General features: G+C 30.1%; 3 protein-coding genes across 3 annotated transcripts; all 3 read left to right on the plus strand.

Moving 5' to 3' along the window:
• Positions 1–11,379: 11,379 nt before the first annotated feature.
• Positions 11,380–14,131, plus strand: LOC104877371 (disease resistance protein At4g27190-like). Its single transcript, XM_059742697.1, has 2 exons — positions 11,380–12,951; positions 14,117–14,131. The coding sequence occupies exons 1-2, from the start codon at positions 11,380–11,382 to the stop codon at positions 14,129–14,131; spliced, it is 1,587 nt and encodes a 528-aa protein (XP_059598680.1).
• Positions 14,132–15,413: 1,282 nt separating this feature from the next.
• LOC100264805 (uncharacterized) lies at positions 15,414–35,273 on the plus strand. The gene is made up of 7 exons (XM_010661891.3): positions 15,414–15,686; positions 16,125–16,607; positions 20,712–21,188; positions 24,862–25,338; positions 30,494–30,931; positions 31,917–32,207; positions 33,661–35,273. Exons 1-7 carry the CDS (start codon positions 15,522–15,524, stop codon positions 34,261–34,263), a joined length of 2,934 nt encoding a protein of 977 aa, XP_010660193.1. The 5' UTR covers positions 15,414–15,521; the 3' UTR covers positions 34,264–35,273.
• On the plus strand, positions 34,533–36,068 carry LOC104881517 (probable disease resistance protein At4g27220). The gene has a single exon (XM_010661950.1). It carries the CDS (start codon positions 34,533–34,535, stop codon positions 36,066–36,068), a length of 1,536 nt encoding a protein of 511 aa, XP_010660252.1.
• The last annotated feature ends 36,021 nt before the right edge of the window (positions 36,069–72,089 follow it).

Raw genomic sequence — 72,089 nt, forward strand, 5'->3', positions numbered from 1 at the left:
TTTTGATGAATTCTTGATTTCTTTCTTTCCATGTAAAGCTTGAGGAAAAGGGGGAGGCATATGCTTTTTCATCATATCCTCCTTTATCACTATTCTTGGTTGTTCTTCAATGCTTGATTTGGATGCACTTTTCTTCCCACTCTTCTCTTCTTGGCTCTTGCTCTCTTTAATCAAGGGTCTCTTTGACCTGAGTTCTTCATCAGGCTCCACGTTAGGCAAGGGTTGATTAACCTCCTTCCCACTTCTCAAAGTGATCACAACTTTGACCTCTCTCAAATTTGAAGACTCACCATCTTGGGTTTCAACTTCATGAACACCCTTGGGATTTTGGCTTGGTTGAGAGGGGAACTTTCCCTTCTCAATCACCGTGTTTAGGTTGGTAAGCCTAGAGATGGAGTAATGAATATTATCTATCTTCTGAGATAGATCATTTTGCATCCCCTCCATTCTCTTTATTTGAGAAGTCTCAACATTTTCAATCTTTTGATGCAATTGGGAGTTAATTGCCTTTTGTTCACCCACAAAGTCACCCATGACTTTACTCAGGTTTACAATGGCTTGCTCCACTGAAGATGGTTGTTGAGGTACTTGGGTTTGGCCTTGTGGTTGGTATGGAGGTGGCCTTGGTTTCCAAGAAAAATTTGGGTGGTTTCTCCAGCTTGAATTATAGGTGTTTCCATAAGATGCACTGTTGTTGGGCCTAAATTGCCCCACAACATTTACTTGATCACCTAACATCTCTCTCACAGCTGGCATGGTTGGGCACTCATCTACCACATGATCACATGATTGGCAAATGGTGCATGGCATGGCATGGACTTGGGTATCGGAAATGGCTTGGACTTCATGTATTTTTTTCAACTCAAGTTCTTCCAACCTCCTAGCTAATGTTGCCACTTTAGCTTTTATGTCCACGTCTTCACTTAACATGTACATTCCAGCCTTTGGATTTTGGGTTTGTTGAGAGGGAAACTTTCCTTTCTCTCTTGAGTTGGGCTCATCCCATCCTCTTGACACCTCAGCCACGTAACTTAAAAAGTCCATGGCTTCTTCAGGATTCTTACTCATAAAATCTCCCCCACACATGGTTTCAAGAATTTGCTTCATGGAAGAAGACATTCCATCATAAAAATAGCTCACTAAGAGCCATGTATCAAAACCATGATGAGGACAAGCATTGATGGCCTCCATATACCTTTCCCAACATTCATGGAACTTCTCATTTTCTTTTGTAGAAAAATTTGAGATTTGTCTCTTCAACCCATTGGTCCTATGAGTGGGGAAATTTTTTTTCAAAAACTCAGCTTGAAGATCAACCCAATTCCTTATGTTTCTTGGCCTTAAAGAATTAAGCCATATTTTTGCCTTGTCCTTCAAAGTGAAAGAGAATAGCTTGAGTCTCATCAAGTCTATTGAAGCTCCTCCCTCTCTAAAGGTATTGCAAACCTCTTCAAACTCCTTGATGTGGGCATATGGATTCTCACTCTCCATTCCATGGAAATTTGGTAGAAGGGGCACAATATGGGGCCTTATAACCAACTGCTCAAGAGGAGGCAGGATGCATGAGGGTGCACTCATCCTTGGTGGATGCATTCTATCCCTCATGGATAGGTATGCATTAGGATTACCCCCTTGACCTTGTTGAGAATTCTGATCCTCTGGTGGAGGGTCCATGATGTTAACACAAATATCCAACTCTGTGTCTTGAGGATTCTCAATCCTTACTAATCTTCCCTCTTGGTCCCGAATCCAAAAGGGCATGCACAAGTTACTACTTACCTGAAATAAAACAAAAACAACAAAAACAAAAGAAACCTAGAAAAAAGTTAAGGTTAGAAAGAAAATGAAAATAAACCTAACAGAAATAAAATGAAAGGAAATGAAGTTAGTGAAAAAGGAATTCACCAAACTTGTGATGGAAATCACAAGTATCCTCTAAAAGGTTGCATCACTGTATTGTGGCACCATCCCCGGCAACGACGCCATTTGATTCGATGCCCAGCCGGGTCTTTTAATCAAAAACATTTATAAAACCTATGACCTTATACTGGCGTAGCAAAGCTACTATAGTATAGCAGTTCTAGGGTCGAACTCAGGGATGGGTTTTCACTCTATCAGTGACAGACTCTAAATTAGAAATTGATTCTGATGATTTCCTTTAGCACAAACTTGAAAAAGAAAATAAAATTGTTTTAAAAGTGGTGATTTAAACTAAACTCACATAGAACTAAGTAAAAAGTGGAAGAAAGAAAGTCTCCCGGAGCTAAAGGTTGCTAGGTTCAAGTTCCAGATGCAAAGTGGAAAATTCCGGATTTTTCTCCTCGCATTGGGGATTTAACCTATAGTTATTTCCCGAACTGGTATAGGTTTGACAATGAAGTTTTAATCCATAAAAAGTCACTAGAGATGGTAGTCAAGGTCCATTAATGGCTTAAGACACTATGGGCTATCACCTTGAATCACTTTCCAATGGCTCGTACATGATAACTAATGGACTGATATGGATCTAGCAATAAGCATCCACAGAGACCTTAAGCTTACCATGTATTGGCCAGTCAAAGTGATTCGAAGGGATTTAGGGCAAAACCTTGGCTTTAAAAACCATTTATGGACTCCAACTACCTGAATTTAATGCACGGAAACTTTCCATGTTTTAATCTGGACTTTTCACCTAGCTTCCTTTACTCCAAGAAACTAAATGTTTAGCCTCTCATCCTCTGGGAAAACATCCTCAGAGGGTGTTTGGCTTGCAAGAAAATAGAAAATAGAAGAGAGAAAAAGAAAACAAAAGAGATCTCTGTATTTCACTAAGTAACAAATTTATATAAGTTGGTCTCTTAGAGAAAGCTCCCCGAAAGATGATTTTCAGTGATTACAAGAGAATTTATATAGGAAGGTAATTTTACCCTTCCTTGGATACTTCCTAGCTAAGGAATTACATGAGTGGTTGAATACAAGGAGAAAATGGAAATTTAGACACAAAAATATCAAAAGAAATAGAGTCGGCAAAAATATCCAATTTTCGCACGCTGGAGTTCCAATTTCGCACCTTGATTTGAGGTGTGCGAAATTCTCGCACAGTGGACTGAGGAATTCGCACCTTTCACAGTGGTGTGCGAAATTGTCCCTCAGCTTGATGCAGTTGTCTTCTGAAGGCCATATCTTTCTCATTTCAGCTCGAAATCGTACATGGTTTGAACCGTTGGATTCTTGACTTTCTGAGCTTTGAAATGGTATATAGAATGTAAAAAATGGACTTTGGGAAGTGCTCCAAAAGTGCGATGAAAGACTGCAGCTGTGTCCCCTATTTTCATCCCCTGTTTTCCTCTTCTCCATTGTTTCTTCCTTGTATACTTTGAACGAATAAGGCAAAGGGTTATGAGGCTCCATAGCTTGATTTCTTCATAAATTTAAGCTTTCAAAAGCTTTGCCATGAACTATAAATAGCTCTCCCTCATTCTTAAATTGCTTTGGTGAGCATAAAGCTATCAAAAAGCACCAAAACTTAACACAATTGTTAGAAACGATTGCAAGGGTCCCTAACATGTTAATTGGGTTAAAAGGTAATAATTACTACTAAAGGGTGTTTAAAAGAACTTATTACAAGCTACAAAATAGCATGTTTTGAGTAGTGATCACTCATAAAGCCTGAATTTCTGCATGTAGCCACTGCCGGTGTCGGGTTTATCCAAGCGTGCTGCTTCATTTCTGATGCCAAATTTCAGATTCCTTCTACACGTTGACAGACCAATATGTTATCCTTACCAGGAAGCTGATATTCGATAGTATGAGATCGATTTGATGTCTCCACTGAACTCGCTGTTCCTCAGCAGTCTTTAGTTTTGCTGCTCCCCATAAGAATCTCAAAAGTACTGTCCTTTGCCCTAGATGGTACAGTTCGACCTTGGCGAGCAAGGCGACAAGCGTGAGTGATTTAGCAATGATAGGCCAAAGTTCATCTCCAATTGAGTCTCATATCGAATCCTTGAATGATGTCATTGGAAGCACAACAATCCTTGAGACATTCTCATCTTGTGGGCAGCTGCTCTAAAAGTTGTGAAGATAGGCTTCTGTGCTTTGAAATATGAATTTCTAAAGTCCCAATCCTATGTGCAGCAGAAACTGTGAAACTAGAAGTAACATGATCACCAACATCAAGATCATGCGGGATGAACTGCTGCAATGAAGTAATCTGGCTGACCTGCTCCCCATTCTGACTCGCATCGCCATTCCCTTTAAATTTTTGCCATCAAGAGTATCCATTAATACCATTGAATCCTACCCACGTATGCAACCACTTGAACTCCTTTTAATCCTCTACTAAATTCATCCATAAAAGTCGTCTTAAATAGCCACTGAATTCTTTTAGATTTTCCATTGAATTTTTAACTACCCAGATTTTCATCAGCCACGAAGATAAGAAACATTTGCAAAATGACCTGCATAAAGAAGAGTGTACCAAGAAGAGAAGACGAATCCGGCTTGAGTGGAATTTCAGGTTTGGGCATTTCTTTAATGAAATCAAGTATCCTTTTGACACCATCTCCTTGCAGGAGCTGAATATAACTCGATACCTTTCTTGACCGCCCACAATACGCATATCTCGAAATCATTGCATTCCACACAACAGGGTCTGGCTCCGAGCAAAAGCAAAATCTCCCGTCTTGGCACATGCACTGATCATTGCAGTTTGATACACCGAATCTGGCTTACCAATTGATGAAAACATCCAATGGCAAGCAGCCCAAACCACCCAATCCTGCGTATGTATAAATCAAGCCACTTTGACCATGTGGGTCATGCTCGAACCCGTATTTCAGAACAGCACCATGTACAGACGAATTGAAACCTTCACACGGACAATACGAAGCTGGATACATCGTTCGCCACTGGTCCCTGCCTCCAATCATCCTCCTCTGTTTTTCTTCTCAAATTTAACCCCTGATTCACTCGGAGATAGTAAGCAGAGGTCCTCATGATTCTGTGATAAACGGGTGCAAAACTCATCCACCATATTTACTATCATTCCCAAATTCGTCGGAAGACTCGGCACCATTAAACTCATCCCTTATATTGACTCTTCCGTCATATTCCAATGTAACCCAAATACAAGGGCAAGGCTCGAACACCATGCGAAGAAAAGAATATAGATAAAAGATAAAAAAAATTGAAGTAAAACTTGGAGAAGGAAATGGCAGAAGGTGTTGATCAGTAAACATGGATAGCCCCCACTTCAAATATTAATCCATGGGCTAAAAACAGAGGGACAAATGCAGAATATGATTTAAATGAAGAACAAAATATGATCACATTCAGGCATGGAGTTATATGCTTCCGAAGACATCAATGACATCCAAAACCAAAACAAGGTAAACAAGCAAGCAACCAATCTCAACAAAACAAATTGTGGCCCCTTTCGTCCACACAAAATCAACAATACCATTAAATATTCACGTGGAAAAAAAATCAAATATAGGTCAGAATTCCAAAAGCAACGAGGTGCATACCTGGACAGCCTTGGTTGCAATTGCTCTTTTCGTTTCCTCTGTTCTTTTCCTCGACCAATTTTCCTCCAATGCCTGCTGCTCCAAAAAGAATCTCCTCCCTTAAAAAAAAAAAAGCTCATTTTTCTCCTTCCTTAATAAAAAAGGCTTCCCTTTTTCTCCTTCCTCTCTCACGTATATATACGCCTTTCCCTAAAACCTAAATCTCCCTAAAAAAAAGGCCAAATCTCCTATTTTCCCTCTTCTTTTCTCCTTATCCTTTTTTTAAATCTTCCAATTCAAAAGCAATCTTCCCAACTTCAAATTCTCCTCCAAAACCTTCCAAGGAGAGTCCCACTTTCCTTAAACTCCAATGGTAAGTTTCCTTGCAAAAACATGAAATTTTAGAAGTTAAATAATTGCATGAATAGATAAATAAGTAAATAAATTAGAAAATGGTAAAAAATAATAAATAAATAAATAAGTTAAGGAAAATAATATAAAGAGGAAAATAAAATAAAATAAAATAAAAATAAACAAATTAACAAAAAATGGGCCCTACGAGCCATGCAAACACGCAAGTCATATAAGTCACGCTAAAAAAAAATCTTAATAGACCAAGTGTGCCTAAACGGCCTATGATGAGACTAAGTGGGCCTAAGGTGGTGCCTAATGGGCCAAGTGTATTTAAAAGCTATCCTAAAAAAAAAAGCAAGAAAAAGCTTAAATCTAAATCAAAACTGCCAAGGGTCACAATAAGGGATCAAATAATCCCTCAACCAAAGTCTACGAGGTGACTCAAAAAAAGGTAAGTGGTATGAGTAGCTATAGGCCACCAAGGAACTATTGTGGAGCATTGAAAACGAATTTTAAAGACATGTGCTAAAGGGACAAAATTGAGGGTCTACAATGGCATATTAGGAGAGCATGATGCACAATAGCATATATTATGGAGAGATGAAAGATTGACTTGATGAAATTTGATCTAAGGTGGAAAATATTGTTGGAAAGTGTCTCATTTCTATCAAGTATATGTTCCTTTTTGTAAAAATATTTTCATAGAATATTTCCTATATCCATTCATGATTGTAATGTTAAATTTCCTTATAGAATAAGGAAAGTTATTAAATCTCTATGAATATTATAGGTCATGAGGGGAAAAAGTAAGGCGATGGAGATAAACTTATGGAAACTATACGTGGTAGATAGAGATGTGAGGTAGAATGCAGGAGTGAGAGCTTATAATTCATGGTGTAGACACAAGAAGTGGGGAGTATGGGCTATTTTGAGACCCAATAGTTGATCTATTTTCTATAATATTCTCTATAGTATAGTAGAGTAATCTCTCTCATCTATGGATTTAGGAATAGTTGGTAACGTTCAAACCTTGTATGCTTTTGTGTGTGATTGGTTTTATCTTTATGTTCTTACATAGCATGTTTGGATCAAATCTTTAATCCTTCTTGAAAGTATCTTTCAACTACAACAAAAGTTGGAAACTCTAAAAAAACTTCAATAAGAGCTTCGAGGGGTCCACTAAGGAGTATGAAGGAGTGCTATATTAAGGCATGGTAGAAAAATAAAGGTTCTATCAATATAAAATCCTAAGGAGTAGGCACATTCATCAACTAATTTTGTTTACCTTCTTACAATTAGTGGATTACTATGCGGCCAAGCAACCAATTGTAGTTATCAAGTGAACTATATCTTTTAATATTTGTTAATTTTTATTACCATGAACCACTAGTAGAGCTAGTGGTTAATTTAAAGGTAAAAAAGGCTTAACCATGGAATCAATTTTGCATCTTGATCAAAGACACATTGCCCTCTCCCCCCTCCCCCCTCCCCCCTCCCCCGAAACAATTTTTTTTCAATTTTGCCCCTCTGTCCGACATTTCTGACTCCACCAATGCCATTAACATGATTAAATATAATTGATAGTTTTAACCATCTATTCTATTAGTTTTTTTAAATGCTAAATTCTCTTCTACTTCTTTAACTATTGACACAAAAATATCACATCAACAAAAACAAAAACAAAGACAAAAGGTAGATCGATTTTATGTGTAAAAGGTTTAAACCTCATTACACTTGATTGATTTCATTACTTAGTACCATTTTTATTTAGCATTGTTAGACTCAATAAAGGTTATGTTTGGTTCATGAAAAGTATTAAGAAAAGAAAAAAAATGTTAAGAAAATGATTTTTAATTTTTTTTTTATGTTCCCTTATCCCATGAAAAATGTTAAAGAAAATCAAATATAATTAAAACTAGTTAAAAACTTATGGAATTTCAAATTATTTAATCTTTATATTGAAGAGTTAAAAAAAGTGAAATGGGTTTGAAGTAACATATAAAAATAATTTATTGAGTTTAAATCTTTTTGTTATTTTTTTTCCTTCTATTTTCCCTCTCTATTCTTTTTTCCTTGCATTTTTCCTCAAATTTTCGAGGAAACAAAAGATTATCCAAATTCCAAAGCAAAGCACAACAAGGTAAAGTCATCCCTGACATGCAAGCTTTATCTTTTCTTTTCCATTATCCTTGAGCTGAAGTCATCTCCATGAAAGTTATTCTTTGACAATGCATCTTCACAAACAACACAAGTTAGAGAAATACTTTGATTTTCTTTTTCTCTTTTTCTTTTTCTTTCAATCAACTTCTTTGTCACGTAAACTAATAATACATTTTATAAACTTAAGTTTCCAATAAAGTTCTTTTAGACATGCAAGTTTGGAATAGTATAAAGGAATTTTTTTTTGGAATCAAGTTCTTGGAATTTAATTTTTATATATTGCAGTTGGAATAAAACATTTTATTGAATAAAGTTTTATATCATTTGAATAAAAGATGTAGACATGCAAGTTTTGAATAATATATGAGAAGTTTCTTTTCTTTTGTCTGACTCTACGGATAATAATGGATGGGTCATCCTTGTCTCAACCCTATTCCAAAATATATAAGAAATTTAATGGAATAGGTGGGTTAGGGTAGGTAGGAGAAGTTCCCTTACTAGCCCAATATAATTTTTAATTATTCTTTTATTTTTTAGAAAAAAATTAATTGGATTAAAAATAAATACAATTTATAAATGAGTCAATATTCTATTTTTTATAATTTATTTTAATGATAAGTAATTGTTTTTAAAATTTTATATGGGTTAGAAAAAAAATACAAGTTCATTAAGCCACTAAAGTCCCCCCCCGAAAAACAAAATTTCCACTAAGCCGAATTTAAAGGTAAAAAAGACTTAAGAGTTGCATCTTAAAGACACATTACCTCCCCTAAAACAATTTTTTTTTATTTTTTATTTTAGTTTTGCCCTTGCTCACTCCATAAGTGCATTAACATGATTAAATATAATTGATAGTTTTATCCATCTATTCTATTAGTTTTTAAAAAATGCTAAATTCTCTTCTACTTCTTTGTCTATTACCACGAAAATATCACATCAACAAAAATAAAAACAAAAACAAAAGATAGATAAAATGTTAAGAAAAATGATTTTTTTCATCTTCGTTTATTGTATGGAAAATGTTAAAGAAATTCAAATATAATTAAAATCAGTTAAAAATTATGGATTTTTAAATTATTTAATCTTTATATTGAAGAATTAAAATAAGTTAAATGAGATTAAACTAGCGTATAAAAATAATTTATTGACTTTAAATATATTTTTTTAATTTTCTTTTATTCTATTTTCCCTCTCTATTCTCTTTCTCTTGCATTTTTCCTCAATTTTTTGAGGAAACAAACATAGGCAAAAGATTATCCAAATTCCAAAGCAAAGCACATCAAGGTAAAGTTATCCCTAACATGCAAGCTATATCTTTTCTTTTCCATTATCCTTGAGTTGAAGTCATCCCCATGGAAGTTATTCTTTTACATGGCATCTTCAGAAATGGTCAAGTTGGAGACATCTTCTTTTTCTCTTTTTCTTTCAATCAACTTCTTTGTCATTTAAACTAATAATACATTTTACACATTTAAGTTTCCAATAAAGTTCTTTTAGACACGTAAGTTTGGAATAATATAAAGGAACTTTTTTTTTTTTGGAATCTAGTTCTTGAAATTGCAAACCTACTTTAATTTTATATATTGCAGTTGGAATAAAGCATTTCATTGAATAAAGTTTTGTATGATTTAAACAAAACATGTAGACATGCAAGTTTTAAATAATATATGGGAAGTATAACAACGGGATGGGTCATTCCTATCTCAACCCCATTCCTTTTAATTATCTCAACCTCATTCTAATATATGGGTCACCACTATCTCAACCCCATTTCAATATATATAAGAAATTTAATGGAATGGGTCGGTTAGGGTAGGTAGCATAACTTCCCCTACCCGCCCAATGTAATTTTTAATTATTCTTTTAGTTTTTTAGAAAAATTTAATTGGATAAAAAATAAATATAATTTATAAATAAATCAATATTTTATTTTTATAATTCATTTTTATGAGAAGTATTTGTTTTTAAAATTTTACATGGGTTAGAAAAAAAAAGAAAATGAGAAAAATAAAAGTTAATTTAACTATATATAATTAAACGGGGCAAGACAAGATCATACCTTAATTTACCCCAAGCTTTAAAATAAAATAAAATACCAAACTTGCCCTTACCCATTTATACTTCTACCAAACCCATTAGAGCAGGTACCTGAAAAAACTTGTTCCTCTACCGTCCCTATTTAAGTCAAGTTTTTTGTGATGTAAACCAAATATAACTTCTATATATGTAACTTTAGAATCAAATTTATTTTATTGAATGAAGAAATATATGATTGTGAACAAAGTATAATTCCTACACATATATGTTATGAGAAATATAAGGCAAGATTAGTGAAAATATGAATTTATAAATCTTTTCCACCAATTTCCACAATCAAATTTGCTTAGTTATCAAAAGATTCCAACAAGTAAAATTCATTTGCTCGAGACCCCTACTTATATCATCACATAACTCTCACCAATTAATTAAAATCTTTTTCCTTGTTATATATAAAATTATTAACATTTTTTTTTTAAAAAGAACAAATTAAAAGAGACTACACCACTTAAAGTAATCTTGAAAATATCCCTTGAGAAGCATCAAAAGCACCGAAAGTAGATGGCAGGGTTACTTTTGTTTATTCTTTGTTTGGAGACAGCTCCAAAGCATCACTAAATTAAGTTGAGAATGTGATGCCCTTTAAGGTAGATAAGGTCCCACAACAATGATTCTTTCAAGCCCTTTTGGCCTTACAGCAGAGATTTCTTTCCTTGAATCAAATTACATGAACTCCTTTGGCTTTCCTCATCTCTTGAGTCACTACCTCTTTCTCATTTTATCATCCATTCCTAACTTGGCTCTCATTCACCTCTGATTCCTTCACCGTCTCTCTGTTTGGAACCGAAACTCTGCTTTTTTTCGTTTCCTTGTTTCTTTTCATTTGCTCCACCCTCTTCTTAGTTTCCTCTTATTTTCTCACTTCCCACCTGTTTTCCAACAAAATCCCAAAAAAAAAAAGAAAAAAAAAAAAATCCCATTTGTTTTAGTTTGGTAATCCACTCTAAAAAACACCAGCTTTCCTTGTTGTCGTTTTGTTACACTGAATCAAATTACAAGTATTCCTTGAGCTTTCTCCGTATCTTCGCTCTCTACACCTTTGCCATCTTATCATCCATTCCTAACTTTTACTCATTTTCAGTTTCACCAGTGTTTCTCCTTTCCATTTTCCTACTCACCATCCCTCTGCTTGGAACAAATACTCTTCTCCTTTCATTTCTTGCGCTCTTTTCTTTTAGTTTCTTCTTATTGCTGCTTTCATTTGTTTCTTCCTTTTCTCGCTTCCCATTTGTTTTCCTAAAAAAAGCTAAAAAAAAAAAAAAAAAATTCCAACTGAGACGAAATGGAAGAGAGCGTCATTGACATCGTTAAGACCATTGCTGGCAAAATTGCAGAATACTCGGTTGATCCAATTCGACGCCAGCTAAGTTATCTGTTTTGCTACCGCGGCTACCGCGGCTACATGGATGATCTCAGCAACAAGGTTCAGGAGTTGGGGCATGCAAAGGATGACCTTCAGATAACTGTTGATGAGGCCATTAGAAGAGGGGATGAAATCAGACCTATTGTTCAAGACTGGCTGACTCGGGCAGATGTGATTACAGGGGAGGCAGAGGAATTGATGACAGATGAAAACAAGAGCTGTTTCAAAGGGTGGTGTCCTAATCTCAAGTCACGTTACCAGCTAGGCAGAGAAGCAGAACAGAAGGCACAGGTTATTGTTGAAATCCAAAAAGCCCGCAATTTCCCTGATGGCGTATCACATCGTGTCCCTGCCCCGAACGTGACTTCTAAAAATTATGACCCTTTTGAATCAAGGGCATCAATTTTGAATGAAATAATGGATGCATTGAGAGATGATAAGATCAGTATGATTGGTGTATGGGGGATGGGCGGCGTGGGCAAAACCACGCTGGTAGAACAAGTAGCTGCGCAAGCTAAGCAACAGAAGTTATTTGACAAAGTGCCGACAGCATATGTATCCCAGACGGTGGACTTGAAGAAAATCCAACAACAGATTGCAGATGTGATAGGTTTGGAATTTGTGGAGGAGAGCGAATCGGGACGAGCAGGGCGGCTTAGTCAGAGGTTGACACAAGAGAAGAAGCTTCTCATAATTTTAGATGATCTTTGGGTGGGCCTTAATTTGAAGGACGTCGGGATCCCTTCGGATCATAAAGGGTTGAAAATGGTGCTGACTTCTAGAAGACTTAGCGTTTTATTTAATGAGATGGACACCGAAAAGAATTTTGCAGTTGAACAATTGTCGGAAGAAGAAGCATGGAGTTTGTTTAAAAAAGAGGCAGGCGAGTCAATTGAGAAACCAGATTTGCAACCTACAGCAGAGGAGGTGCTTAAAAAATGCGGGGGTTTGCCTATTGCAATTGTTACAGTTGCAAAGGCATTAAAAGGTAAGGATTCCATTACATGGAGGGATGCCTTACGGCAACTTACACGATCTATTGAGACCACTGTTGAAGGAATTGAAGCAAAAATCTTCCTCACTCTAGAGTTAAGCTACAATCATTTATATGGTGATGAGGTTAAGTCATTGTTCTTGCTTTGCGGTTTGTTGGATTATGGGGATACTCCAATTGATAACTTGTTGAAATATGGTGTGGGCCTCGATTTGTTTCAAAACATCAATGCATTGGAAGAAGCCAGCGATAGACTGCATACGTTGATCAACAACCTCAAAGCCTCAAGTTTATTGCTAAAAAGCAATGATGATGCTTATGTCAGAATGCATGACGTGGTTCGTCAAGTCGCCAGAGCAATTGCATCCAAGGATCCTCATCGATTTGTAGTAATGGAAGATGATCGATTTGAAGAATGGTCAAAGACCGATGAATCCAAAAGGTGCACCTTCCTCTCTTTGAATTGCAGAGCTGCCCATGAGCTTCCTGAAGGCTTGGTATGTCCTGAACTTAAACTTTTTCTACTGTACATCAACAATCCTTCCTTCAGTTCCTTGAATATCCCGAACACATTTTTCGAAGGGATGAAAAAACTCAAAGTTTTAGATTTATCCAAAATGAGTTTTACAACACTACCTTCATCACTTGATTCCCTTGCAAATCTCCGAACATTGCGTCTAGATGGGTGCAAGTTGGTAGACATTGCTCTAATTGGAAAGCTAACGAAACTACAAGTTCTTAGCTTGGTGGGTTCTACAATCCAACAATTGCCTAATGAAATGGTGCGATTGACCAATCTAAGGCTGTTAGACTTGAACCATTGCGGGCAACTTGAAGTTATTCCACAAAATCTCTTATCAAGTTTGTCTCGATTAGAATGTTTGTACATGAAATCTAGCTTTACTCAATGGGCGGTTGAAGGTGAAAACAATGCTTGTTTATCCGAGCTAAATCATTTGTCTCATTTGACAACTTTAGATATATATATATACCGGATGCCAAGTTGCTACCAAAAGAAGACATGTTCCTTGGGAACCTAACAAGATATTCAATATTTATGGGTGATGGGATGTTCCCCACATATTGTAAAACATCAAGAACATTAAAGCTCAATGAGGTTGACAGAAGCTTATATTTGGGAGATGGAATTGGCAAGTTATTAAAGAAGACTGAAGAACTAGAGTTAAGGGAATTGAGTGGTACTAAGAGTATTCTTTATGAATTGGACAAGGAGGGTTTTTGTAAGTTGAAGCATCTCCACGTTAGTGCAAGTCTAGAGATTCAATATGTCATTGATTTAAAGGATCAACAAGTTCAACAACCTGGTGCCTTTCCTTTATTAGAGTCGTTGATTCTTGATGGGCTGATTAACTTGGAAGAAGTATGTCGTGGTCCGATTCCAATAAGGTTTTTTGATAACTTAAAAACTCTGAATGTGGAGGAATGTGATGGATTGAAATTTATCTTCTTACTTTCAACCGCTAGAGGCCTTTCCCAACTTGAATATATGAGAATAGTAAATTGCAATGTCATGCAACAAATAATCACATATGAAAGGGAGTCAGAAATAAAAGAAAATGACCATGCGGGAACCAACTTGCAACCATTCCCTAAATTACAATTCTTGGAACTTGAGCATCTACCAGAGCTTATGAACTTCAGCTACTTCGGCTCTGAGTTGGAAACAACATCGCAAGGAATGTGTTCCCAAGGCAATCTTGATATCCATATCCCATTTTTCAGTTGTCAGGTATGTTAAAGCTTAATTAGTAACTAATTTCTTGGTTTTATTATTTTTTTCACATCACTTTTTTATAATAAATGTATCAAAGGAAAAACTAGGTTGGGTGTAGATGTAGTTTCTAAATTCCACCTTGTAAGTGTGTTAATAAAACGAGAAAATATAAAGATGAGAAGAGAATTTTGGAAAATATTTTATTTATAAATACTCTTTGATATTTGGAAAAAAATCCAAGTTCATTAAAAAACCTTAAAATATTAGTAATGTTTTAGAAATAAATTGAAAAGGATTAATAAAAAAAATAGTCAAGTGAAATTGGATTTAATAATTTTTAGATGGAAAATAAAGACAAAAATGAATCTCCAATTCGTTTGTTTATTTGTTTTTTACAATTATTTATTACAATATAATAAGAAATATTTTCTTCCCCTTAATAATTAACTTTTTAGTTTTTATCTAAGTGAACTAAATAATGCATCCTTTTATAAAGATAAAAAAAAGCTTTGATGATTCCATTTTATTGGAATGTTGATGAAAATATTCATATTTATGAAAAGACAAGTAAAAATAAACAAAAATATATATGAATTTTTTATTTATAAAACTTAAAAAAATGATAAAAAATAATAAAGATACATATGATTGAATTAATGTTATGATTAAATTAGTGTGGTTAATGAATGATATAAATTAGTATGATTTGTAAGTGATATAGCATAAGTTTATGATAAGTATAACTTTCAAGATGAATACTAAAAAAAAGAATTATGTTTTGTATATTTAGTATTAACATTTAATAATAAATTTCTTAAATTATTTTAAATAATGTTATTAAAATTATTTATAAAACTTTAAAAAAACGATAAAATAATAAATAATATATAAAGATATATATGATTGAATTAATGTTATGATAAAATTAGTGTGGCTTATGAATAAAATAGATATATATATGATCAAATTAGTATGATTTATAAGGAATATGACATAAGTTTATGATAAGTATAACTTTCAAGATGAATACCAAAAAATGAATTATATTTTGTATATTTAGTATTAAATAAATTTCTTTAATAAATATATATGTACCGGATGCCAAGTTGCTACCAAAAGTTGGAAGAAGTATGTCGTGGTCCGATTCCAATAAGGTTTTTTGATAACTTAAAAACTCTGAATGTGGAGGAATGTGATGGATTGAAATTTATCTTCTTACTTTCAACCGCTAGAGGCCTTTCCCAACTTGAATATATGAGAATAAAAAATTGCAAAGTCATGCAACAAATAATCACATATGAAAGGGAGTCATAAATAAAAGAAAATGACCATATGGGAACCAACTTGCAACCATTCCCTAAATTACGATTCTTGGAACTTGAGAATCTACCAGAGCTTATGAACTTCGGCTACTTCGGCTCTGAGTTGGAAACAACATCGCAAGGAATGTGTTCCCAAGGCAATCTTGATATCCATATCCCATTTTTCAGTTGTCAGGTATGTTAAAGCTTAATTAGTAGCTAATTTCTTGGTTTTATTATTTTTTTTTTCACATCACTTTTTTATAATAAATATATCAAAGGAAAAACCAGGTTGAGTATAGATGTAGTTTCTAAATTCCACCTTGTAAGTGTGTTAATAAAACGAGAAAATATAAAGATGAGAAGAGAATTTAGTAAAATATTTTATTTGTAAATACTCTTTGATATTTTTATGCAAGAACTTGCCAAAACCAATAAATTCTCTATTAAGAACTTGTCAATTTTTATGGGGGAAATTTTTGAAGATTTTTTGAAGGTCTTCACATGATTCTTTTTAATCATATTTTTAGATTTTTAAAACATAACTAAAGTGGAGATATGAATATTTAAGGAAGAGAATATACTTATATTTATCACTGCTTTCCAATTGATGATGTCATGTATTACATTACAGGCTTCATTCCCTAATTTGGAGGAGTTGGAACTGGACAATCTTCCCAAATTGAAGGAGATATGGCATCACCAACTTCCATTTGGGTCCTTCAACAATTTGCAGATCCTACAAGTGTACGATTGTCCATGTCTACTCAATCTTATCCCATCTCATTTGATCCAAAGGTTGGAGAATTTGAAAGAGATAGACGTAAATGATTGTGATGTCCTAGAACATGTGTTTGTGTTTGATCTTCAAGGACTAGATAGAAATGTTGGGATCCTCCCAAAGTTAGAAACCTTGAAGTTAGGAGAACTATCTAGACTGAGGTATATCATATGCAATGAGGACAAGAATGATAGCATGAGATGTCTTTTCTCTCATCCTACGCTCATGGATTTTCAAAACCTCAAACATCTATCCATCCAAGATTGTATGGAGGAAGACGAAGATGAGGGACATGTCAACACTCCTACAGAAGATATAATGCTCTTCGGTGAAAAGGTTAGTTTTCTCTCTCATATATATATATATATATATTTAATTTTTTTCTTATACTATTTTGTGAAATAATGATAAAAATATTCCATTAAAATAATACAAAAATATTATGAGAAGATTATATTAATCTCTAATAATAAATTTATTAAAGTAATTTAAAATTTAATTTTACATAATAAAAAATGGTGAATAATAATTAAATTATAGAGGAGTTGAAAAAAAGGAATAAATTTAAAGCAAAACTTTAGTTTTAAAAACAATAAATATTAACAGAGATAATATAAAATGAGGGTATAAGTATGATATAATTTAAAAGGAAAAATACAAGTGCTAATTGGAATAAATATGGCAATGACTTGCAAAGGGAATTAGATGAATGTTTTAATTGAAAAAAAATAATAAAAAGGAATTAAAATTAATTTTATAAAAATGAAAAATAAAACAATAGTTGTTATCTATGCATGTTAGTGTTTTTTTTCCTTTTTATTTATTTAGACGTCTTTTATTCTTTACTCTTTTTGAATTTATGTATTATTTATTTTTTGTTAAGAGCAAAATTAACGTAATTTATCTAATTTTAAAAACCAAATTTGAGAAGTTTTTCTTCATGATATACATTTTGTAATTTTATATTTATAGGTATTTATTTTAATAGTTTTTTTCTCTAAAATTTAAAATTTTATTTTATTTTAAGTACATTTTCCACCTTTTAAGAAGTTTTTAGAATAAAAAGATTTGATATATTTTTTTTATATATTTTTAATAAATTTCATCATCCTCTAGTATGTTTAAGTCAATATTTTTATATTAATTTTTTATATAAAAGATTATAAATAATATCCTTAGGTCAACTAATTATTGATAATCTATTTACTTAAATATATTTTAATTTTTATAAAATAAAAAATGTTATGAAATAAAAGATCATAAATATAAGTTTCAATGATAATTCTTTTTACGTAGAATAAAATAAATTTTAACCTTTTTAAATTTACTAAATAAAAAATTAAGCACATCTTTTGGAATATTTTAATCCTAATTGTCTGAAAATATTTTTGACAAAATTTTTGTTATAAATTATTTGTAATTTTTATTTATTTATTTTTTAACACCCCCCCCCCCCCCACAATTGGGTGTTCTACTCTTCCCTATCTCCATGTCTTACCGCTCATCACCCTCTACTCTTCCCACCATTGTCTCCTTTGCTTTTCCCTACCCCATCCCTATCTTATTTCTTTTAAGTTTTAATGGAAAAACTAGGTTGGTTCTACATTCACTTTCTAAATTCCTCCTTGTAATTGTGTTAAATAACATAAGGATAAGAAGAAAACTTCAAAATTTGTAAAGGATAATAAAAAAATAATTAGTCCAGTGAAATTGGATTTAATAATTTTTGTGATATCCCATATTGGATAAAGGAGAAAGTTTTTGGTACTACATAGGTATGGACTCTTCCTAACTATGTAGATGCGTTTTAAAGCCGCAAGAACCCTTTTAGGTTTAGAGTGGACAATATTTACACGGTTGAGTACGAGTTATTACAAATGGTATCAGAGTTGATCATGGACCTCAAATTGGGGTTTGTTTGCCCCCCCTATGGGACACAACGAAGATGTTGTGTCTGCATAGGAGGGTATTTGTGACATTTTATATTCTATAGGAGAGAAAGTTTTCGACGCTACATAGGTTTGGACTCCTTTTAATTATGTAGACCATTTTTAAAGTCTTAAGGACCCCTTTGGGTCTAGAGCGGACAATATCTATACAGTTGGATGCATGCTGTTACAAATGATATCAGAGTTGATCCCTAACCCTGGTATGAGGGTTTGTTTGGCCTTATAGGGGATGTTTGTCTGTTTGGTTTTGTAATCCCGTGGAACACAACGAGGACATTATGTCTGGATGAGGAGGTGTTTGTGACATCCCATATTGGATAGGGGGGGGGGGGGGGGGAGTTCTTAGCATTATATATTTAGAGATTTCTCTTAACCATGTAGACGCGTTTTAAAGCCATGAGGACCCCTTTGGTTCGGATAATATCTACACGGTTGGGTGCAAACCATTATCATTTTTAATTGGAAAATGAAGACAAAACTGAATCTCTATTTTGTAAATTTATATTTTTGTTTTATATAATTATTTATTGTAAAATAGTAAAAAATATTATATCTCTTTCCCGTAATAATTGACTTTCTTTATTATTTTACCTAATTAAACTAAATAATACGCCTTTTTAATAAAGAAAAAAATTTGGCGATTCCATTTTATTGGAATATTGATGAAGATATCCATATTTATGAAAACATTGGTAAAAATAAACAAAAATATGAAAATTATTTATAAAACTTAAAAAAAAGAAAGATAAAATAATAAATAATATATACAAATATATATGATTGAATTAATGTTATGGTTAAATTAATGTGGCTTATGAATGATATAGATATATATGATCATATTAGTATGCTTTGTAAGTGATATGACATAAGTTTATGATAAGTATAACTTTCAAAATGAATACTAAAAAAAGAATTATATTTTGTATATTTAGTATTACATTTAATAATAAATTTATTAAATTATTTTAAAATTTAATTTTAAATAATATAAAAATAATGAATGATATTCTCAATACAATGAAAAATTATGTCTAGAAGAGCATTGAAGGATTATTTCTAAGAAAAAATTTTACTTTTATAAACTTATTAAAATAAGATTATCTCTAAATTAATTAAAAAAAAAGACTCTCCTAGTTTTTTTTTTTTTTTTAAATATCAAAATTACCCTTAATAAAAATATTTTCTAGAATAAAATTTCATACTTTTAAAACTATCATAAGTTCTTTTACAATGAAGAAAAGGAAGTAAGTTATAACCTCTATAATAACAAGACGATCTCCATTGAAGAGAATGTTATAAATTTTGAACACTAATTATAATTTTTGAATACATTGTTGGGAGATATTTTAGTTGATTATCTTGGCTGGAGAAATGAGTATGAAAAAAATTGTGAAAGTTTGATTTTTGTTTGTTAGGGTGTGGTGAGTTTGTTATAATTGAAGATCAAAATAAGAAGGAAAATGGGGAAAGACTAGGCTTTTAACCTCTTACCCAACTTGTTTTGTTTTGTTTTGTTTTTTAATTTATAATATTTTTAATGATATTTTAAATTACTTCTATAATTTTTTTTCTTTAGTGTGAGGATAAATTACTTGGGTATTTTATGATTTTATTTTTAAAACATAATTTTATTTTTAAAATTTCACTATTTTTATTTTTAAAACTATAATTTTCAAAATTTTTAATTTAAATGTAAATTTCATCCATAAGATATTTTCATTAAAGGTAATTATGGTATTTAAAAAAAAGTGTCTTTTTCTAATGTATTAAGAAAGCATCTTATTTTGATAAGTTTGTAAAAGTAAGTACTATTATTATTATCATTATTAATAAATAAACTTTCAATGCTCTCCTAAACATAATTGTCCTATTAAAAATATAAAGGAGTCGAAAATTAAAAGATATTAATTAAATACAAATAGGAAGGTGTATAAAACTAAGGGAAAATTTTTAGTTAATTAAGGTAAAAGTAGGGGTTAATAGAAAATAATATAGGGATAAATTTGAAAGTCAAATCATTGACATCTTTAAAAGAGACAAATTTTAAAAAGGAAATCATTAGAATTTATTAATAGGATAAAAAATAAAGGAGTGCTTTAACCATAACACTAATGCCTCTTATCAACATCTAAGTCCTAGCACTCATCATCCTCCACGATTTTTCAATGTTTTCTCACACCACTGTAGTCATTCCTATGTTCTTTTAACAAAAATATAGCTAAAGAATCACCTTTAAATAGCTAATATTATGCAGGAACTTGCCAAAACCAATAAATTCTCTATTGATAACTTGTCAATTTTTATAGGGAAATTTTTGAAGATTTTTCCAAAGATTTTCACATGATTCTTTTTAATCATCTTTTTAGATTTTTAAAACATAACTAAAGTGAAGATGTGAATATATGAGAATTGATGAATATTTAAGGAAGAGAATATACTTATATTTATCACTACTTTCCAATTAATGATGTCATGTATTACATTACAGGCTTCATTCCCTAATTTGGAGGAGTTGGAACTGGACAATCTTCCCAAATTGAAGGAGATATGGCATCACCAACTTCCATTTGGGTCCTTCAACAATTTGCAGATCCTACAAGTATACGATTGTCCATGCCTACTCAATCTTATCCCATCTCATTTGATCCAAAGGTTGGAGAATTTGAAAGAGATAGACATAAATGATTGTGAAGTCCTAGAACATGTGTTTGTGTTTGATCTTCAAGGACTAGATAGAAATGTTGGGATCCTCCCAAAGTTAGAAACCTTGAGGTTGGGAGAACTACCTAGACTGAGGTATATTATATGCGATGAGAATGATAGCATGAGATGTCTTTTCTCTCATCCTACGCTCATGGATTTTCAAAACCTCAAACATCTATCCATCCAAGATTGTATGGTGGAAGACGAAGAAGAGGGACATGTCAATACTCCTATAGAAGATACAATGTTCTTCGGTGAAAAGGTTAGTTTTCTCCCATATATATATTTTCTCATACTATTTTTTGAAATATTGATAAAAATATTTCATTAAAATAATACAAAAACATTATGAGAAGATTATATTAATCTCTAATAATAAATTTATTAAATTAATTAAAAATTTAATTTTATAAAAAATGGTGAATAATAATTAAATTATAGAGGAGTTGAAAAAAAGAATAAATTGAAAGCAATACTTTAGTTTTAAAAACAATAAATATTAACAAAAATAATATAAAACGAGGGAAACTGGTAAGTATTATTTAATTTAAAAGGAAAAATATAAGTGCTAATTGGCATAAATATTGCAATGAATTGAAAAGGAATTAGAAGAATCTTTTAATTGAAAAATAAATTTTAAAAAGGAATTAAAATTAATTTTATAAAAACAAAAAAATAAAAAAAAATAGTATATATTGTTATCTATGTGCTTTTTTTATTTATTTTATATTTAGATGTCTTTTCTTCTATACTTTTTTTTTTAAAAAAAATTTATGTGTTATTTATTTTTTGTTAAGAGCAAAATTACCATAATTTATCTAGTTTTAAAAACCAGATCTGAGAACTTTATTTTATAGTTGTTTTCTCTAAAATTTAAAATTTTATTTTATTTTAAGTACATTTTCTACCTTCTAAGAAGTTTTCAGAATAAAAGGATTTGATATATATATATTTTTATTTTTTTTATTAAATTTCACCATCCTCTAATATGTTTAAGTCAATATTTTTACATTAATTTGTTATATAAAGGATTATAATAATATCCTTAGCTCAATTAATTATTAATAATCTATTTACTTAAACGTATTTTAATTTTACAAAACATAAGTTTTTTTTATTATATGGTATTTTAATTTTTATAAAATAATAAATTATTATGAAATAAAAGATCATAAATATAAGTTTTGAAGATAATTCTTTTACGAAGAATAAAGTAAATTTTAATATTTTTAAATATAATAATAAAACTTAATCACATCTTTTGGAATATTTTAATCTCGATTTTTTAAAAATATTTTTGAAATTTTTTTTGGTATAAATTAGTATGAGAGATTTTTAGTGGAAACACCTTGTAATTTTTTATTTTTTTTTTTAATTTTTTTTTTTTTTGTAACATATGGAATATGTGTGTTGGAAGATGAAACAAAAATGAAAATCACCCTCTCTTCAATTCGATGCTCTTTGGGAAAGTAGAGAGCATGCCCACCTTGTAATATCAAGGCCCTCATCCCAGCTCAATCCCTCATGTCCTACCCTCATCAACCTTTGCCCTATTTACATTTCTTTTCCATCAGTCTCCTTTGTTTCTCCCTACCTCATCTTTATGTTAATTCTCTTAAGTTAATTTTAATGGAAGCTTTTGCCTGCCCCATCCCTATCTTATTTCTCTTAAGTTGTATGTGATGAAAAAACTAGGTTGATTCTACTTTCACTTTCTAAATTCCTCCTTGTAAGTGCGTTAAATGGAGATAACATAAAGATGAGAAGATAATTTAGTGTGTTATTATTATTTTTATACATATTGTTTGATATTTAAAAAATGTCTAAGTTCAATAAAAAAAAGACTTAAAATTTGAAAAGGATTAACAAAAAAAATTAGTTGAGTGAAATTGGATTTAATAATTTTTAGATGGAAAATGGAGACAAAAATGAATCTTGATTTTGTTTATTTATGTAGTTTTATTTTTTATAATGATTTATTGTGACAAAATAAAAAATATTATACCTCTTTCCCCTAATAATTGACTTTCTTTATTATTTTACTTAATTGAACTAAATAGTACACCTTTTTAATAAAGAAAAAAACTTTGGAGTTTCTATTGTATAGGAATATTGATGAAAAAAATCCATATTTATGAAAACATCGGTAAAAAAAAGAAGAAAAATATGAAAATTATTTACAAAACTTTAAAAAACGATAAAATAAAAAATAATATATAAAGATATATATGATTGAATTAATGTTATAATTAAATTAGAGTGGCTTATGAATGATATATATGATGAAATTAGTATGGTTTATAAGTGATATGACATAAGTTTATGATAAGTATAACTTTCAAGATGAATACCAAAAAAAGAATTATATTTTGTATATTTAGTATTAACATTTAATAATAAATTTATTAAATTATTTTAAAATTTAATTTTAAATAATATAAAAATAATGAATGATATCCCCAATATAATGGAAAATTATGTCTAGAAGAGCATGGAAGGATTTTTTAAGAAAAAATTTACTCTTATAAACTTATCAAAATAAGATTATCTCTAAATTAATTAAAAAAAAAAAGACTCTCCTAGGTGTTTTTTTTAAATATTATAATTACCCTTAATAAAAATATTTTCTAGAATGAAATTTCATATGTTTAAAACTATCATAAGTTCTTTTACAATGAAGAAAAGGAAGTAAGTTCTAACCTCTATAATAATAAGACAATCTCCATTGAAGAGAATGTTATAAATTTTGAACACTAATTATAATTTTTGAATACATTGTTGGGAGATATTTTGGTTGATTATCTTGGTTGGAGAAACGAGTATGAAAAAAATTGTGAAATTTTGATTTTTGTTTGTTGGGGTGTGGTGAGTTTATTATAATTGAAGATCAAAATAAGAAGGAAAATGGGGAAAGACTAGGCTTTTGACCTCTTACCCAACTTGTTTTGTTTTGTTTTTTAATTTATAATATTTTTAATGATATTTTAAATTACTTTTATATTTTTTTTTCTTTAGTGGAAGGATAAATTTACTTGGGTCTTTTATGATTTTTTTTAAATAACATTTTTTTTAATTTTACAATTTTTATTTTTTATTTTAATATATATATATATATATATATATATTTAACGGAAAATTTCAGCCATAAGATATTTTTATTAAAGGTAATTTTGGTATTTAAAAAAAAGTCTCTTTTATAAAATATTAAGAGAGAATCTTATTTTGGTAAGTTTGTAAAAGTATTATAATAATTATTATTATTATCATTGTCATTTAATAAACTTCCAATGCTCTCTTAAACATAATTGTCCTGATAAAAATATAAAGAAGTTGAAAAACGAGTAAGGTTAAAAACAAATTTTAATTTTAAAAAATATTAATAAAATACCAATAGGAAGTAGTATAAAACTAAGAGAAAATTTTTAGCTAAATGAGGGAAAAGTAGGGACTAATAAAAAAAATACAGGGATAAATTTGAAAGTGAAATCATAAACATTTTTTTTAAAGGCAAATATTAAAAAGGAAATCATTAGAATTTATTAATAGGATAAAAAATAAAAGAGTGCTTTAACCATAACACTGATGCCTCTTATCAACATCCAAGTCCTAGCAGTCATCATCTTCCCCAAATTTCCACTGTTTTCTCACACCACCATAGTCATTCCTATGTTCTTTTAACAGAAATATAACTAAAGAATTGCCATTAAATAGCTAATATTATGCAAGAGCTTGCTGAAACTAATAAACTCTCTATTGATAATTTGTCAACTTTTATGGGGGAAATTTTTGAAGATTTTCACATAATTCTTTTATATTTTTATAACGTAATTAAAGTGAAGATGCTAATATTTGGGAATTGATGAATATTTAAGGAAGGGAATATATTTATGCTTATCACAATTTTCTAATAGATGATATCATGTGTTTTATTACAGGTTTCATTCCCCAATTTGGAGACGTTGAGCCTCATTAATCTTCTCAAGTTGAAAAAGATATGGCATCACCAACCTTCACCCAGGTCATTCTACAATTTGCAAATCCTAGAAGTGTGCAATTGTTCAGGTCTTCTCAATCTTATCCCATCTCATTTGATACAAAAGTTCAACAATTTAAAAAGGATAAAAGCCTATGAGTTGGAAGTCCTAGAACATGTGTTTGATATTCAAGGACTTGATAGAAATGTTAGGATCCTCCCAAAGTTAGAAACCTTGGAGTTAGAAGGACTACCCAGGTTGAGGAATATTATATGCAATGGGGACAAGAATGAAAGCATGAAATATCTTTTCTCTTCTCCCACACTCGTGGATTTTCAACACCTCAAATGCCTATCTATCAAAAGGTGTGCGAAGGAAGATGATGACGAGGGACATATCAGTATTCCTATCAAAGATGTAGTGCTCTTCAATGAGAAGGTTAGTTTTCTCCCATTTTTTTTCTTATACTATTTTGGAAAATATTGGTAAAAATATTCCATTAAAATAATAAAAAAATATTATGATAAGATTATATTAATTTCTCATAGTAAATTTATTAAACAAATTTGGAATTTAATTTTGCATAATAAAAAATGGTGAATAATAGTTAAATTATAGAGGAGTTGAAAAATAAATAAATTTAAAGAAAATTTTAGTTTTAAAAACAATAAATATTAATGGAAATAATATCAAAATAGAGGAAAATGGTAAGTATTATTTAATTTAAAAGGAAAAATATGGGTGCTATTTGGAATAAATATAGAAATGAATTGCAAAGGGAATTAGAGGAATTTTTTAATTGAAAAAGTAAAATTTAAAAAGGAATTAAAATTAATTTTATAAAAATGAAAATTAAAACAATAGCATATATTGTTATCTATGAGTGTTAGTGCTTTTGTTTTTCTTTTTTTATTTAGACGTCTTTTCTTCTTTATGTTTTTTGAATTTATGTGTTTTTTTTGTTAAGAGCAAAATTAACATAATTTATCTAATTTTAAAAGCCAAATCTGACATAATTTATCTAATTTTAAAAACCAAATCTAAGAACTTTTTCTTCATGATATACATTTTGTAATTCTATATTTATAGGTATTTATTTTACAATAGTTGTGTTATCTAAAATAAAATTTTATTTTATTTTAAATACATTTTCTATCTTTTTAGAAGTTTTTAGAATCAAACGATTATATATATATATATATATAGATATATGTTTATTTATTTATTTATATATTTTTATTAAATTTCATCATCCTATAGTATGTTTAAGTCAATATTTTTATATTAATTTGTTATATAAAGGATTATAAATAATATCCGTAGGCCAATTAATTATTGACAATCTATTTTCTTAAATGTATTTTAATTTTATAAAACAATTTTTTTTTTATCATGTGGTATTTTAATTTTTATAAAATAAAAAATATTATGAAATAAAATATCATAAATATAAGTTTTAATGACAATTTTTTTATGTAGAATAAAATAAATTTTAATATTTTTAAATTTAATAAAAAAAATTAATCACATCATTTGGAATATTTTAATCTTGAATTTTTGAAAATAATTTTGACAAAATTATTGTTGTAAATTAATATGAGAGATTTTTAGTGGAAACACCTTATAATTTTTATTTTCTAACAAATGGAATATGTCTGTTGGAAGATGAAACAAAAATGAAGATTAACTCCTCTGTTATTTAGTGCTCTTTCAGAAAGCAAAGAGCATGCCCACCTTGTAATCTCAAGGCCCTCATCCCACCTCAATCCCCCATCTCCTACCGCTCATCACCCTTTGCCCTATTTACATTTCTTTCCAATCATTGTCTTCTTTACCCCATTCCTATCTTATTTCTCTTAAGTTGTAATGGAAAAACTAGGTTGGTTCCACATTCACTTTCTAAATTCCTCCTTGTAAGTGTGTTGAATGGAGATAACATAAAGATGAAAAGAGAATTTAGCATATTAATTATTTTTTTTATGGATACTGTTTGATATTTGAAAAATGTCTAAGTTAAATAATAAAAAGACCTTAAAATTTGGAAAGGATTAATAGAAAAAATTAGTCTAAGTGAAATTGGATTTAATGTTATGTTTGCTTGAATTAATGTCTAAGTTATATATGACAATATTATGTTTGCGTGAATTAATGTCATGATTAAATTAGTGTTGTTTATGAGTAATACATATATGTATAATCAAATTAGTATGATTTGTGAATGACATAACAAAAGTTGTGATAAGTATAATTCCATATTTTGTATAGTCAGTATGAATTTTTAATAACAAATTTCTTAAATATGTGAAAATTTAATTTTAAATAATATAAAAATAATTAGTAATAAATAAACTATAGAGAAGTTGATAAATGAATAAAGTTAAAAACAAAATTTTAATTGTAAAAAACATAAAATATAAATCTGAACAAGTATTAAAATAAAGAAAAACTTTAAGTATTATTTTAATTTAAATAAGGATTAATAGGAATAAATTTAAGAATGAAATCATTGAAATATTTTAAAAGAAAAATGAAATTTAAGAAATGAAATCATAAGAATTTCATAATAGGAAAAAAATAATAAAAGAGTACATATGATTTAAAATAATAAATGGTTTATATGAATAAAAATAATTTACGATATTAGAATAAAATCTATCAGCTTCAAGTCCAAACACTCATCATTCTCTACCCTATTTACCTTCTATTATTAGTGTATTTGGCCTCACTCATAGTCATTCCTCTATTCTTTTAGTGAAAAAAAATAGCGAAAAAAGTACAAGATAAGTCAAGCTTTGTAGCTAATTTCTATGACACTCATCAAAATTATTTTGTCAAAAAAATAATTTTGACAAAATTATTGTTGTAAATTAATATGAGAGATTTTTAGTGGAAACACCTTATAATTTTTATTTTTATTTTTATTTTCTAACAAATGGAATATGTGTGTTGGAAGATGAAACAAAAATGAAGATTAACTCCTCTGTTATTTAGTGCTCTTTCAGAAAGCAAAGAGCATGCCCGCCTTGTAATCTCAAGGCCCTCATCCCACCTCAATCCCCCATCTCCTACCGCTCATCACCCTTTGCCCTATTTACATTTCTTTCCAATCATTGTCTTCTTTACCCCATTCCTATCTTATTTCTCTTAAGTTGTAATGGAAAAACTAGGTTGGTTCCACATTCACTTTCTAAATTCCTCCTTGTAAGTGTGTTGAATGGAGATAACATAAAGATGAAAAGAATTTTTCATATTAATTATTTTTTTATGGATACTGTTTGATATTTGAAAAATGTCTAAGTTAAATAATAAAAAGACCTTAAAATTTGGAAAGGATTAATAGAAAAAATTAGTCTCAATGAAATTGGATTTAATGTTATGTTTGCTTGAATTAATGTCTAAGTTATATATGATACTATTATGTTTGTTTGAATTAATGTCTAAGTTATATATGACAATATTATGTTTGCGTGAATTAATGTCATGATTAAATTAGTGTTGTTTATGAGTAATACAGATATGTATAATCAAATTAGTATGATTTGTGAATGACATAACAAAAGTTGTGATAGGTATAATTCCATATTTTGTATAGTCAGTAGTAATTTTTAATAACAAATTTCTTAAATTATTTGAAAATTTAATTTTAAATAATATAAAAATAATTAGTAAAAAATAAACTATAGAGAAGTTGATAAATGAATAAGGTTAAAAACAAAATTTTAATTGTAAAAAACATTGAATATAAATCTGAACGAGTATTAAAATAAAGAAAAACTTTAAGTATTATTTTAATTTAAATAAGGATTAATAGGAATAAATTTACGAATGAAATCATTGAAATATTTTAAAAGAAAAATGAAATTTAAGAAATGAAATAATAAGAATTTCATAATAGGAAAAAAATAATAAAAGAGTACATATGATTTAAAATAATAAATGGTTTATATGAAAAAAAATAATTTACGATATTAGAATAAAATCTATCAGCTTCAAGTCCAAACACTCATCATTCTCTACCCTATTTACCTTCTATTATTAGTGTATTTGGCCTCACTCATAGTCATTCCTCTATTCTTTTAGTGAAAAAAAATAGCGAAAAAAGTACAAGATAAGTTAAGCTTTGTACCTAATTCTATAGTTATATTTTTTTCTTTTACAAAACCTTTTCCTTCAAATCATAAATAAAAAAGAAATAATGGTTCTATGACACATTCCAAATTCCACTTTGTAAGGACCTAAAGGATATATTTGTTTCTCGGTAATGTATTAATATCAATGTAAATTACTATTGAGAAAAATAAACCAAATTATATATAAAATTATTGAAATAATCCAAGTTGTTGAATAAAAGACTAAAAAATTTATATGTTTTAAAAGCTTTATAAGGAAATTGAAAATAATATTTTGGAGGAAAAATAATGAAAATAAAAATTAAAAAATGGATCTTCATTTTTTAATATTTTTTCTTTATTTATAATAATGGAATGAGAAAAGGAGAAATTTATTCTATCTATTTCCTTCAATGACTAATTTTTTATATTTTTATCATAAAATTATAATTAAATTAAATTAATATTAATTTATCATTAAATTAATTTTAATAATAAATTTATTAAATTAATTTAAAATTTAATTTTAATTAAAAAATGGTGAATAATAAGTGAATTATAAAGGAGCAGGAGAAAAAAAATTAAGAGAAAATTTAATTTTAACAATAAATGTTGATGTAAATAATATAAGAATGAGGAAAAAATGGTCGGTATTATTTAAATTTAGAAAGGAAAAAATTAGGTGTAATTGGAATAAATGCTGCAATGAATTGGAGAGAATTAGTGAAAATTTATTCAAATAATAATGTTTTATTTAAATATTAGAATATTTATAATGAATTATATTTGGGAAAATTGGGGTAAGATGTTAGATGATTAAAATATTTTAATATTTATGATTAATTTTTTACTTTTGAAAATAAAAAAGAGTAGAACATATTTTATTTTATGTAAGAAAACTAATTAATCTTGATTTTAAAATAATGATGAGAGTTAATAATTATAAAATAATCATTAATAATAATTTAATTAATTATTTTTTAAAATAAAAACAATAAGAAAAAAGCCAGTGGATCATAAATAAAATATGAAGGAGTTGAAAAAAGTAATGAAATCAAAAATAAATTTTTAATTTTAAAAACATTAAAAAAAAGAAGTTAAGTCTTAATATGAACAAATATGGTAATGAATTTAAAAGTGAACTTATTGAAATTTTTAATAGGAAAAATAAACTTAAAAATAAAATTGTTAAAGTGCGTATATGGTTAAATATGAAATAATAAATGTTTGCATATGGAACATATCTATGATAGATGAAACAAATGAATGATTGTTTGCTAAGAAAAACTCTTGATCACCAACCATGAGATATGATTCCTTGTAATTTGATTTATTGAAGTTTCTTATAACATCATATTTTTTATACATAGCAAAAGTGAACAGGTGAATATTTGAGAGTTAATGAATTATGTAAGGAATATTTTTATATTTATCATAACTTTATGATTGATGATGTTATGTATTATATTGTATCTTTGTTTTAGGTTTCATTCCCTAACTTGGAGGAGTTAAAACTCGATGATCTTCCCAAATTGAAGATGATATGGCATCACCAACTTTCACTTGAATTCTTTTGCAAGTTACGGATCTTAAGTGTGTGTAATTGTCCACGTCTAGTCAATCTTGTACCATCTCATTTGATTCAAAGCTTCCAAAATTTGAAAGAGGTAGATGTGTGTGATTGTAAAGTCCTAGAACGTGTGTTCGATCATCGAGGACTTAATCGAGATGTTGGAATCCTCCCAAAAATAGAAATTCTAAAGTTAGAAAAACTACCTAGACTAAGGCTCATTATATGCAACGAGGACAACGAGGACAACAATGACAACATGAGATATCTTTTATCTCCTTCCAAGTTCAAGGATTTTCACCACCTCAAAGAGCTACATATCATTAAATGTGGGATACTCTTCGATGAAAAGGTTAGTTTTCTCCTATATTTTTTGTTTTTCTTTATAGTACTTGGAATATTTAGGGAGAGATACTATAAAAATAATTTTAAAAAACAAGTATGAGAAGAATACATTAATTTTTAATAATAATTTTATTAAATTAATTTAAAATTTAATCTTAAATGATAACAAATTGTGAATAATAAGTAAAATTACAAATGAGTTGAAAAAAAGAAAAATTTAAAGTGAAAAATTAATTTTAAAAAAGATAAATGTTAATAGAAATAATATTAAAATAATTAAGAAAAAAATGGCAATCATTATTTTAATTTACAAAGGAAAAAAAAATTAGTTCCTAATTGAAAGAAATATCATTATGAATTGGAATGGAGAATTAGCGAAAATTTAATTCAAATTATAATATTTTATTTAAATTTTAAAATAATTAAAATTAATAACATTTGGAAAATTTGGGGTAAGATGTTAGATGATTGAAATATTTAAAAATTTATTACTAACTTTTTACTTTTGAAAATAAAAAAGACTAAAATATGTTTTATTTCATATGAGGAAAGTAATTACAACATATTTTATTTCATATAAGGATACTAATTAATCTTGATTTTGAAATAATCATCAAAGTTAATAATTTTATTATTTAGTTTCAAAAACTATAAAAAGAGCTAGTGGTTCATAAATATAAAATAAAGGAGTTGAAAACAAGGATAAAGTTAAAAGTGAATTTTTAATTTTAAAAAATTAAATATTAATGTAAAAACATAAAAAAAAAGTAAACATTGAGTAAATAAATAATAAATAAAAAAGAAATAAATATAGCAATGAATTTAAAAGTGAAATTATTGAAATTTTTAATAGGAAAAATAAATTTAAAAGGAGATTGTTAAAGTTTGTATATGATTTGGGAGTTAGTGAATTATATTGATAGAATATTTTTACATTTATCACACTTTTACAATTGATGGTGCATGTATTAAATATTGTGTTTCTCATGTAGGTTTCATTCCCTTCTAATTTGGAGGTGTTGGTTATAAAAAGTCTCCCCAAGTTGAAGGAGATAGATGTTAGGATCCTTTCAAAGTTAAAAATCCTACGGTTAGAGAAACTACCTAGGTTAAGATGTATTATATGCAACGAGGATAAGAATGGCAGTGAAAGATGTCTTTTGTCTCCTTCCATGTTCAAGACTTTTCTCAATCTCGAAGAGCTACATACCATTGATTGTGGGATTGAAGACAAGAGAGATGTGTATACTCCTACTAATGATGTAGAGCTCTCCAATGAACAGGTTAGTTTTCTCCCATATTTTTTGTTTTTCCTTATATTACTTTCTTAAAATATTAACAAAGGAAAATAAAGGTTAAATTACTTTTATTATCCTTATTTTAACATTTTAAAAAAAATTACAATCCTAGATATTATTTAGGTAAAAGTGAGTTTTGATTCACTAATTAAAAAATACATAAAAAAAAAAAGAATCTCAACTTTTATAAATTAGTTTTATCTTCATCTATCTAAAAATATTTTAAAATACATGCACTATTTCATAAGTTACATATTTATTTTCTAAAATGACATTTTACTTGTCAAAATAATAACGCCAATTGGATTTTTTTTAACTGATTAAAATAAGAAATTCAAAATATAATTAAAATTAAAAAAAAACTTTAAAGCTAAAAATATAAAAATAAAATATTAACTTTCACTTTGTTAAATGATACTAGTAGAAGTATAGATATTGAGAAAGAATTGGAAATCAATGAAAGTCAATATTTTATTTTTAAAATTTTTTAAGTTTTTTTGGTTCTAATTGTATTTAATTTATATTTTTTAATTGTATTTCATTTTTAAGTATATTTTTAATTTTTAAAATTTCTTATTTTATTATTAATGTCAACTAATAATTTTTTTTTCAATTTTATTAAGAAAAATGAGAAGATGAGTATATTTATATAATACAGTATTTAAAATCATTATTAATTAGAGAATTAGAAATATTTTATTTATCACTTGAAGATCCTGGAGAATTTTTTCAAAATGATTTGTATCTAATATTATATAATAAAAAAATTATAATATATTTATTTGTAAGATATTTTTTATCAAATTAAAATGATAAATTAACTTTTTGATAATTTTATTTAATATTGTCAAGTAAATGAGTATTTCAGAAAATAAACATCTTATGGAAATGTGCATGTATTTTAAAATATTGTTAAATAAATAAATATAAAACTAATTTATAAATATTTATCACTTTTCCCTATTATTTATTACATAGAAATTATATATATACACATCATTTTTAATTTGGACCTCATTTCTCTTTTACTCTTGGTCTTTTTTTTCTTTTTTAATTTTTAAATTGTGTTATTTTGTTGTTAACATCAAAATAAACCAAGTACTTTTCAAAAAACAAAATTATGAACTTTTTCTTTGAATCAATGATGTAAGTTTTGTAATTTTATATTTTATTTTGTATGTTTTGATTAATATTTTAATTATTAATACTTTATGCCCCATTTAAATTATATTTCTTGAAAGATATTAGTATTATAATAATTATTTGATTTTTTGGAAAATTGTTTAGAATGAAAATTACTTTTTCTTTCACTAATGAAAATTTTATAACATAACTGAAGTGAACATGCGATTATTTCGGAGTTGAATTATATTTAAGGAATACGTTTATGCCTATCACAACTTTCCAATTGATGGCATATATTGTGTCTGTGCAACAGGTTTCATTCCTTGATGGAGTATCTTATGAAGCTTTTGAATCAAGAGCCTCCACTTTCAACAAAATTATGGATGCTTTAAGAGATGACGAGATCAACTTGTTTGGAGTAGTGGGGATGGGCGGCGTGGGCAAAACCACACTGGTGAAACAAGTAGCTCAACAAACTAAGCAACAGCACTTGTTCACTGCACAACTCTATATAGATGTATCCTGGACTCGAGGCTCTTGTACACTTCAACAAGAAGTAATTTCATATATTCAACAAAATATTGCAGAAAAGTTAGACTGGGAATTTAAGGGGTTGGATGAATCCACAAGAGCAGTTGAACTGAAGCAAAGACTGACGAAAGAGAAGATCCTTATAATCTTAGATGACATTTGGAAGGAGATTGATTTGGAGAAAGTTGGAATTCCTTGTAAAGATGATGAGAAAGAATGCAAAATAGTGTTGGCTTCTAGGGATGGAGACATATTATGCAAAGACATGGGCGCACAAATATGTTTTCCAGTGGAACATTTACCACTAGAAGAAGCTTGGAGTTTTTTTAAGAAGACAACAGTGATTCCGTGGAGGAGAATCTTCAACTGCGACCCATGGCCATAGAAGTAGTGGAAGAATGTAAGGGTTTACCAATTGCAATCGTAACAATTGCCAAGGCATTAAAAGATGAGACCGTGGCTGTATGGAAGAATTCCTTGGAACAACTCAGGAGTTGTGCTCCAACAAACATCATAGGAGTGGATGAAACGGTGTACTTCTGTCTGGAGTGGAGCTACAACCATTTGAAAGGTGATGAAGTCAAGTCATTGTTCTTACTTTGTGGTTCGTTGAGCTGTTATGATATTTCAATGGATGACTTATTACAATATGGTATGGGTTTAGACTTGTTTGACTGCATCGACTCATTGGAGCAAGCAAGAGATAAACTACTTGCATTGGTGGAAATCCTCAAAGCCTCAGGCTTGTTACTTGACAGTCATGAAGATAGACACAATTTTGTGAGGATGCCCGATGTTGTTTATGATGTTGCCAGAGAAATTGCATCCAAGGATCCTCATCCATTTGTAGTCAGAGACGATGTTGGATTGGAAAAATGGTCAGAGACTGATGAATCCAAAAGCTGTACTTTCATCTCTTTGCGTTGCAAAATTGTGCATGAGCTTCCTCAAGGGTTGGTATGTCCGGACCTTCAATCTTTTCTATTGCACAGAAACAATCCTTCCTTGAATATTCCGAACACATTTTTCGAAGGGATGAAAAAACTCAAAGTTTTGGATTTGTCAAATATGCATTTTACAACACTACCTTCATCACTTGATTCCCTTGCAAATCTCCGAACATTGCGTCTAGATGGGTGCGAGTTGGAAGACATTGCTCTAATTGGAAAGCTAACAAAACTAGAAGTTCTTAGCTTGGCCGGTTCTACAGTCCAACAATTGCCTAATGAAATGGTGCAACTGACCAATCTAAGACTGTTGGATTTGGATGATTGCGAGGAGCTTGAAGTAATTCCACGAAATATCTTATCAAGTTTGTCTCGATTAGAATGTTTGAGCATGATATCTAGCTTTACTAAATGGGTGGTTGAAGGTGAAAGCAATGCTTGTTTATCAGAGCTAAATCATTTGTCTTATTTGACAAATTTATCTATAGAAATACCTGATGCTAAGTTGCTACCAAAAGACATTCTATTTGAGAACTTGACAAGCTATGTGATATTGATAGGTGATGATGATCGGCAGGAATTTAGAACCAAAAGAACATTGAAGCTCCAGAGTGTCAATAGAAGCTTACATTTAGGGGATGGAATTAGCAAGTTGTTGGAGAGAAGTGAAGAACTAGAGTTCGTGGAATTAAGTGGTACTAGATATGTTTTTTACCTATCAGATAGGGAGAGTTTTCTTGAATTGAAGCATCTCCAAGTAAGTGACAGTCCCAATATTCGATATATCATTGATTCAAAGGATCACCGGTTTATGCAACATGGTGCCTTTCCTCTATTGGAGGCATTGGCTCTTGAGAGGCTGGATAACTTGAGAGAAGTATGGCATGATCCAATTCCAATAGGGTGTTTTGGTAACTTAAGAACCCTAGATGTGCATTCATGTCCTAAATTGAAATTTCTCCTTTTTCTTTCCACGGCTAGAGGCCTTTCCCAACTTGAAGAAATGACGATAGTAAATTGCGATGCCATGCAACAAATAATCGTCTATGAAAGGGAGTCAGAAATAAAAGAAGATGGACATGCTGGGACCAACTTGCAATTATTCCCAAAATTGAGATCCTTGAAGCTTTGTTCTCTACCGCAACTCATCAACTTCAGTTCTAAGTTAGAAACAACATCTTCCACATCTCTGAGTAGAAATGCAAGGTCGAAAGACTCATTTTTCAGTCATAAGGTATGTTAAAGCTTATTAGCCAATTTCGTTGGTTTTAAGTTTTTTTTTTTTTTTAAATTTTTTTTTATATTTTATGCCATTTTATATTGATGTAAGTCAAATGAAAAACTAGGGTGGGTCCACATACACTTTCCAAACTCCACCATGTTAAAATTATTTGAACACTTCATTTTACATAATATAAAAATAATGAATAATATATAAAATATGGAGTTGAAAAACTAATAAGGTTAAAAGAAATTTTAATTTTAAACACATTAAATATTAATAGGAATGAGTATAAAATAAGGAAAAACTATAAGTATTATTTTACTTCAAATAAGAAAAAAGTTAGGCTAATAGGAATAAATACAGAATAATTTTAAAAGTGAAATCATCAAAATCTTTTAAAGAAAAAGGAAATTTTAAAAAGGCATTCACAAGAATTTATTAATGGGAGAAAATAAAAGAGTGTGTATGATTTAAAATAATAAATTATTTATATGAATAAAAATAATTTGTGGCATGAGAATCCCTTATCGTTTCATTTTTTTTTATAAATATAACTAAAGTAAATGTGTTAATAATCCTAAGTTGATGAATTATATTTAAAGAATATGTTTATGTTTATTATAACTTTCCAATTGATGATGTCATGGATTATATTATAGGTTTCATTCCCCAACTTAGAGGTGGTTGCACTCGTATATGTACCCAAAGTGAAGGATATATGGCCTCATCAACTTCCATTTGGATCCTTCTGCAATCTACAGATCTTAAGGGTGTACAATTGTCCATGTCTACTCAATCTTGTCCCATCTCATTTGATACGCAACTTCCAGAATTTAAAAGAGATAGATGTGCAAGATTGTAAACTCCTAGAACATGTGATTATTCTTCAAGGAATTGATGGAAATGTCGAGATCCTCTCAAAGTTAGAAACCTTGAAGTTGGTATCCTTACCTAGGTTGAGATATATCAAAGATGGCAATGATAGCATGAAATATGTTTGCTCTCTTCTAACACTCATGAATATTCAAAACCTCAAAGAACTACATATCTCTAACTGTAGAATGGAAGACTTGCGGAAGACATAGTATTCTTTTATGAGAAGGTTAGTTTTCTCTCATACTTTTTATTTCTCTCCCATACTTTTTATTTCTCCTTATACTATTTTTTTGAATTATTGATATAAATATTCTATAAAAATAAAAAAGTATGAAGATTATATTAATGTTTAATAGTAAATTACTAAATTAATTTAAAATATAATTTAAAATATGTTTCATATAAGACATTACTTATCATTCTTTTGAAATACAGTCAAATCACACTTATTTAAAAAAATTTATAGAATTTATTTTTAATAGATTAAAAAAATTGTTAATATTCTATCTTTTTACATACATAATAATTAACTTCCTTTATTTTCATTAAATTTAACTAAATAATACACCATTTTACAATGAAAGAACCTTTGGTAATTCAAATTAGTATAGTATGTGAATGCTATAATATAAGTTTATGATAAGTGTAACTTTCAAGATGAATGCTAAAAACAAAATAATATTTTGTATTTTACTATTAACATGTAATAATAAATTTCATTAATTAAAAATTTATTTTAAATAATATAAAAAGTGAATATTAAATAAAATATAAAGGAATTGAAAAACAAGATTAAAGAAATTTTAATTTTTGAAAACATTAAATATTAATAGGATGGAGGTATAATCCACCTTTTTATCTTCGTAATATATTCTACAAACACTATTACTAAGTTTTACCATATTTATTTTGAAATGGTATCATTTTTTTTTTGTTCTTGTCATTTTCATTTTTTTAGGTTTACTAGATTTGTTTTATATTTTCCTTTATTTATATTGAAAAGGTATCATTCTTGTTTGTTCTTATCATTTTCATTTTTTTAGGTACACTGGATTTACTTTATGTTTTGTTCTACTGAGATGAAGTGCAGATGCAACCTTTGTAAGAGATATTGTAGGATGGAGGTAGAATCCACCTTTTTATCCAGAAGCAAGAATATATATATATATATATTATCTTCGTAATATATTCTATAAACACTATTACTAAGTTTTACCTTATTTATTTTGAAATGGTATCATTCTTATTTGTTCTTGTCATTTTCATTTTCTTAGGTACACTGGATTTACTTTATGTTTTGCTCTATTTGAGATGAAGCGCATATGCAACCTTTGTAAGAGAAATTGTTAATGATGTTTGACAAATTGTCAATGATGTTTCCTTCAATCATTCCCTTCATTTGAGAGAGTTTATTTCTTCAAACACATGCTAGATTTTCATATGCATTTTTTTCGACTCATTGTTATATTCCTAATAAAATGTGTTTGTTAAGTGTGTGTTCTTGCACAGTGATGAAAGTTTCAATTTATCAATATTCAACTTCTTGTATTGCCTGTGTTGATATTTCATAAATTATGAAATAGATATGATAGAAGAATCTTTGTTATTTGCTAAATTTATGTATATTGTTTGAGTATTTATGTATATTGTTTGAGTAAATTTTTAATCATGTCTTAAATCCATGTAATATTGCCTTCAAAGGTGAAATATGATATTATGAAAATTCATTAAATATGATCTAATAGTAGATAAAGGATTCATAACATCATTTGATAGGATGTTCAGAGTTTGGCTTGACATATGATTTTAGTCAAATATATTCAAGAATGCCTTATGAGGACAATCATTAGAGTAGAGACCTCTTGATTTATTAAATGAAGTCTAATCGGTTAGAATGTTCTTCTTGGATAATCAATCTTAGATAACATGATCAAAATGACTTTGTCACTTGTATGCTCATTGTGAAACAATCAATCTACTTATGTTTGGTTGGTTATTGATTGCTAGGAAAATCAAGTTCACTTGCAATTACTCAATTATGATCTCTAATTATGCAACAAGAGTGGCAACATTCTAAAGCAACCTCCAAGTCTTTCAAGGGTTATGAAAAGTCTACTTGAAAAATAAATAAATAAATACAACTAACAACCTATCAATTTGATCATCCAGCGATTTAGGCTTTAGATGACATCATAATTATTATCATGTTTTAGCATTGTAAATCATGTTCTTGAATTTAGGGATGATTTAGTCCTGACATTATATTAGAGGGACACCATATGTAGTCCTAAGTGTAACCCATAATTTGCATGCATTAAATGAAAAATTCATGAACCATCTTTCGTGTTTGCAATTCTAAAACTCAAGTTCTAAACAACATTATTATGAAACTTAAGTCTTCAACCAAAAAGAATGAAAATTTAATGTCCCTAATCTTGGAATAACACATAATAATTTGATACTTAAATGCTTTAACCATCTAATGTTTCTTATGAAAATACATCTTCTAATCTCCTTCCATTATAAAATTAAATTAATTTTTTTAGTTAATGTAAAATAAAAATTAAAAATAAGACCACCTAAAAATATAAAATAAAATATAAAAAATCATCACTTTATTAATTCATATCTTTTGTTTATCTTTTCCTTCTTCGACATCTGTTTTTCTATTTAGATTTTTTTTTATTACAAACAAATTAAAATTTAGTAAGATTGTAATTTAAATCTTCAACTCGAATAATTTATATAACTCATTATCACTATTTCATAAAGTAAAACTTTTTAAATTGGTTAACATTGAAAGAAAATTAATAAAAACATTAATATAAAAAAATAAAATAAAAAATAAAAAAAGAAGTTAAGCCTTAAAGATTAAGCAGAGAAATAAAATTAAGGTAATAGATTATGAAACAAAATTTGAAAATATTAGAAAGAAGAGGAGTATATAGACATGTTATATTTAATCTAGAAACTATAAAATAATCTTATTTTTAAGTTTTTATTTTTTGAATAAAAATGAGCTTGTATTAAGAATGATGAAGTTTTTACCTTCAGCTATATTTCACATTTCTTTAATCATCTTAAGAATTCAATTAGATGTAAAAGAGATGCATAAGAATTTAAAAAAAAGGTAAATATTTAAAACAATTTGATAAATTGATACGAGAAATAAATATTTAATTTTATATTTTAAATTTTTATCATATTTTTAATTATTTTTTGTTTTATTTATTCAATTTTATAATGAAAATAGATTTAAAAAAGGAGATATTTTATTAAGAAATATAATCCTTAATGTCAAAAATCAATTTGGAAAATCATTTTTAGCCCTGAAAATTGCTCAAAATAAACTTATAAAACAAACCCAACATAAACAAGGATTTATGGTGGTAAGAATCAAACCCGAGAAGTATCCAAGCAACCACTAGTCTATGTTGTATGCTTATGCCAATGCAAGGTAACATGGGGCTCCCTCTGAGAAACAAATAATAAAATAGGCACATCAGTGTCTTCCCAACTCTATATGAGGTTCCAAAGACACATTTCTATGAGGGGAATTCAGTCTTCTTTGGCATCTCTATTGCTTCCAAAAATTACTAAATGCCAATGCATATTTAATCTTTTCCTATCTCACTTTCTTTTATTCATTCCTTACCAGCTCCAAGCTATTCCAAAGAGAATTACCAAAAAAAAAAAAACTTAGGCCGTGTTTGATATGTAGGAATGGAGAGTGAAAATGAACATCTCATTCCTCTTCTCTTTCATTCTCATATTTAAATTACTCATATGACAATGAGAATGTAATAAAAAATGATTCCAATGGAAATAAGATCCCACTTATAAGTGGGATTTCAATTGATCTCTTATTTTGATTCATTTGATACTAGTTATTTTTAAAAGCACTTTTCAAAAAATAAAAAACTAAAAACTTGTTTGATTTTGTAAAGAAAATTGAAAATTCAATTTATATAATAAAAACTAAATTTAATTCAAATATTACTATAAATAAAAATTATTTTATAATTAAAAATAAATAGTTTATAATAAAATATAAATAATAATATTATATTTATAAATATGATAAAAACATAAGTATTAACATCCTCATAAAAGCATAGTTTATTTATTTTTTAAAAATAAATAATAATAATTTAAAATTAATAATCGCTAGTACTATTTTATTTTAAATGAGTTTAAAAATAAATAAAGTTCAATTTTTTAAGATATACATGCATGAGCCAAGTTTTTAAGATAATCGTAAGTTTTTCATCTTGAAGAGACACATTCCACAAAAGAAAAAAAAAATTACATCTCTTAATTAGTATTACCGTATATACAACTAGATGTTTAAAGTTTATCACCTGTATATATTGTAACACCCCAAATTAATTCTAGGGGTAAAATAGTAAATTATAAATTAATTAATTAATTAAACTCATTAAGGGTAAAAGGGTCTTTTTTCAATTAATAGTCCTAGGTATAAATTAGATTTTCTTCTTATCTTCTCTATTCAGAAAACCCTATTAAAAAAAAAAAAAAAATCAAAGAATTGGAGAGCGTAGGGCTCAAGGTTTGGAGGTCTAGAGTTTGAAGTTTAGATTTTTCCAAGTAAGATTATAATCCTAAATTAATATATTATATTCATTAGTTAGGTTTGAACACATTAGATATTCTTTAGAAAATTTCAATTTAAATTAGGGTTAGTTTATTTAATTTTTTTTAGATCAAAATATTGGAAATTCAAGAATATGAGTCGTTTTATTATTGGAAATTGGGAAATTTAGGGAATTGGGAAATCTTAAGTTTTTAGATGAATAAAAAAGAAAGAAAAAAAGAAAAAAAACATCTTTGGAAGATTTCGATTTAGGTTAGGGTTAGTTTATCTAAAAAAAATTAGTTCAAAATATTGAAATTATAAATATAGGTTGTTTTATTGATGAAAATAGAGAAATTCAAAATTCTTTTTAGATGAATAGATCTAAGAAATGGAATTACAAAAAGAAAAAGTAAATGAATATATCGTTATGTGTGGCTTAGGGGATTGAAAAATAATGAGAAGATTACATGATTTTATTGTGTTAGGTGATTTCTGGAAGTGTAAAATAATAATAATAATAGTAATAGGTTTTGTAGTTCTTGTGTGTACAAGGATGATTAGGAAATATAGGGTTTATGTGTTTTGAAAGTGTAGAGAAAGTGACAATCAGAGGTAATGAAAAAAAAATGATGAATATGCAGGTTGTGCTGCAGGTTGTAGGGACCCCTCCCTCCAAGAACACGTGGCACGTATCTCACAGTGACACGTAGCACGCGTTATCATCCGGATCGCCCTCATCCGGATTTCCCTAAAAGTACACATAGACGCGCTTCTCCTATCCGGACTACCTCAAGGAAGACCAAACGACACTCATGAAGCATGAACATCCGGACGATTTCCACAAAGCATCCGAACGACGTGCTTCTCCTATCCGGACTACCTCAAGGAAGACCAAACGACACTCATAAAGCATAAACATCCGGACGTCTTCCACAAAGCATCCGAATGACCAACATAGTCCATCCGGATATGATTGCCCTGATCATTGATTGAGGTAAGCAAGTCTTACACGTTATCACAACAGCCTGCCATGACCCACGTTCCGCCACCTGCAGAGTGAAGGGACAAGATGAAGTGACAACAAGTCACTTCCCACGATCATTTCACATGATCACCTACCACGATCTCTGACAGCCGCATCACCTACCACGATCTCTGTCAGCTGCCCATAGGGTGATGATGACCCTGACACCACCTAGTGTCATGATGACAACACAAAATATCTCCCTGCCATTAAAGAGGGAAACAGTGCTTCTGGAACGATATATATATAAGCCTTCACACAAAGAGGAAGGTAAGCTTCGAATACCTAGAAAAAGGCCAACTGATTCATCTCTCTCTCTTTGACCATGGCTGACAAAACCATCGGAGGGTGCGTCCGGACACCCTGTCCGGATGCTTTTTGCAGGTGGAACGACTGAATCAATAACCTATATTGGTTGAGATCGTGCATCCATCCATTTGGCAACTACGTGGATCATCAGGGACGCGAGGCCTCAACACAGGTGTGTTAGGGTAGAAAAAAAGAAAAAGAAAAAAGATGTGTGTGCACTAGAGGAAGGCATTGGACAAAACAAATATATATATATATATATATATTCATCTCTCTCTCTTTGACCATGGCTGACAAAACCATCGGAGGGTGCGTCCAGACACCCTGTCCGGATGCTTTTTGCAGGTGGAACGACTGAATCAATAACCTATATTGGTTGAGATCGTGCATCCATCCATTTGGCAACTACGTGGATCATCAGGGACGCGAGGCCTCAACACAGGTGTGTTAGGGTAGAAAAAAAGAAAAAGAAAAAAGATGTGTGTGCACTAGAGGAAGGCATTGGACAAAACAAATATATATATATATATATATTGTTTCTTTTTATAGGTTTTAGTGTGTGCTGGAGACAAGTGAGTAATGGGTTGGTTGGATATTAAAATTGATAACAAATAAAATAATGATATTTAGTTTTAAGTTAATAAATAAGATACTAGTAATAATAGTTATTTCTTTTATGTTATGTTAGGTGAAGACTAGATTTTCTAGAGTTATTTTTTTCTTCAAGGTTTATGAGAACTTCCTTTGAGGTAAGGGAAATTAATGCGAATTTTGTAAAAAAAAAAATAATTTTCTTTTTATATTGTAGTTTGAAATGTGTAAAAATTTTTTTTTGATTTTTTTTAATGCATGGATAAAATATATGTTTTGCATGGAAAATATATTTGAGCAATTTCTTTGTTTATGAAAAATGAAAATTGTGGAGATATGATACTCTGCTTTTGTAAGTTTGAATAAATAAAACAAAGAATTTGACTTTGGTTTGTTCAACCCTTGTTAACGAGATATAATAGTTGACCTTTACATTGTGGTGGAGAATGTAATTGATGTGGACCCTAGCCTCTAGAGGTTTGGTTAGAGGTTACTAGTACTAGTAGTGTTTGGTTCCATCTATCTTAAAAAGAGCAATTGAGGCTAGCCACCCATTTGTAAAGTCCCACTTAACTGGACACTATTTGTTATTTGATAACCAGAGTGAAAACAATTGAAATTTATTTGATTTGAAATGAATATGAAATAATTTTGATATATATATATATATATATTTGGTTGAACACTTTAAATGTATTAGCATGTTTAATTCAAAAGTTTTATACATAGAGTATATGTTATATCTCCTATTAGTAAGTATAACTGAAAATATTTGATCCATGGAATTGTGTTAATGTTGCTTATTGGGCTTTGAGTTCATCCCTCTTTGTTGATAATTTTCTAGGTATCCTCAGTTCGGGCGAGGAGTGACGGTTAGGAGGGGAAATTGGCTTGTTAGGATATTTGTTAAAACTCTCTTTAGTTTGGACATTGTTTAGATGTTAAAATTTATTTCTCATTTGAATTATTTAAGTTCGGTGTTATTTGGACAATAACACTTAAGTTGATGTGTTAGTTTTTTTTAAAATTGATATCTGAAGATTTTAGAATTTATTTATTTTACTACTCTGAACACTAATTTGGTAATTGGAAATTTCTAGTTACAAGATGAATGTCGCTTCCACTTTGAGCCTTCAGGCTTGAGGTGTGAAATGACTGTCATGCCCTTGGAGTGAGTTTTAGGACGTGACATACATTATAATCAATATTTTGACATTTCAATCCAAAGCTAATCAAATTGACACCTTTCCAAAATAGAAACAATACTATTTTGTGTAAAATAAGTCCAAAATAGGTAGAATACTATAGAACTTATGTCAATAAAAAGTTAGTCAATCCAAAATATAACAAGTATAAATATACATCATGAGTATTTGTCCAAAATAATGATATGCAAAATACTAATAGTATCCAAAATACAAGTCATATGTAGTAACATCCTCAATGTGTACCGCATGAAGGAGCCTTCCTCTTCCATTATGGATGTCCATGATGTGCATGTTCCATTATTGGCTCTATGGAGCTGACATGTACCTCACCATGAGCTTGAAAACCATGTCCCCTACCACGTCCTCGACCATGTTCTCTGCCACGATCATTCTTTTGTCCTTGTTGATCATTATTTACTATATGAACTAACTCCTCATCAACCAATGTAGCCTCTATTGGTTGTGGTGATGATGCAACAAATGGTACTACAAGTGAGGTGGAAGGCTCCTCCACAAGTGTAATAGGAGTCTTCTCAATAGTTGGTGGGTTGATGTCAGTCGATGGGGCATCTCTAAGAACAGATGTATGCTTAGTCCTTTTCCTATGAGCCCTTCCTCCTCTCTTTGTACACTTCTTGATCGAGGCTAGAGTTGTGTAGCAACAACAACACTAAATAAAGTCTGATCCTGCAAAGGTGTTGCAATGGATGACATAAGCTATTGATGAGGTGGTGGACTAATTTCAATCGATGGTTGTGCTTGGGCAACAACTGGTGTATGCCTAATCTCCTTTATATAAGGCCCTTGTCCTGTAGGTCGTACATCTCCTAATCGAGGCTGGAGCTGTGTAATAGCATCAACGCTAAATGAAGCATCTAAGCGATCTATCTCATGTATGGCCTCTAATATAGTAGTACAGTCTACGAATGTGCAAATCATTTGGAGGCGCAATATCATATATCTAATGTATGCTGGTAGTCTGTAAGTCTAAGAAGAGATAAATTAAATTCTTATAAAAATAAAATAAAATTTAATAAAAATATAAGACATGAAAATTACCAGTAGTTCATGGAAGGACCTGGTCTAAGTAAGAAACTGAATAGTAATGGAGTGATACCACACCATGTATGGATCATGATACCTCAATGGACCTATAACCATCTCGCCTCTAGCAATATGCTCACACCTAGAGCTCCAACATCGAATGTAGTCTCCATGTCGAGTAGTCCAATCAACATCATGTCTACCTCTTAAATCACATTTATGTAAGATTAACTCATTATCACATGGTTGAGGAATCCCTTGACGAAATCCAAACTGCCGCAATACTCGATTAGGTCTATGCCATTCAACTATGTGGAAACTTATCAAAGGTGAGATAGTACACCATATATCTTTCCCAACAGTACAATAGTCATGAAGACCAACATTCATGTCATCAACATAAGGTTGCCATAAAGTTTGTACTCAAGAAAGGTTGGATATAATCAGTGGTCTGGAATTTGTTTAGAGAAACAAGTATAAGAAATGAATCACACTTCCATCACCTGATCTACTGTAAATCGATCAAGATGGTGCCTATACTAAGCTAAGACGGGCATGCTAATCGAAGTAGTACGAAACTCATCTCTCCAACTACAAAAACAAAATAACAAAGCATAAATAAATAAATAAATGTTATAATTTAAGTTTTTACATGTATCCTCGTAATATTAAAATTTGTGGCAATATTATAATATATACCGAATAACTAATGGAGGTAGAGGCAGCTGGTCATCATGTGGAGCTATATATAAAAGATTAGGTGGAATACATGGGAACCTCTCCCATACCCATAACTTGAGCAAAATTGGTGGGTTAGATATATCATGTGTATCAATCTAAGAGGCTCGACACAATTGTTGATAAAGCCAGGCTAAACAGGTACTATCCCAACCATCCCTACCAACAACCTCAAAATTCTTTAAAAAGGATAAAAACACAAGATGCACATTATTTATAGACTTTCTTGAAAATAGAAAACCTCAAATAAGTTATAAGATATAAGCCCTAGTATAACGTCGAGTAGACTCTTCATCAGCATCTGGTGTTAAAATAAGGAAGCTCTAACCCAACCATATAAGATGAAGACACTACCCATCTATGTCTATATCTCTAGGAGTGAGTCCTAATACAGAATAACATACATGTTTTCAATCTAAACATGTGCTACCAGTAACGTACAACTCCATCTACTAGTAGTCCAAGAAGAATGGCAATGCCTTGTAGTGTAATCGTGCAGTCCCCCTAAGTTAAATGGAAGGTATGAGTCTTAGGTCACTATTTCTCGACAAATTTAGTAATAAGGTGCCAATCTAAGGAAATGAATCTTAAGCGTGCAACACCATAGAGTCTGCTTGCTACAACAATGGAATAATACGCCCATTGAGTCCGTTGGTGTGATGGAAAGTTGTCTCGCAATGTCGACAATGAAGCTCCTTAGAGTCAACACCTGTCCATGCTAGAGATGACTTGTGTGTGCCCTATCCATGTAGAACTGTAGGATTCAATGGTCCCAGCTCCATCGTGCAGTGATACCTGCATATAGTAAATAACCATTAATTCTTGTTAACATTATATGAATATAAATTCAAAGACTTTACATAAAAATCATATTATCAAAATGGATAATCTTTTATACTTTAATTTTCATGAGAAAGGGGGTTAGAGGATCGCCTACCATCTTTTGTGAGACAGTTATGACAATTATGCCCCTCTATTTTACATAAGCCACATCGAACCCTAATGCTTGGTTCCTTCAAATCCATTTTATTCCTTATCCTTGATGATTTAGAACTCCCCTTAACCCTCATCAAAGTTAGGTCAGGGTGGAGAATAGGAAAATCAAGATACAACCAATAAGATTCATACAAAATGAGATTAAATTCAAGAGCATAACTACTGGCATAGGCATTCATCTTGTAGTATTTTTCAACAAATTCCTAACTATCAATCCTCATATGAGCATAAACAGGTAACACATGTGAGCATGGAATGCCAAATGATTGCCACTTATTACAACTAAATGTACTTTCATTCAACTTAACAATTTTTTTTTTTTTTACGTCCTTTATCTATATGAAACCCATGGAGAGCAGTAATTACTTCAAATGTTTGATTAATTCGATGGAATATAGTCATAGTATGTTCATTAGCTTCGACTTCAACTCTTTTAAATTTATCAACCGCATACATGGTATATACATCTCCAGCTGCCATTCTAGCATGTAACTATGCTCTACGAGTCTCAAAGTATGACACACATCGATAAAAAGTTAATTAAACAAGTGCAGTGGTAGGTAACATTTGCGCTCCTTTAAGCACCCCATTTGTGCATTCAACAATATTTGTGGTCATCCACCCATATTGATATCCTAGATCATATGTTTGAGTTCATTTTTTAATGTCTAACTTTGAAAACCAACCCACACTTTTTTCATTTAGTCGTTTTTACTCCTCCATGCATCTCTCATACTTCCGAGGTTGATGTTCAGATCCAACTATATATGCCAACTCTTTTAAGACCTTATTCTTAAATTTGTTATTAAAATTGCTCACTACATGCCTAAGACAATATCAATGTTATGCATGAAGGATCTCCATCCAATTAATGGATTTCTAACAACAACATTTATTCCTGCATGGTGATCTAAAATTAGGCATATTCCTTCTCTTTGAGTGACGTGACATCTTAATACAATAAGAAATCATGACCAACTATCCTGTGATTCCTCCTCAGAAAATTGCAAACACAAAATGGAATATATGACCATTTGCATCAATTGAAGTAGCAATTAAAAGCTTCCCCATGTATTTTCCATATAAGAACATACCATCAATTTGTATAAATGGTCTGCAATGTGATTCGTTCCCAATTGGTGTCTCAGCTGATTCATGTCCTCTCAATGGTCCCTAACAGTGGTGCCATTTGATACATGTCCAACTGGTGTCCCTTGATTTTGGTCCTCAGGGAATAATCAACAAAATTTATAACCTATTACACCATGAACTAGGGTAGCAGAGACAAAGCTACTATAACATAGTGGCTCTAGGATCGTTCACTGGGATGGGTTTTCACTTCACAATTGATATTAATTCAAAGCTAAATTGGTGCCTTTTCATTTCAAGGTTAGCTTTAAAAGAAAACATAAAGATGTTTGAAAGGTTTGGTTTTAAACTAATCAAAAATAGTAACTGATTTTACTTACAAAGAAAAGTGTTTCTTGGAGTTTCAGATCACTAGGCTCAAATTCCTCATACAAAAAGGAAAGTTCCGGTCACTTGTTTCTTTTCCTCGCATTGGGGATTTAACATATAGTTATTTCCCGAACCGGTGTTGTACAGATGCTTCCCATTAATGGGTTCAAACACTAAATCCCTCTTACTGACGCACCTTGCAATGGCTCATACCTCTCACCTAGCACTTGCCATTCAAGGTGATCTTTAACCTTGGATTTCCCGTCAAAAGCTCGCAAGAGATAACTAATGGATGTCTCCTTGGAGTCCAAAAGCTTACCAAGTGTTGGCTATTCTAGAAAATCCTACCTTCAAACCACCTCCCAAAGGCTCGCAAGAGATAAACTAGTGTATCTCAATGGATGGAGATCACTTGCCTTACCAAGTGTTGGCCCAGGTGATTTAAAGGCGTTTTAAGTTAACTAAAAAGATAAAAACCATTAACGGGTCACACTTTCTCTTCATTAAAAACTAAAACAACAAAACTTCCAATTTATGCATGTGGAAACTTACTCAGCTTTCCTCACTCCAAGAGACGAAGAGCCTAGCCTCTCATCCTCTGAGGAAAAATCCTCAGAGTTTGATTGGCTAGAAATAAAAAGAACGAGAAAACAAAAAAATATATATGAAAAGCAGAGCAAGTGCTTTGTATTTTACTTCCTTCCCAAAACTGTACAAAGGATTGATCTCTGAGAACAAGCTCCTGAGAGATTCTATATTATGATCGATTATATGATCGATATTACAAACTATATATAAGAAGTTATTCACCCTTTTTTCAAACTTAATGACTAAGGAATCCTATGATAGGTGGGTTACAAGGAGAGTTTGGGGATTTAGACATCAAAATATCTAAAGCAAAATATCTCAAAATGTCGGTCGCACATATCGGGAAGCTTCAAGAGAACACCGCGGCACTGTGCAAAATGGCTGCGAAACTCTCCGGGTAGGGGCTATAAGAGGATCCGGATATGTCCAACCGGGGAAGTTGAAACGCCCTCCTCTCCCATCTTGCGTCAGGCACCGCATGCGAAATATCCGGATGGAATGTCAGCAGAGAAGAATTCCGGATGTGATACATCCGGGTGGAATGTCGGCGGAGCAGAATTCCGGATGTGAGACATCCGGGTGGTAGAATGTTGGTCGGGCAGAATGGCGGCTATGATACATCTGGATAAGGTAGAACGTTGGCCGGGCAGATTCCGGATGTGAGACATCCGGGTGGAATGAGCTATGCCACAGCCCACGTTCCGCCGCCCTCCGATGGTGTGTCCGGACAGAATTCCGGATGTGCTTATGGCAAAGGACTTCAAAACTTCGGTTCTTTATGTTTCTGAGCTTTCCATTGCCTTGCCATGGATTCCAAAGAACTCTCCTCAATCTTGGATTGCTTTGGTGATCAAAAAGCTATCAAAACACCAAAACTTAACACAATTTGATTAGAATTGATTGCAAGGGTCCTTAATATGTTAATTGGGTTAAAAGGTAATAACTACTACTCAAAAGTGTTTAAAAGAGTTAATTACAAGCTATGAAATAGCACTTTTTGAGTAGTAATCACAATGCTTGAACCCTTCAACACTTGACCCACATGTCTAAAAAACACGCATAAAACACACATTCCTAGAAATCCCTCATAAAGGTATTGTGTTCTAAACAATCTTTGTTCTAGGATTAGTTAGCTTAAGGATGTTCATTTACTTTGAAAATAATTGATAAGATCCATCCCAATCACCAAATACTCTAAGCATTGCCTTTCTCTTAGCTTCCCAAATTCTCTTATAATGGACATCATATCCAAATTTATTCTTCACTATCTCATGCAATGTAGCAATAAAGGTGGTGTGATCCCTTTAAACTACATTTTGGTTCTCTCTTGCAATCAATGTAGAGTCCAGTTGAGAGTGGTTGTGTGATAATTTAGAATAAACATAAGTGTGAGGATCTGTGTACTTGGTTATCTCAAACATTCCATGGCTTTTACGATGACATGCACAAAGCTTCCAATTACGTCCTTCCTGCCACTTCTTACATCTTACTGCTCACAATTGTGGTTATGATTCACAAACAACCAAATGTTGATTCCAATATATTGAATAATGTTTTATGGCATATTGCAAGTCTTCTTTACTCTCAAATCTCAATCCTTTAAACAACTCATTGCATTCATTCCACAATCCGGTACATGATGTGAGATGCTTAATAGTCATGCTTACATTGGGGAAGGCATAATATGTTGACCATCATTTAAAGAAGCCTTATTTGTTGGAGGTTCATCATCATAATTCTTCTCATTAATCTCGTCCTCATCATAAAATTCCACATCATCATTTTCATTTGTAAATGAGATGTCAACATAGTTGTTTGTTGCTATCATAACCAACTGAGTCACTATTGCCAAATTTCCCCCCATTTTGTCATTGTGTGTCAAAGTCCCCCCCACCCCATTTTGTTATTGCGTGTCAAACTCCCCTCTATATCATCAATATGCATTGCCAAATTTCCCTTTGTTGGTACTTTCACATCATGACCCATAATTTCTTGATCAAATGATGGACTTAGCCCAGATGAATGATCTCTTTGACATGTTTGAAAGTACATTTCAATAGTATTTGATGGTGGGATTTGTGCTACAACATGAAACATTAACCTTACATTATCATAATCTTTAATTGGTAATTGTATATAGTTAATGTTCCCATTTCCAATTGGCATAAGAATTGAATACCGAAATATCATGGATAACATGGTATGAGTGCGATCAATCAACATAACATGACACAACTTGTCCTCCAACTCATCATATTTTATCAAATTGTTCACTATTGCAAAATAACCTTATTAAACCAAGCTTTAGTCCTCATAGATCATTAGTTTTGTTAGTTAGAAATCATAATGACGAAAAAAGAGGTAAAGGTAGGATGATTATTAATTATAAAATATTAAATGACAATACATATGATGATGTCTATAAGATACTGAACAAAAATTCTTTAATCAATTTAATTCAAGGCTATAAATACCTTTCTCAATTAGATTGTAAAAGTGGATTTTGGCAAATTAGATTAGATGAAGAGAGTAAAACATGAGCAACATTTTTATGTCCTTGTGGGTTATATGAATGGAATGTAATGTCATTTGGACTAAAAAATGTTCCACAAATATTTCAACGAATGAAGGATGATATTTTTAGTCAATGTTCTTTTGTTCTTGTATATATTGATGACATTCTAATTTTTTCACATACATTTTAGGAACATATAAAGCATTTAGAATTTATTTTTGAAGAATTAATTAATCATGGATTAATAGTAAGTGAAAAGAAACTTAAATTATTTAAAACCCAAATTGAATTCTTAGGATTAGAATTAGAAAATGGACAAATAAACCTACAAAACCATATAGTTCAAAAAATAAACAATTTTCCTGATAAACTAGAAGATTAAAAAACCCTTCAAAGTTTTTTAGGATTATTAAACTATGCTAAACCATAATAAAATACCTTAGTAGATTAGCTAGACCCCTTTATAGTAAACCTAATCAATCATCCAACTAGTGTCCAATCTAATCAATCTATACCTAATCTAAACTTAATTTGTAACTAAAAATGTGAGAATGGGTTAAGTTTATATTGAGCATTTTTAGGTTTCATCAAACTTGTGTCCAATCTAATCAAATAGGTTTCATCTAACTTGTGTCCAATCTAATCAATCCGAACTTAATCCAAACTTAAGTTGTGACTAAAAATGTAGGAATGGGTTAAGTTTGGATTGAGCATTTTGGTTAGAGGTTGAGTTAAGCTACAATATTGGTTGATTGTTTATTAATTTAAGTTAGCTCCAAATCCAATCAAACAAACAAACCCAAGTTAGAGGCTTGTAGCTCTAATTGTTGTTAATATTGTCAATTTACTATTTAATTACTATTTAAATATTTATTATTATGATGTCATTAGATACAAACTAACCTTAGAAGATATAATTTTTTTAAAAAAAAAAATCATAACAATGGTCGATCTCCTTAAGAATCTTTCAATAAGGAATGTAATGTCATTTAGACTAAAAAATGCTACACAAATATTTCAATGAATGATGGATAATATTTTTAGTACATACTATTTTGTTCTTGTATATATTGATGATATTCTAATATTTTCATATACTTTTTAGGAACATATAAAGTATTTAGAATTTATTTTTGAAGAGTTAATTAGCCATGGATTAATAGTTAGTAAAAAGAAATTAAAATTATTTAAAACCCAAATTGAATTCTTAGGATTAGAATAAGAAAGTGGACAAATAAAATTGCAAAACCATATAGTTCAAAAAATAAACAATTTTCCTAATAAACTAGAAGATTTAAAAACCCTTCAAAGTTTTTTAGGATTATTAAACCATGCTAGACCATATATCAAAACCTTAGTAGATTAGCTAGACCCCTTTATAGTAAACCTAATCAATCATCCAACTAGCGTCCAATCTAATCAATCTAAACCTAATCAATCATCCAACTAGTGTCCAATCTAATCAATCTAAACCTAATCTAAACTTATTTTGTAACTAAAAATGTGGGAATGGGTTAAGTTTGGATTGAGCATTTTTAGGTTTCATAAAAATTGTATCCAATCTAATCAAATTTTAGTTAACTTCAGGCAATCTGAACTATTCAATTTTTTTTGTTTGTTGTTATGATTTTTTTTTTTAATACATATAAACTGGAAGCAATTCATTCAAATTTATAGCTAAATAAGCAATTTCTATAAAAGTTGTCACGCCCCAAAACCCACTCCAAGGGCATGACGGTCATTTCACACCTCAAGCCCAAAAGCTCAAAGTGGAAACGACACAAACATTCATATTGTAACTGAAAATTTACCAATTACCAAATTCCTGTTTAGAGTAGTAGGACAAAATTCTAAAATCTCCAAGTATCAACTTAAAAAAAAACTAACACATTAACTAGAGTGTTATTATCCAAATAACTCCAAATTCAAATAATGTCTAAAATAAAGTTTGAATCAAAATCCTAACAAAGAAAAATTCCCCAGCCTAACCATCACTCCTCGCCCGAACTGAGAGTACTTGAAAAAATATCAACGAAGGGGCATGAACTTAAAGCTCAATAAGGAATATCAATACAGTTTCATGGATCAAACATTTTAAATCATGCTTGTAAATAGGAGATATAATATATACTTATTTTCATAAAAACTTTTGAGTTCAAAATACTAATACATTCAAACTTTTCAACAAAACTTTCTCATATCCATTTCAAAACAATTTATCATCAAAACCAAATCAAGTGCATTCAAAATATCTTTACTTTGGTTGTCAATTAACAAATGGTGCCTAATTAGGTGGGACTTCACAAATGAGTGACTAGTTTCAAATTTGTTCTAGTTAAGGTGAACAAAACCAAATGTCAACAATTATAACCCATTGACTAGGGTCATAAGGTCAACTATTATAACCCGTTGACTAGGGCCATATAATATCAACTATTATAACCCGTTGATTAAGGCAAAAAATGTCAACAATTATAACCCGTTGACTAGGGCCTTATAATCCAGAGTCGAACACTTTATTTCATTAATTCAACTTACAAAACAAAATATCATATCTCCTCAATTTTTCACTTTTCATAAACAAAGAAAATTCTCAAATATACTTTCCATACAAAACACATATTTGATCCATGCCAAAAGATAAAAATAATATTTTTACACATTTCAAAATACAATATAAAAAGAAAATTATTTTATTTTATAAAAATCTGCATTAATTTCCCTTACCTTGAATAAGTGCTCAAAAACTTGAAGTATTTAGCTTGACGAATTTACTCCTCACCTAACATAATATTATACACAATTATCTAAAGGTAAAAATTTGACAATCCTAAAAATATTTTATTTAGTATTAGGGATCCTAATTAATTTTTCATGCTAATATTATTACTACCCAATATTATTTTCAACTTCTTAAACAATAATAATATAATTTAATGAATTTTCAATTTTTTTATAAACTCATATTTCTTCAAAATCTTATTCAACCATTTATTTCTTTTGTATACTTAAACTAAATTAAAACTTTTATTAAAAAAAATTGCTATTATTATTACTATATTTTTTTTTGGTACCCCGCAACATCCATACAACCCTATTGTAAGTTTCTCACAAGCATCCAAATCACACAATTCTTACTATTATTATTATTATTATTATTATTATTAATATCATTATTATCATTATTCTTATTAATCCCAATGTCCCCCCTTACTTAACAAAATACCCCATGTACTTTTAACAACTCCAACAACCCCACCAATTCTACTCATTATTATTATTTTAATTTATTCCACTACCACTCTTTGCCTCTCACGATTACATATTAATTTTTTTTTTCTTTCTTTAGTGCCTTAAATTCAAAATCTAGAAACATGCAATTCTTTTTCTTATTATTTTCCAATCCCTTAAGCCACATATAATCATAGATTTATTTACTCATTTAATTTTTAAAATTTCATTGTTTAGATCTATTCATCTAAAAAAAATTCGAATTTCGCTATTTTCATCAATGAAACAACCTATATTCATAATTTCAATCTTTTGATCTTAAAATAAATTAACTAAACTAACCCTAATCTAAATTAAAATTTTCTAAAGAATATCTAATGTGTTCAAAACTAACTAACAAATATAATATATTAACTAGGGTTAGAATCTTACCTGGAAAAATCTAAACTTCAAACTCTAGACCTCCAAACCTTTAGCCCTATGTTCTCAAATTCTCTGATTTTTTGTTAATAGAGTTTTCTGAATAAAGAAGATAAGAGGAAAATCTAATTTATACATAGGATTTTTAATTGTAAAATGACTCTTTTACCTTTAATGATTTTAATTAATTAATTTTTAATTTATTATTTTGCCCCTAAAGTTTATTTTGGGTGTTACAAAAGTAGCCCTCTCATCCTCTTTTTCTCCAAATTCCTAATCCTAATCTAAACTTTACAAATTTATAAATAAAAAATAAACAATAGAAACTATGCATTACCACTTTCAACTCCACTAATCCACCACCACCATCTTATTATCCTTTTTCTCTTCTTCCCCTTAAAATAAAAACTGCAACTTTCTCAACAACCAAACAAAGTCACAAAAGTAAATAGAAAGAAAAAAAAAAGAACAAAGAAATAAATAAATAAAACACACAATAAAAACTCACTCTTGATGGCCTTTCCTACGTCTCTGAATCTCTAATCACAGTTTGTACAACATTTTTTTTTACTGTATTTGAATGGCTATTGTGCCTAGGGGACAGCCGAATGATGGATGCTTTTAGAGTTATGGGTAAATGTTTGTCCGGAGTTTCATTTTTTTCTAGGGGAAGAAGAAAATCAAATGAAGGAAATGGGTAAGGGGGGAAAAAGGGAACGACTAGAGCATTTTTGGTTGGGGGAAAATGAGAAAAGGAAAGAAGAAGGCTTTTTTGGTTTGGAAGATATGAGAAAAAGAAAGAAAGAAAAAAAGCTTTTTTTAAGAATATGCCAGTTTCTTCTCCACATCAGCAGCTGATGTGGTCCAAATTGCAATAGATTTGGAAATACTTTCCAATCTACCATATTTTAAAATTTTTATTTAAAAAAAAAATTGTACATTTACAAAAAATCCGGCCTTTAGGATCGACCCTCTCCATCATGACATGGGTCAATTTGAAAGACAAAAAAATGTATTTGTTACCTTCAAAATTTTTCTAATATCTACTCAAATTGATAAATAACATTGCAATTAAATTTGACTTTTGGTCATAAATACAAAATTTATATTAAAATCTTATGGAAAATTATTTACCATGTGGTTAAATATGATATTTTACTATGAATATAAATTTCACCTAAAAAAAATATTTTTTACCATAAAAATAAAATTTGTTGTAAAATTCTTCTTTTTTTCATAAAAATTTATTTATGACTAAAATTATGATAGCAAAATGTGAAATTTATTGTAATGAATATAAAGCAAACATTCATTAACACTACTAATGAAGGTTAAATACATCCCAAATTATTGCTAAACATCATTGAAGTTTCTTAAAAACAATATTAGACGTACAAAGCTGTAGAACAAAATGGCATCAATCATTCAGCATTCCAGTAAAGTTTTGAAATTACAATCAAAATAAAGTAAGTTGTCTTTAAACGAGACTATGAAACAAAACTCATCAAATGGCTAATCATCTTTAGTTAAACCTTGTTTTAATTAAGTATAACAAAAAAGTAGAAAAATTTATACTTTATAAATACAAAACTCCATTAGCCTACCGATAATCTTATCACCAAGATGTGCTTTGACAAAACTGAGGCAGCCTTGACATTTTATAATGAACTTTGGGGTTTTTCTTCCTCCAAAATGTAGGAAATTTTAGAGGATATATGTACTTAAAGAGTACCAGCAACATTAATTTTGTATGCACTTGTAATTTTGCATGTGAGGATTACATGACTCTAGATGTGAGCAAAATAGATGGAAAACCGGTGCATGACAAGATTACTAAATACATACGTATTGTACCCACTGATATGTAACTAAGAAGCATTAGAATCTAAATCAGGATGTTGAATAAATTGAGTAATCAGTACATTTTTTTGAAGTCTATTGTGTTGTCTTAGTCCTTAAGCATTTCTTTGAGTTGTTACAGTACGTAGGTTGTATTTGCCTAGCTATAAGAGTAAGCTTTACATGTTAAAGCTAAGCTAGTGGTCAAGAGTCTCTTGCCATTTTTTTGTATGTGTAATGGCTATTTAAAGACCTTTGTTTAATGAAATAATATATCAGTACTTTACTGCATAACACAGGAACTATAACGATAACCAGTAAGTCTTTTGTGAGAAATGATCAATCAAAGTCATAATTTAGTTTACCAAGAATATATTGGCATTATAAATCAAAAGTATTAGTTGTAGGAATTTTATCTTGTGTTGATAAAGGTAAATTCAACTTAATAATGCTTTGCGCTTTCCAAAATTATAAAGAGAAAACCAATTTAATTCACAATGAGTTAATGCTCAAGAAAAGAAAAACTATAAGAAACTCGAATCAGATTGCATTAGTAATGCAATTGCCCAAACCCAATTTAGGGGTAAAATCGTAATTTAGAAATTATTAATTAATTAAAGTAATTTAATAAGGATAAAAATGTCTTTTCGTATTGAAAACCCTTATATATAAATTATATCTTTCCTCTATTCTTTATTTAGAAAACCCTTTTACATAGAGATCAGAAAGATCAGAGAGCATAGGGTTGAAGGTTTGAAGGTTTAGGGTTTGAAGATTAATTTTTTTTCAGGTAAGATTTTTAATCTTTAAATTAATATTTTATATCTGTTAATTAGTTTTAAACACTTTAGATATTCTTTGAAATATCTCAATTTTGATTAGAGTTCGTTTAATTAATTTCTAAGTAAAAAAGATTAAAAATTTATGAACATAATTTGATTTATTAATGGAGATCAATAAATTTTGATTACTCAAATGAATAGATTTAGATAAAAAAAAATTTAAAAATTATATAGTTTTGGATGTGAAAATTACATAAAATTGTGAGTATGGAGGTTAAAATTTTTGACTTTAGAGATGAAAAAAAAATTGATGAAAGATGCTAGGAAGGATTTGGCATGTTGAAAAAAAAAAAAAAAAGAATTGCATGGGGAATTTGTTAAATTTCGGTAGGAGATTTAAATAATAGTAATAATAGTTTAACGCAAATAAATATTCTTAAAAGATTTAATTTAGATAAGTTAGAAAAAAGGAAATAAATTATTGTTTAGGAAGTTAAAAATAATATTAGATGGTAATAATATTAATATAGGAAATTAATTAGGATCCCTAATACTAAATAAAATATTTTTAAAATTGTCAAATTTGTATATTTAGATAAATAATCAATAATCAATATTGTGTATAATATTATGTTAGGTGAGGAAAAATTATTCAGAGTTAAATACTTCAAGATTTTGAGTACTTCTTCAAGGTAAGGGAAATTAATGCAGATTTTTACAGAAGAAAATAATTTTCTTTTTATATTGTATTTTGAAAAGTGTAAAAATATTATTTTTATCTTTTTGCATGGATCCAATATGTGTTTTGTATGGAAAGTATATTTGAGAATCTTCTTTATTTATTTATGAAAAGTGAAAAATTTTGGAGATATGATATTTTGTTTTGTAAGTTTGAATTAATGAAATAAAGTGTTTGACTCTGGTTCCTATGACCCTAGTCAACGGGTTATAATTGTTGACATTTCTATGACCCTTAGTCAACGGGTTATAATTGTTGACTTTTGGTTTTATTCACCTTAAATGGAACAAATTTGAAACTAGTTACTCATTTTTTAAGTCCCACCTAATTGGGCACCATTTGTTATTTGATAATCAGAGTAAGATATTTTGAATGCATTTGATTTATATTTGATGAGAAATTGTTTTGAAATAGATATGAGAAAGTTTGAATGTATTAGTATTTCGAACTCAAAAGTTAGTTACTCATTTTTGAAGTCCCACCTAATTGGGCACCATTTGTTCTTTGATAATCAGAGTAAAATATTTTGAATGCATTTGATTTAATTTTGATGAGAAATTGTTTTGAAATAGATATGAGAAAGTTTGTTGAAAAGTTTGAATGTATTAGTATTTCAAACTCAAAAGTTTTTATGAAAATAAGTATATGTTATATCTCCTATTTGCAAGCATGATTGAAAATGTTTGATCCATGAAACTGCATTGATGTTCCTTATTGAGCTTTAAGCTCATACCCCTTTGTTGATAATTTTTCAGGTACTTTCAGTTCGGGCGAGGAGTGATGGCTAGGCTTGAGAATTTTTCTTTGTTAGGATTTTGGTTCAAACTTTATTTTGGACATTGTTTAGATGTTAAGATTTATTTTTCGTTTAAATTATTTGAATTTAGAGTTATTTGGACAATAACACTCTGGTTGATGTGTTAGTTTTTTTAAAGTTGATACTTGGAGATTTTAGAATTTTGTCCTACTACTCTGAACAGGAATTTGGTAATTGGTAAATTTTCAATTACAATACGAATGTTTGTATCGTTTCCACTTTGAGCCTTTGGACTTGAGGTGTGAAATGACCGTCATGCCCTTCGAGTGGGTTTTGGGGTGTGACAAGTAAACTGTAAGATGTCTTTATAGAATGAGGTTTTTTTTTTTTTTTTTTTTTTTTGTGATCACTAATAAATGATTGAAATAATCTTCCATCTTTAGAATTGACTTGTTGAACTTCATTAACAAAAATATAAAGAACTACGCGTTCAAATTCAATATAGAAAATTATGTGAACATGCCTTAAAAATCTTCAAGAACACCTTGTTGTCTAATCAAGATGGGTGCAAACTGTGATCTATATGCATTATATTTCAATTATCTTACTTTTGCTTTGATTTGGAGGACCAAACCCATTGGTGTCATAAATGAGTTGTAGGAAAATCCTAAAAATTTTATAACAATTTCTTTCGGTCATCATATATTATGCCTTCTCTTATGTTTTCAAGAAACATTTTCCTTGGGATGGATTGTGAGATTCTCTGTTTTTTCCTTAATGGGCGGTGTTTGTTTTGCAAGGAATTTTTATTAATAGACAGTTTCTAGGGCCTAATATTTACTCCGTTACCAATGACAACCTCATTATCAATGTCTATAACAGCTTGCCAATCTCAACCTTAACATAAAAATGTAATAAACTTGATAAATTTAATACTAATTGAATGAATAGTATCAACATTGTTTTAAGGGGAAAAAAGTGGACCTACCACTGTTTTGGGAGAAAAAAAAACAACCCATCTTAGCATTGTTGAAATTTGAGAACTTCGAGGAAAAAAAAAAAGAAAAGGGAGCTTACTACTATTTGACTGAAAAAAATATCAATTTGTACATGTTCAATCCACCTATTCTTCATATTGATTAATCCTTAGTTAAATGTCACTTCCAAGTAAAGAATAGTTCAACAATGAATTGAACCAGACATATGACTGGTTAGACCAATTATGAACTATTGGTCATTCAACTAATTTGATGAGCTGATCATTCCACAAATATTGATATTTAGTATGATGTAAGCTTGTTATAAGTTGAATATTTTGGTTTGATATTTACTTACAATATTTAATGTACTTTTATGCTATAATTAGTTTAAAATTATTCTTTATAATTATTTATTAGTCTATAGATATTTTCCAATATATAATTTGGCATCAGAGCTAGACAATAATAGCTCAATTATTAGAGGTGCTGTATGGTCAAAGACTATGGCCAAAGATAATCAAGACTCATAAATCAAGGAGCTATAAAGATTGTGGAGAATAATTTGAGCATGTCGATTGGCTAGTTTGGACAAATATTGTTAGTGGAGAAGAGTCAGGATGACCAATTCAGGCATAAGCATGTTTAATTACAAAATTGAGTGATTGTAATTATAATCATTAAGATACTATAACTATAAAAATTGATCAAGCATAAGAATGGAATCTTACATATTGAGGGTTAATGTTTATGGGATGTAGTTAGCGAACATGGTATCCTACCACTAAGCCCAAAAATGCTGAAGCAGGCATTTAGGAAATGAAGAGTTAAAAGAAGGAAAAATGATGTATATGCTTAAAGTAAGCATTGAAGATGAGTTGTTTAAACATATCTAACAATAGACATGAGCAATGATCTTTCCTTCATTTGAGATCAAATCTACAAGGATTGTTTTTTTTTTCATTATCTTCCATTTTTTGTATGCAATTTGTCCTACTCATTATTGTATCCTTAAGCTTGGATGCTCCTTTGCGCCCATAAAACAATTTATTTTCTTAGAATTTAATGTATTTTTGTCTTTTGTGTTTGCTATTGAACTTTGGAGTAAGTTTCATTTATCAATGTTCAACTTCCTTTGTGTATTGAGATTACTTAAATTATTAAATCCATAAAGTAAAGGACACTTCATATTCCATCATGGTTGTATATATTATTTAAGCAAATTTTAAATTCTTTCTAAAATCTTGAAATGCTTTTAGGGTGAAATCTGATATGGAAAAAATTCATTAATTGGATATGATCCACTAGTAGTGCAAGGATTCATAACATCATTTTATGGGATTCATAACACCATAAAATGTCCCACAAAAGTACCTCATAGCCTTGCCCCTATGGAGAGATTCATTGTACTTTCTTGACATAAATGTTTGGCAATGCATTATTCATTTCTCTTTATGGTTGGTTAATATGTATGTTAATGGATTATGGTAATGTAGCTGCGATATGTCATTATCCAAAGAGACTTAAAACTAGAGAGTTTTTTTTTTTTAAACTAATAACTTCCGAGGCAAAGAAAACTAATGAGGCTAAGGGGAGTGGTGTAGCACTCAAATTAATTATCAGTGCATTTAGCATTAAGGAATAATTAATTCTCTGCAAAGCATAATATGTTTTCTTACATAGAAGTTACTATCATTTTTTGTTTTTCAAAATAGAAACAAGAAATATAGTCAAGCTACACCTTAATAATTTGATTTAAATTATCAAGCATGTTAAATATATTTTTTAAAATAACTTTATAATATTGTTTCAAAGATAAAATTAACTTAAAATAATAAGATAAGAAAAATCATTTTTTTTTTTTTTAAAATTCAAAATAGTATTGTACCCTTAGACTATCTTTGGTTGATTGAATATAACATTAGATAGGATAAAAGATAAAATAATATATATTATCTCATGTTTGATTAATAATGAGATATGTTATGTCATTACTTAATATATAACTCATATTTAATGAAACAAGAAACAATATAAGTAGTGAGATAACTTATTCAACTTTTATTTTATATGACCTCTATATGGGATATAATAATCCTAAATTGAAATATGTAATATAAATATATTATCAATCATAAACTTATTTCTTTATCTATTTTATTTATTTTTAATTTTTTTTATATTACTGAATTTGAAAAAATGAATTGATAAAAAAAAATATTCTTGACTTTGGAGCCAAAAATGAAATATATAATATAATTTAAGATGGTACTAATATATAGTGCTACATGATAAGGAAACTCCAACTTAGCCAACATACAATTCATGCCAAAACAAGAATCTCTACGTGAGAAGTTGATAATGCAATCTGTCAGGAAGGAAAACTACTCTTCATATTTGTAATGTGGAAAATCAAGGCTAGAAGGAAATCTTCACTTACCTGTTCTGTATAATATTCCCTTTACTGTGTAAAGAAAGTATGTATCGTTTTTATTTATTTTTTTTTTAGAAAACAATTAGCAAGGTGTGGTGCAAAATTCAACCTTTCAAAAATAGTTTATGTTCTTCATGGTATTAGAGCCAATTAACTTAAAACAATCCAAAGCTTCCATGGCAACCCTAAAAAATGTTCTTAGCATTCAGGCTTTTCATCAATGCTTAAGCCTCGTCTCCATCAAACTGAAGATGTCCAATCTCCTTTTGTGGTGCTCACAAGTTCTTCCTCTTGTGTGAAGCCTTGGATTAGTCCATCATCTCTCTGAAAATAGACATGCATCAGAGGAAATAATGGATACTGAAACAAAGGAGACCCATGATCAGTCAATAGAGACATGGTCTCACAATGATGGCCTACTTGCCTTCTGGCTTCTTAGACTCATGACAGAAAAAGTGATACTTCTGTTGGATGGAATAGAGATTGCCTATGATGTTTGGAACTCTCTAGAAGAGAAGCTCTTTTCAATGACCAAAGAGAAGGAGATGAAATTGACCAATAGACTCCGAGGACTGAAGAAAGGCACAAGATCCCTTAATGAATATCTAAGGGTGTTCAAAGGCATTTGTGATGCATTAACTGCAATTAGAAAACCAGTAAGTGACTTAGATAAAGTTTTTCAACTAGCTTAAGGTCTCGGTACTAAATACATGGATTTTCGGGTGGCCATGTTATCAAAGCCATCATATTCCTCTTTCAATAAATTTGTTCTGGCTCTACAAGGGCATGAACAAATGATTATGACAGAAAATGAAGAGAACAAAGAGTTAATAAACCATGAACAAGCCTATCTTACCCAACGAGGAAGATGAAGAAATCGAGGAGGAAGATTTCTTTTTAGAGGTCGTGGCTTCACTCCAGCAGGATGATTTAATCATAATGCTACCAATGACCAAAGGCAGAATGTTCATTCCAGCACCAGAAATCCAAGAAATAACTTCAACAACCAGCTTCCACCACAACAGAAACTCCAAAAATATGAAAGTACTCTTATTTGCCAAATTTGTAATAAAGCTAACCATTTAGCTTTGGATTGCTGGAACAAATTTGACTATTTGTATCAATCAAAAGAGATTCTTTAAGCTTTGGCTGCTATGGCTTTAAATGAAGAAGAAAAGGATCCTAATTTTTATGTGGACTCGAGAGCAACAACCCATATAACAAATGACCCAGGTAAGATATCCCAAGTAATTCCATATAAAGGGCATGATGCAATTTTTGTTGGAAATGGAGAAGCTTTAAGACTCTTACATATTGGTGAAGCTAGACTAAAAACTAGCCATAGAGATCTAAAGCTTAAAAAATTATTGGTTGTTCTAGAAAGTAAGAAAAATTTGTTATCCATTGGACAACTTACCTCTAATTACCCATGCTCCATAGAATTCTCATAAATTGATTTTGTCATTAAGGATCAACTTCCGCAAGTGCTAGCCAGAGGAACTAAGAAGGGAGGTCTCTATACATTGGAGAAAAATGTGATTCAAGCCATGACAGTTACTAGGTCTAGCAAGGCATCATTAGAAGATCAATGCATGGGGCATCCGCAAACAAAATCTATAAAGCATTTGCAAGATAAGAATTTCATTAAAGTATTTAGTTGGATGAAATCAGCAACAATATGTGTTAGTTGTTAATTAGGAAAAAGTTGTAAACTTCCTTTTGGCTTAAGAAATAAAATTTCCAGCAATCCTCTTGACAAAATTCATTGTGACATGTGGGGACCTGCACCAAATAATTCAACTCAAGGATACAAGTATTATGTTGTCTTTATTGATGATCATACTCGCTATAAATGGCTTTATCTCTTGAGAAGAAAATCGGATTTCTTTGAATATTTTTGGAAGTTTCAAAATCTGGTTGAGAATCAACTTGAAAGACGGATAAAAATCTTCCAAAGTGATAATGAAGGTGAGTTTCAATCAATTACATTTCAAAATCACCTAAGCAAGTGTGGAATTTTGCAACAAGTCTTATGCCCAGGAACTCCAGAACAAAATGGGGTTGCAGAGAGAAAGCATAGACACATTATTGAAATGGGTCTAACAATGCTTTTCCATGCCAAACTACCATTGAGTCTATAGGTAGACGCATTCCTTACTATCGTATACCTCATTAATCGGCTACCTTCCGTGTTGTTGAAAATGGAGAGTCCATTCTTTATTCTCTTCAAACAATATCCAGAATATAGGAGCTTAAGAATTTTTGGTTGTCAGTGTTTTCTATACCTTAAAGACTACGGGAAGAATAAATTCTCACCTAAGACATATCCATGTGTTTTTATTGGATATAGCTCTTTACACAAAGGTTATAGATGCTTGCATCATTCAACTAAAAGAGTTTACATATCTCATCATGTCATCTTCAATGAAAATTGCTTTCCTTATGCTAACTCTCTTGTTAAGAAAAATCATTTACAGATTCCTATAGAAATGGTATCATTCTCAACTTCAAATGCTTCTAATGAGACTTCAAAAACAAATCACCAAACTAAGTCTTGGAAGGAGAACACTACTAACCAATCCAGCAACTCCAAGAAGTGCAACCACTACCCATGTACTACTGAGCAAAGAAACCAGTTTAGTGTTGAAGGAAGAATTTAAGTTAGTTGTAATACTAACCAAAATACAAAAGCATCATGTGTTCATCTGATTGGAACTCTCACTGTTGTTGCTGTTGAAATTTCCACTGTTATTGCTAGTACAAATGACCACAATATCGTCATTACTACTGAAACTCCCACTGATGTTGCTCTTGGTTCTAGTGGCCACAATTCCAACACTACTACTACTTTTGGAACACTCTCCTAGATTGAGTCTACTAGTAGCTACAAGCCTGCCAATGTTAGTAGTTTTCTTGATATCAATAAGCACCTAGTAGTTGATCTCTCTTTTCCTTAAAAATGGGAAAAAATGAGCATGTTGGTCCATCTCCGTAAAACAAATCAACCAGTCATAGTGTTGATGATGAAGTTCCTGATATTAGCAAGCAAATTGTTGTTGACATTTCTTTTTCTCAAGGCCAAACACAGATAACAAAGGAACTTATATGATCACCAGAAGTAAACTTAAGAATGATCCCAATTTAAAGTCTCAAATGGCTACTTTTGTTGCCACAAGAAGTAATATTAGTGAGCCAAAAACATATTGTAAAACATTGAAAATTCCCCATTGGTTCAAAGCAATGCAAGAGAAGATCAAGGCTTTAATCCAAAATCAAACATGGGATTTGGTTCCTAGGCCTACAATTGAAAATATTGTGGGTTCTAAAGGGGTGTTTAAAACAAAGTTGAAGGAAGATGGAACCGTAGATAGATACGAAGCACAATTAGTTGCTCGAGGTTTTTCTCAAATACCAGGTTTGGACTTTGGAGAGACCTTTAGCCCGGTTATAAAGCATACTACAATCAGATTGATCATTTCACTAACAGCAACCTTGGGGTGGACAATAAGGCAATTGGATGTTAAGAATGCCTTCCTACATGGGTTTCTAAAGGAAAAATTATTCATGGAACAACCTTTAGGATTTATAAACGAGGACCTTCTAAATCATGTCTACAAATTGAATCGCTCTCTTTATGGCCTTAACAAGCTCTAAGGGCCTGGTTTTGATAGACTATTCCAATGTCTTCTTCATATGGGGTTTTACTGTGTTAAAGCAAACTTGTCTCTATTTATTCTTCGCAAAGATTAGTCTATTGTTTTGCCACTTATCTATGTTGATGATATTATAGTCACAGGCAATGATAACAACATCATTAGTGACCTTATCAACACCCTGAGTAGTGAATTTTCTTTGAAGGACTTAAGATCTTTGCATTATTTTTTGGGATTAGAGGTTAAATATCTTCCTAATGGGTTGCTTGTTTCTCAAACAAAGTACACTAGAGATCTCCTAGAGCACACAAAAATGCTAGAGTGTACTCATATCAACACACCCATGGCTCTTAAGTCCATCATCACACCTTCTGATGAACAACCTATTGATCTTACACAATATAGGCAACTTGTTGGATTCCTCCAATATTTAACCTTCATAAGGCTTGATATTGTGCATGAAGTAAACAAGGCTTGCCAACATTTCCAAGCACCCACTAAAGCTGACTTGCGAGCTGTCAAACACATCCTTAGATATTGAAAGGAACAATGGAGCATGGAATTAGGTTTTTCAAGCAAAGTTCACTTCGTCTCACTGGTTTTTGTGATGCTGATTGGGCGGGATGCACAAACACAAGAAGAAGCACATCTGGGCATTGTATTTTTCTAGGAGCTAATCGTATCCCATGGTCCTCAAAGTGACAACCTACAATTTCTAGATCAAGCACCAAGGCTAAATATCGATCCCTTGCGTCTAATGCCGTAGAAATAACTTGGCTTACTTGCCTTCTCCGTGATATTAGCATTCAACTATGTGAACCTCCTCAATTGCTATGCGATAACCTCAATGCCCTTCACATAACAGTAAATCCCGTCTTCCATGTTCCAAGCATATTGAGTTGGACTATCATTTTGTTCGGGAAAAAGTTACAAGTGGAGTTTTGATTACTCGTTTCCTTCCATCGTCCTTACAAGTAGTTGATATATTCACAAAGGCGCTCCCTAAGACTTCATTTCAAGTCTTTCGATTCAAGCTAGGAGTGCACAAGTTACCACTCACTAACTTGCGGGGCACTGATAAAGGAAACTCCAACTTAGCCAGCATACAATCCATGCCAAAGCAGAATCTCTACGTGAGAAGTTGATAATGCAATATGCTAGGAAGGAAAACTACTCTCCATATTTGTAATTTAGAAAATCAAGGCTAGAAGGAAATATTTTTTTGTTCCATATAAGATTCCATTTTTGTGTAAAGAAAGTATGTATTGTTTTTATTTTATTTTTTTAGAAAACAATCAGCAAGGTGTGGTGCAAAATTCAACCTTTCAAAAATAGTTTTTGTTCTTCACTACATTCGTAATATAATATTTAATATATACAAAAATGCTTATATATTTAAGAAAATAGTATATTATTTTAATTTATAAATTTTAAATATTTTAATCATGAATATTATTAGCAAACAAATAATAAATTATTAATTATTGAAGGCTATGTTTGGTTCCCAGAAAATGTAAGGGAAAATGGGAGTGAAAGAAAATAAAAAGGAAAAATGGAAGGAAAGAAAAAACGAGAGAAAATAAAAATAGATTTAAAATCAATAAACTATTTTTACATGTTACTTCAAAATCATTTAACTTATTTTCACTTTCCAATATAAAGATTAAATAATTTTAAAATATATAAATTTTTAATTAATCTTAATTATATATATATATATATATATATATATATATATATATATATTTATTTATTTTCTATAAGACAACCAAATATGATAAAATCATTTTTCTTGGTATTTTTTTTTCTTTTTTTTAATACTTTCTGGGAACCAAACAAAACCAAAAGATTTTTAGATAACACAAAAACGTGAGAAAGATTTCATATCTTTAAAAACAAATGCTATAATGCAATATATTTTTATTTTAAACTATTGAACATTAATACAATGTGATATATTTTCCATTCAATTTTTTCTTTCTTCTATAGTAACATAGCATAATTAACCCCACTTTTTTTGAAGGCCTTGCTCCTCTCTCCTCTTCGTACCCACCTCCCTTCTATCGCAAAATGGTTTATCAAGCCAGAGAATGATGATAAATTCTATGACTATTGTGGATGACTTTCACATGATTCCTTTTAATCTAATTTACAAAAGTTTCCCTAAAATGCCAGATTTGTTTTTAAATATAAATGAAGATGTGAATATTTGGGAGTTGATTTATATTTAGGAAATACGCTTATATTTTTATCTCAATTTTGCAATGGATGATGTCATATATTGTATTGGATCTCTGCTCTATGTTACATTCCCCAACTTGGAGAAGTTGGAACTATGTAGTCTTATCATGTTAAAGGATATAGATCCTTTTGCAATTTGCAAATCATAAGAGTGGAGAATTGTCCAAACCTACTCAATCTTGTCTCATCCCATTTGACATAGAGCTTCCATTTATATGATTGCAAAGTCAAAACATGTATTTGATTTTCAAGGGCTTCATGACAATATTGGAATTCTTCCAAACATAGAAATTCTAATCTGAAGGCTTCTACCTAAATTGAGACACATTATATGTAATAAGAACAAGAATGATAACTGGCTCATGGATTTTTAGAACCTTGGAAGCTTAGAAGTTGCATCTTGTGAGATAAAAAGTGAGTGTGTTGATTTAGTGCTATTTAATGGAGAGGTTAGTTTTCATCGTTATTTTTTAGTTTTCTTTTAGTGCTTTAATTATAATAAAAATTTATACGAAAGAAGAATCACAATATTGATTACAAGTATTTCAAAAGTTTTAGAAGAAAATTGAAAATGATTAATTAGAAAAGTTGGATTATTATTATTTTTTTTATGGAAATTGAAAAACAAAAATAAACCTTGACTTTATTTATTATAATAGAATTTGTCAAAAGGAGACATTTATTCTTTCCCTAATAACTAATTCTCTTTATTTTTATCATAGAAAAAAAAGTGATATATAAATATTTTTTGCAAGTCTGCAATTGAAAATGTAAATTATTTAAGATAAAAAACACTAGATAAACTAACCCCATATGTGTTCAAAGTGGCTGGTAACTGATTCGTTCCCACTTGGTGTATCAGCTGATTCATGTTCTCTAATGGGAGTAATCAACAAAATTTATAACCTATTACACCATGAACTAGGGTAGCAAAGACAAAGTTACTATAGCGTAGTGGCTCTAGGATCGTTCACTGGGAAGGATTTTCAATTCATAAATGATACCAATTCAAAGTGAATTGGTGCTTTTTCATTTCAAGGTTAGCTTTAAGAGAAAACATAAACTTTGGTTGAAAAAGGTTTAGGTTTAAGCTAACGGCAAAGGAAGTAATGGGAGTTACTTATGAAGAAAAACGTTTCTTGGAGTTTTAGGATCATCGGGATCAGGCTCCTCATGCCTAAACAGAGTTCAGATCACTTTGCTTCTTCTCCTCGCATTAGAGAATTAACATATAGTTAATTCTCTAACCGGTGTTGTACAAATGCAACCCGTTTATGAATTTCAGCATTAATTCCCTCTCACTGAATCATCTTGCAATGGCTCGTGCCTCTCACTAAGCATTTTCCATTTAAGGTGATTCTTAACCTTGGACTTCCCTTCTCAAGCTCGCAAGAGATAACTAATGGATGTCTCCTTAGAGTCCAAAAGCTTACCAAGTGTTGGCAATTCTAGAAAATCCTACCTTCAAGTCACCTCCCAGAGGCTCGCAAGAGGTAAACTAGTGCATCTCCATGGACGGAGATCACTTGCCTTACCAAGTGTTGGCCCAGGTGACTTCAAGGCATTTTAAGTTAACTAAAAACATAGAAACCACAAACGGCTTACACTTTCTCTTCATTAACAGTTGAAACAACAAAACTTCCTATTCTTGCATTTGGAAACTTTACCCGGCTATCTTAGCTCCAAGAAACAAAAAGTCTAGCCACCCATTCTCTGAGGGAAAATCCTCAGAGCTTGTTTGGCTAGTAAGAAAATACAATCAAAATGAGAAGGTAAGACAAAGCAAAGCTCTGTATTTTACTTCCTTTGAAAACTATACAAAAGATGCGTCCCCCCTGAGAACAGGCTCCCGAGAGAGACTTATATGAAAATTACAATAATAATATATACAAGGTTATTCATCCTTTTTCCAAACTTAATAACTAAGGAATCCTATAATTGGTGGGTTACAAGGAGAGTTTGGGGATTTAGACATCAAATATCTAAAGCAAAATATCTCAAAATGTCGGTCGCAAATATCGGGAAGCACTCAGGACCATTTTGCAGGCGTACACGAGCGCTGCAAGATTTCACAGACGCACAAGATGGCTGCGAAATCATTTTGCAGCCAAAGGCTGATTTCGCAGCGCTGCGAAATTGACTTTCAGCTTGATGTGATTGGCTTCCAATGGATCTAACTTCTCCATTTCAACTTCGATTCATGTACCATTTGAAGTGTTGGACTGCTGACTTCCCGAAACGACATATGGCATGCATCAATTGGACTCCAGGAAGTGCTCCAAAAGTAGCTGACATGACTATCATCAAGAATGCTTCATGACAGATTTCTCTTTGCTTCCCCTCCTTGCATTCCGGATTTGCTTATGGCAAAGGACTTCAAAGCTCCAAAGCTTGGATTCTTCATGTTAATGAGCTTCCAATTTCTTTTCCATGGATTCCATAGAGCTCTCCTTAATCTTGGATTGCTTTGGTGATCAAAAAGCTATCAAAACACCAAAACTTAACACAATTTGATTAGAATTGATTGCAAGGGTCCTTAACATGCCAATTGAGTTAAAAGGTAATAACTACTACTCAAAAGTGTTTAAAAGAGTTAAATACAAGCTGTACAATAGCACCTTTTGAGTAGCAATCACTCCCCCCAACCGACATATTGCTAGTCCCTTAGCAATGAAGGAGAGAAAAAACCTAACGAATAATATACTTTACAAAATCATGCTGATCACTTCAAAATTTTTTAAGTGGCATGATGATCAAGCTCTCACATGGGACATTAAAGAAATAAAACTCAACTTTCAGCAAGAGTTATCAAATAACTTGTCTAATCACCATTCATCAAGAGAAGACATTATGCAAATTGAGGCTTTAAAATCATTTCCACTTCCAAAGCACCAAACCTTACTTTTCCACTAAAATCTAAGTGTTATTTATTAGTTTCCGAATATAGTATGTTGAACTAATCTCTCCCCCCAACCTAGTTCTTTTTCAAAGCTTAGCAAGCTGATCAACCTCCAATAGGCTA

This window comes from Vitis vinifera, chromosome 14 (assembly GCF_030704535.1).
Source record: "Vitis vinifera cultivar Pinot Noir 40024 chromosome 14, ASM3070453v1".
In the NCBI taxonomy this organism is placed as follows: Eukaryota; Viridiplantae; Streptophyta; class Magnoliopsida; order Vitales; family Vitaceae; genus Vitis; species Vitis vinifera.

Coding starts and splice junctions, on each gene's coding strand:
- LOC104877371 (XM_059742697.1), top strand. CDS start 11,380: ATGGAAGAGAGCGTCATTGACATCGTTAAGACCATTGCTGGCAAAATT.
- LOC100264805 (XM_010661891.3), top strand. CDS start 15,522: ATGGGAACCAACTTGCAACCATTCCCTAAATTACGATTCTTGGAACTT. Junction 25,339..30,493: donor TAGTGCTCTTCAATGAGAAG/GTTAGTTTTCTC, acceptor TCTTTGTTTTAG/GTTTCATTCCCTAACTTGGA. Junction 30,932..31,916: donor GGATACTCTTCGATGAAAAG/GTTAGTTTTCTC, acceptor TTTCTCATGTAG/GTTTCATTCCCTTCTAATTT.
- LOC104881517 (XM_010661950.1), top strand. CDS start 34,533: ATGGGTTTAGACTTGTTTGACTGCATCGACTCATTGGAGCAAGCAAGA.